General features: G+C 40.3%; 2 protein-coding genes across 3 annotated transcripts; one reads left to right on the top strand and one right to left on the bottom strand.

The window, feature by feature from the left end:
* Positions 1 to 2,492: 2,492 nt before the first annotated feature.
* Positions 2,493 to 19,230, bottom strand: LOC124141203 (neurogenic locus notch homolog protein 2-like). The gene is made up of 12 exons (XM_048392867.1): positions 18,992 to 19,230; positions 18,731 to 18,873; positions 18,367 to 18,478; positions 17,671 to 17,807; positions 17,250 to 17,377; positions 10,176 to 15,542; positions 9,689 to 9,775; positions 8,381 to 9,322; positions 8,066 to 8,225; positions 7,271 to 7,412; positions 6,786 to 6,880; positions 2,493 to 5,384 (listed from the first exon to the last, which is right to left on the bottom strand). Exons 1-12 carry the CDS (start codon positions 19,046 to 19,048, stop codon positions 5,159 to 5,161), a joined length of 7,596 nt encoding a protein of 2,531 aa, XP_048248824.1. The 5' UTR covers positions 19,049 to 19,230; the 3' UTR covers positions 2,493 to 5,158.
* A 4,203-nt stretch (positions 19,231 to 23,433) lies between these two features.
* Positions 23,434 to 45,107, top strand: LOC124141178 (neurogenic locus notch homolog protein 1-like). 2 transcript variants are annotated; one of them, XM_048392212.1, is made up of 15 exons: positions 23,439 to 23,837; positions 23,956 to 24,098; positions 24,351 to 24,462; positions 25,012 to 25,148; positions 25,397 to 25,524; positions 31,304 to 31,611; positions 32,800 to 34,234; positions 36,424 to 36,516; positions 39,615 to 39,725; positions 40,211 to 40,327; positions 40,454 to 40,564; positions 40,657 to 40,767; positions 41,322 to 41,438; positions 41,915 to 42,022; positions 44,798 to 45,107. In XM_048392212.1, the coding sequence occupies exons 1-15, from the start codon at positions 23,781 to 23,783 to the stop codon at positions 44,980 to 44,982; spliced, it is 3,273 nt and encodes a 1,090-aa protein (XP_048248169.1). In that variant the 5' UTR covers positions 23,439 to 23,780; the 3' UTR covers positions 44,983 to 45,107. The 2 variants fall into 2 exon arrangements, with proteins under 2 accessions (XP_048248168.1, XP_048248169.1); XM_048392211.1 differs by having other exon boundaries at positions 23,434 to 23,837; positions 31,304 to 34,234.
* Positions 45,108 to 60,948: the final 15,841 nt, after the last annotated feature.

Raw genomic sequence — 60,948 nt, 5'->3', positions numbered from 1 at the left:
AGTCTGACCACCCTATCCCGTTAGTCGCCTCTTACGACAAGCATAGCCGCCTTTTACGGCAAGCATGGGTGGCTGAAGACCTTTTCTACCCCGAATCTTCATGGGTCTCATATATTTATGAATAACACAAAACACATATTTAACATCGCATGAAGCACGGATTTGTCAGTTGATGAAATAATGATTTATATAGACAAGCAGATATGTGCATACTACTGCTACTGCTGCTGCCACTGCTACTACTTATCGCCTCGAGCGGTGGTCTAGTGATAGAGCGAAGGTCCGGGGTTCGATCCCCGGCAGCGTCATACCAAAATACGTAAAAAGATGGTTCTTGTTGTTACCCTGTCTGGCGTTCGGCTTTAAGGGGTTAAAACAAGGAATCGGCCCGGAGTCAGTATACTGTGCCTGAGTGGGGTATTCATGTTAAACTGCGGCATGGCATCTCAGTGGGCTAGCACTATAGCACTCGTACACGCAGCCACACACACACACTTGCATGCACGTCGCTATGTAATAATCTTGGACGCGACCTTAAACCCTATTTCACCTCACTACTACCACCAATGATTAATAACACTCTGTTAAGTTATAATCACCGCGACAGTTGCCCGCATGGTGGCCATTAAAACATTGTAAGTGGGCCAGTGTCTGTGACGAGTAGGTATGTATGACAGTATCGTTATTGATGATGGTGCAATCCTCCCATCACCTCACAACACCCACTTCACTGATACGCCAACAGAGATACCCTCGTCACCCAAGTCACCATATCAGCGGCCTTTGGCAATATCAGCGACAGTTATCACTGTGTCAATGGGATGGGCGAGTGGGGTGATCGGCAACCTATATACCATGACAATAGTGGATCGAGTCATTCCACACTGATGTCACATCACTATCACAGACAGCCCCTGTTGAAGTGTGCTATCGCCAAGAAATACACACTAATATCTTGCAGCATTACGGTTATCTTGCTTCTGACATATATCCCAGAGAAGCTCAACCCAGATTATTATTCACCAGTGTCAATAGCAAATATACTGAACCGCAAAAGAAACGTCACCATGGATAGATATATGAGAAACCTTATTTGTCCAAACACTGGAAACATACTTTGAGACATATTAAAAAGATGAAACTTGGCAAAACTGATCATCAAGGTTGAAATTAAAGTGTCAAGTGTTCTTAAAGTGAAACACAACACTAGTCTCTGAGAAAATGGCATCAGAAGTCAGTATTTCGAGTTTCCGCCATGTGCATTGATGACTGCCATGCAACGTCGATACATGGAATGGATGAGGCGGTTGATGAAGGCCATAGACACTAGAGCCCACACTCTGAGGGACGCCTGACGCAGTTCAGCTGCAATTGTCGGCTTTGGTCGGACGTCATCCAGCCGTCTTTGAATCTCGTCCCACAGGTGCTCAATGGGATTTAAATAGGGACTGAGGGCAAGCCACTGCATGGTTCTGATTCCATTCTGCTGGAGGAAGTCTCTCGTTGCTTTCGCAGTGTGGGCACGGGCGTTATCATGCTGAAACTCGTGGTTGCGGCGATGTGCCAAATGAGGTATGGCGTGTGGTCTCAAGACTTGATCAATGTACCGAGCTGTTGTTACACCATTGCCTCTCCCTGGACCGATGTTCTGGAAGACCACATGGCCGACCCTCTGTGCAAGACCAATTCCACCCCACACCATGATGCTCGGACCACCCCACGTGTCTCTCTCAACAACACAAGCATCCGAATAACGTTCCCCACGTCGTCGCCAGACTCTCTCTCTCTGCCATCTGCTGTTGAGATACAGTAACGGCTCTCGTCTGAGAAGAGGGCTCTTCTCCACTGCTGGAGGCGCCAATGCTGGTGCTGTGTTGCCCACTGAAGACGGTCCGGGCGATACCATGGCCGTTGCCGTGTGGTGCGTTTGGGCGAACGGTTTTATTGTCATCTGCTTTGGTTTTTTTATCATCAAATTTCATTTTTTTCCGGACAAGGTAATGTTAAATTTTAGAAACTTTGCCAAAAATTACCAAGATATTTAAATGACAACTTTTCATGCAATATAACTTGGGGTGACGTTTCTTTTGCGGTTCAGTATATATTTTTTGTGTTTAGAAAATCAGGTTTAACGTCGCTTGCAACATTATTTTGACAATATCATCCAAGTCCGCTGTTTGTTTTTTGTTGTTTAACGCCACACCCAGCAATGTTCCAGCTAAATAATGGCGGACTGGAAATCCAGTGATTGATATTATGAGCAACGTTTCAAGATATCGAGGAACAGTAAAAAAAAAGGGTCATGGTATTTCAAAGTGCTTTCACTTGTTGAAAATGTTTTAATTTCCATAAAAAAGTTAAAGCGAAATACTGACTAAATCCACCAAGGAGTGCCGATAAAATAAAGAGAACAAACACAATGTCCACGAATTAGACCAAGACTCTAAGGGTATATATATATAGATAATGCAATTACAGAGAACAAAGCAATATTCTCAGTGAAAACATCTTTAATGACAAGGTATGATATAAACAGTGGGCGATATAAATGATACAAACCGTATATATAGTAGGCGATTTCGTTCTGTGCTCAAAGAATTCACATCTGAGTGTTGAAGCAAATATGTTTAGTTAAGCGCACTGATAATTTTATATCAGATTTATCTCTTGATATAAACTCCATGGTTTGTTATCTTGACACTTTGCAAGTCAGATTGCGATATCGATAACTGGTCGGTGAGTGAAGTATATTTAGACAATAGCTTAAACATTTTTCAATAACAAGAAAGCTTGCGATCGAACGTCATCTAATTCTCCGACTTAATTCAGTAATTTGGGATTTCTTTTTAAACTGTACATGTTGATGTAAGATGTATTGAAAACATTCATGATATAAGCAATTGCTATAAAAAAAATTCATTAAATATTCCAAACGTTATAATTGAGCCTTTAATTTTGAATAGACTGGTGCTGTGGAAATAAAAAGAAAATGGCGGCCGAGGTTTCACAAATAATACTCAACGGATAAAGAGCCAATACAAATAGTTAATTAGGCAATCATTTCTACTGTCTCTCCTGATTACCAAAATTGCGTGGATCGAAGCTCATGATATCAATCACTGGATTGTCTGGTCCAGACTCGATAATTTATAGACCGCCGTCATATGGCTGGAATATAGTGCTGATTGTGGCGTTAAACAACGAACAAACAAACCAAAATATCGTCCCCAGCGTAATAGTTCGTTGTTTGTTGCTTATCGCCGCAATGTCCCAGCTTTGTGAAGGAGGTCGGAACCAGACAAACCAGTGATTGATATTATGAGCAAAGTCCAAAGCCTTCGGGGCACGAAAACATCAATACAGTCGTCGAGCATGGCCATCTAACAAGCGTAGATTACTCGGCACCAGTTGTAACGATGAATAGAAGTCCATTGCTTATTCCGCTTTTAACGACATTTTGCACTCCTGGTAACTGCATGTAGAAAGTTAACCCAAATTACCATACTTTGAATGAGAACTAAACAAACTGTATATGATGTGTATATAAAGAGCAGTTGAACCTACACGTATCAGTGAGTGAGTGAAAATTGGGTTTCACGCCGTTTTAACAGTATTCCAGTTATTTCACGGTGTGTCAGCTTAATGTCGTAGGAAAGCCTAAGGGATTCAGGTCTCATATGTTTACCGCTTTGGTGAAACCGTTGAACACGGGTATGGTGCTGAATAATCGAGAAACATAATCGTGGCGAACCGGGATTCGAGACCACAATCATTGGTTTCTGGCGTGCTCACAGCGAATTGCGGCGCCTTAGATGACTGGGCAACCGTGCCCATCTCTACCTGTATGAAAACCCGAAGGTTACGAAATGAAAATGATACTGGCCTTGTGACAGAAAATATTTCACAGTCATACAGGAGGGTCGTAGCCATAAAAGTTCAACGTCAGCAACTCTTGTCTTTTCACTATATGTACATGCAATTAACATTAAATATTGCTGACACTGCATTTTCCTTATCCTTCATATTAACTATCTGAGCCATTGCACACAAACTGCCTCCTTGTAGTGTCTCTCAGTCAGGACATTTATACCTGTCAACACATGCATTCATTAAAGTCGCCACATGCATTAAGAACAGTTAACACATGCATTGGTTATGCCAACAGTCAACACATGCATTGAGAAAAGTCAACACATGCATTCAGTAAAGTCGCCACATGCATTAAGAACGGTTAACATATGCATTGGTTATGCCTTAAGTCAACACATGCATTGAGAATAGTCAACACATGCATTCATTAAAGTCGCCACATGCATTAAGAACAGTTAACACATGCATTGGTTATGCCAACAGTCAACACATGCATTGAGAATAGTCAACACATGCATTCATTAAAGTCGCCACATGCATTAAGAACAGTTAACATATGCATTGGTTATGCCTTAAGGCAACACATGCATTGAGAACAGTCAACACATGCATTGAGAACAGTCAACACATGCATTGAGAACAGTCAACACATGCATTGGTTATACCAACAGTCGACACATGCATTGAGAATAGTCAACACATGCATTCATTAAAGTCGCCACATGCATTAAGAACAGTTAATATATGCACTGGTTATGCCTTAAGGCAACACATGCATTGAGAACAGTCAACACATGCATTGAGAACAGTCAACCCATGCATTGAGAACAGTCAACACATGCATTGAGAACAGTCAACACATGCATTGAGAACAGTCAACACATGCATTGAGAAGGTATATTGGAACACATGCATTGAGAACAGTCAACACATGCATTGAGAAGGTATATTGGAACACATGCATTGAGAACAGTCAACACATGCATTGAGAACAGTCAACACATGCATTGAGAAGGTATATTGGAACACATGCATTGAGAACAGTCAACACATGCATTGAGAAGGTATATTGGAACACATGCATTGAGAACAGTCAACACATGCATTGAGAACAGTCAACACATGCATTGAGAAGGTATATTGGAACACATGCATTGAGAACAGTCAACACATGCATTGAGGACAGTCAACACATGCATTGAGAACAGTCAACACATGCATTGAGAAGGTATATTGGAATGTCAGCAGTTATTCGGCTCCATATTGGATTAAGGTAAGTTCCGTGTTTTCAGTCAGCGTCCGGGAGACCACTACCGGTGCTCATAGATGGATATAACGATGGTCGGTCGGTTCCATCCTCGCCAATGTCTCTATGCTGTGTTACATCTTGTTCTCCGTATGTGGGATTCTGAAACGTGGCGTCTTGTTCCACATCCACATCTACAAAGCGGGCACTCTGACGCTGATTGTATTTATCTGTCCAAATCTCATGGGATCTTCGTATGGGGCTCCGTCTGGAGACAAACGATTGCAGCGTGCAGCGTCAACAAAATCTAATTACAATCCTGTATCATTTGGGGAGAATTTAATTTGTTCGTGTTCAATAAAAAATGGCATAATTTCACATGTAGATATTGAACCCAACATATGGGCTTGTAACCGGCATGTGGACATTGTACTCGGCACGTGGGCATTGTACCCGACATATGAGCATTGTACTCGGCACGTGGGCATTGTACCAGACATATGAGCATTGTACTCGGCACGTGGGCATTGTACCAGACATATGAGCACTGTACTCGGCACGTGGGCATTGTACCCGACATATGAGCACTGTACTCGGCATGTGGGCATTGTACCCGACATATGAGCATTGTACTTGGCACGTGGGAATTGTACCCGACATATGAGCATTGTACTCGGCGTGTGGGCATTGTACCCGACATATGGGCATTTTACTCGGCATGTGGGCATTGCACCCAACATATGAGCATTGTACTCGGCACGTGGGTATTGTACCAGACATATGAGCATTGTACTCGGCATGTGGGCATTGCACCCGACATATGAGCATTGTACTCGGCATGTGGGCATTGTACCCGACATATGAGCATTGTACTCGGCATGTGGGCATTGTACCCGACATATGAGCATTTTACTCGGCATGTGGGCATTGCACCCAACATATGAGCATTGTACTCGGCACGTGGGTATTGTACCAGACATATGAGCATTGTACTCGGCATGTGGGCATTGCACCCGACATATGAGCATTGTACTCGGCATGTGGGCATTGTACCCGACATATGAGCATTGTACTCGGCATGTGGGCATTGTACCAGACATATGAGCATTGTACTCGGCACGTGGGCATTGTATCAGACATATGAGCATTGTACTCGGCACGTGGGCATTGTACCGGACATATGAGCATTGTACTCGGCACGTGGGTATTGCACCAGACATATGAGCATTGTATTCGGCACGTGGGCATTGTACCCGACATATGGGCATTGTACTCGGCACGTGGGCATTGTACCCGACATATGAGTATTGTACTCGGCACGTGGGCATTGTACCCGACATATGAGCATTGTACTCGGCATGTGGGCATTGTACCCGACATATGAGCATTGTACTCAGCATGTGGGCATTGCACCCGACATATGAGCATTGTACTCGGCATGTGGGCATTGTACCAGACATATGAGCATTGTACTCGGCACGTGGGTATTGTACCAGACATATGAGCATTGTACTCGGCACGTGGGTATTGCACCAGACATATGAGCATTGTATTCGGCATGTGGGCATTGTACCCGACATATGAGCATTGTTCTTAACACGAGGAACACTACAACTTGACAACATGTTTGTTAACATTTCATGTACACCAACATGTTTACACAACGTACCTTCTGTACCAGATAAACGCAGCAACGACGACAAGGACGACAACAGCACCGACGACAACGCCCACTATGAGGCCAACTGGAGTCCCGGAGCTGGGCTGCAAGACAGATATGAACAAAAATTAGCATTACAAACCCTCTACCATATCGACAGTTTGTGAGACAGTTTTGAGATTTTGAACAGAACCATAGCTATTCCACGGCGTTTAAGCTATGTGTTGGAGGAATGCGGGAAGTGAAGGTCATAAACGTAGGTCATACACGATTGCAACTTTGACGAAAGCCACGAGAACGCGTACTATGGAGATGACAATCATAATCAAGGCAAATCTGGGATTCGAACCCACGATTATAGGATCATGACACGCCTGAGGGACGCAACTCTGGACAGAGCCTTTGACACTTGGGCCATCCATTCCACATAACCGGAATACAAAAATTCGTGAACATCACATACGTGACAATAGTGGACGAACTCGGATACATACCTCAGGCTTCGAGTCTCTCAGTTCCTGTGTCGATCCCGTGTATACAGTGTACGGCATTAAATGATCCAGATAGCCTTTGGACAAATAGAAGGGTGTACTTGTTGGTGATGTGAACCGCACTGTCAACTCCGTAATATCCTCTCTGCAAAAGAAGAACCAGATGCAATGATGATTTCTTATATACTCCCTGCTCTGACCCACAACCAACTCAGTCCTTGGCACTGCGAGTAATTCTAGACTCTATATGTTAATACACCGCCGGGCAAACAAAGGTATATGTTGAATATTGGGTTTGATTTAACCGAAAAATTACAAACGTTACCTAACGTAACTAGGATGAAATCATTCGCCGAAATACTGCAAAGTTAAAGGCCAACACACATCTATGACATCCGTATTAAATGCATCAACATCAGAACAATTTGATTTTATACTTTGCATTTTATTAAAGATGAACATTGTTTGGTAACTCTCTACTCAATATGAAAGGAAGGAATCATGAGCCGATTTCGGGAGAGTGATTTCGTCGCTCCACCCGACTAGAGTAAATAGTTAAGTAGAAACACGATAACTGGAAATACTTGATAAGTATTTATTCAGACATGTTATATCAGGATCTCTTTTATATCATCTCTTCTAGTGTTTCGGTAGTCGGTCATCGGACAGCAGCCATTATGTTCTATATAACGCAGGGTCATAAACTGGTAAGATAAACGAGGCCCTACAATACATATTAGGATATTTATGATATATGGCGACAGCACCCTATTCTCATAACAAGATTTTTGCACCTACCCAGCACTGTTATACAGTTGTTTGACGGCAATAGTAATCTGTATGGTTGACGGATTTACGTTCTGCAGCCTCTTAGCAATCTCTGACTGAAGAGTTGATTTGAGATTTTGAATGATGATCTTCTTGTAGGATACCTTCAGATATACTGTCAACGCATCTCCTGAAGAGGTAAACAAAACCATTGTCTGTATTGACTTTATTAATGTGATTATTAATATTAAATTATTTGGTGGTTATCAAAACATATGAACAAACTTGATGGTTTTGAGTTTTGGAACACATGTGTCTAATTAAATACACTTATCCCTACTGTACCTGGTGTAGCTTTCCTTGTTGATGCTATTGTTGAATGTGCGGATGCTGGCTGTGTGTGATGGACAGAGTGAGTAGATTCTCCGGCAAGATCTGAAGTAGATGCAGAGTGTGATGGCAGACTAGGAGATGCAGATTCGCCTGCACTTGTGGACACTCCTGAAGTCGATGTCCCTTCTGATGACGTGCTGCCATGTTGGGGGCTTGTTGCTGTACGTCTGCTTGTTTCGGGAGTCAGAGTTGACCCTGAAGATTTCTTAGAAGTAGATGGTCCTTCTGATGACGTGCTGCCATGTTGGGGGCTTGTTGATGTACGTCTGCTTGTTTCGGGAGTCAGAGTTGACCCTGAAGATTTCTTTGAAGTAGATGGTCCTTCTGATGACGTGCTGCCATATTGGGGGCTTGTTGCTGTTGCTATTGGTTTGCTTGTTTCGAAAATCGATGGTGTCCCTGAAGATTGCGTCGAAGTAGATCGTTTGAGGGATGTTGATGTGTGTGAGGACAGTGAAACAACTGAGGATTGCGTTGTCGTCGGTGACTGAATTGAGTGACCAGTTGTAACTCCCATGCTGCTTGTTGACTTTGAGGCTGTAGTAGAGGTCATATGTTGCCTTGTTGGTGTTGGTGTTATATTTGTTGAGGCTTCGGTGCTTTTTGTCTCTTGGGACGTGGCTCCTCCTGTAGATGGTATCGATGGCGATGTCATCTTGATACTAGTAGATGGCGCTGTTCTACGAGTGGATGAAAACGTTGTACTCTGAGCAGCAGTGGTCGTTGACGTTGCAGTTGTCTGTGTTTTCTTAACCGTTTTCGGTTTGGCTGATACTGTCGACGGCTTTATTGAAGATGTTGTCCTTGTTGTCGTCGGTGTTAAAGTGGATGGTGTAGATGTTGATGTTGATGTTAAAGGTACAGTTGGTGTTGACATTCTTTGTTTTGTCGTACCTTAAAGGAGATATTTCACTCAACGTCATAGCAATATTTAAGAATATTCAAGTGCCTACGGGAATTGAGATCCGTACACATAATAAACCTAACCTGGATCTTTAACAATTTACTTTCTATGCTGGCGTGCAACACGAATCTGTTTATTATAATCAAACTTTCCGTCACACAAATGGGTGAAAATATCAGGGATATATATATATATATATATATATATATATATATATATATATATATATATATATATATATGCCATAGATAGGTTCTTATAAGTGTTGTATATTGTAGCAATAAACAAAAAGCCTTTTAGGCAAGCTAACTATACATATTCTTTATGTTCTTTGTTCAAAACTTTGTTTTTCTCACTTGCGGGTGAAGTCGATGTAGCAGCTGCCGTTGTGGAAGTTACCATGATTGTCGAGGTCGATAGTGGTAATGTTTCACAGCGATTACCTGCAGTAGTAACAGGAAATAAATGTATTCAACTCAAACAGGAGAAATCATTATACTGCTAACTGATACTGAACAATCAGATGTTATTTATAGTTTTCGTATTTAGGCTTCATATCTGGTTTTGCCGCTGTAACTGAAACACACATATTCTCCATTTAAAATCCCAGCATTCCTCCCCCGCCCCCCCCCCCCCCCCACCCCCCCCAACCCCCACCCCCACCCCAACCCCCACCCCCGCCCCCACCCCCTTCTCTCCTTAATATCAAATGGTCGGTCCCATATCACATACACTATACACTGTACATTATAAATTACTATTACACTTATATAGGTCGCAATATTGTGGGGGTCATAACCAACGTTATATGCAAGTGAAATAAAATCCATTCACAATGCCTACCCTTGAATCCAGATTTACAGGAACAGGTGGCCTTTGATCCAGAAAAATGACACGTTCCTTGATTTTGACATGGATTCTTTGTACAGGGGGTTGTCTCACAAAGTGTGCCGTTAAATCCAGGTTTACAGGAACAGGTGGCCTTTGATCCAGAATAGTGACACGTTCCTTGATTCTGACATGGATTCGTTGTACAGGGGGTTGTCTCACAAAGTGTGCCGTTAAATCCAGGTTTACAGGAACAGGTGGCCTTTGATCCAGAAAAGTGACACGTTCCTTGATTCTGACATGGATTCGTTGCACAGGGTGTTGTCTCACAATGTGTGCCGTTAAATCCAGGTTTACAGGAACAGGTGACCTTTGATCGAGAAAAGTGACACGTTCCTTGATTCTGACATGGATTCGTTGTACAGGGGGTTGTCTCACAATGTGTGCCGTTAAATCCAGATTTACAGGAACAGGTGGCGTTCGACCCGACAATATGACACGTTCCTTGATTCTGACATGGATTCGTTGTACAGGGGCTTGTCTCACAAAGTGTGCCGTTAAATCCACGTTTACAGGAACAGGTGGCGTTCGACCTAACAATATGACACGTTCCTTGATTCTGACATGGATTCGTTGTACAGGGGGTTGTCTCACAATGTGTGCCGTTAAATCCAGGTTTACAGGAACAGGTGGCCTTTGATCCAGAATAGTGACACGTTCCTTGATTCTGACATGGATTCTTTGTACAGGGGGTTGTCTCACAATGTGTGCCGTTAAATCCAGGTTTACAGGAACAGGTTGCTTTCGACCCAACAATATGACACGTTCCTTGATTCTGACATGGATTCGTTGTACAGGGGGTTGTCTCACAGTGGGTGCCGTTGAATCCAGATTTACAGGAACAGGTGGCGTTCGACCCAACAATACGACACGTTCCTTGATTCTGACATGGATTCGTTGTACAGGGGGTTGTCTCACAAAGTGTGCCGTTAAATCCAGGTTTACAGGAACAGGTGGCGTTCGACCCGACAATATGACACGTTCCTTGATTCTGACATGGATTCGTTGTACAGGGGCTTGTCTCACAATGTGTACCGTTAAATCCAGGTTTACAGGAACAGGTGGCCTTTGATCCAGAATAGTGACACGTGCCTTGATTCTGACATGGATTCGTTGTACAGGGGCTTGTCTCACAATGTGTGCCGTTAAATCCAGGTTTACAGGAACAGGTTGCTTTCGACCCAACAATATGACACGTTCCTTGGTTCTGACATGGATTCTTTGTACAGGGTGTTGTCTCACAGTTGGTGCCTTTAAATCCAGGTTTACAGGAACAGGTGGCGTTCGACCCGACAATATGACACGTTCCTTGATTCTGACATGGATTCGTTGTACAGGGGCTTGTCTCACAATGTGTACCGTTAAATCCAGGTTTACAGGAACAGGTGGCCTTTGATCCAGAATAGTGACACGTGCCTTGATTCTGACATGGATTCGTTGTACAGGGGCTTGTCTCACAAAGTGTGCCGTTAAATCCACGTTTACAGGAACAGGTGGCGTTCGACCTAACAATATGACACGTTCCTTGATTCTGACATGGATTCGTTGTACAGGGGGTTGTCTCACAATGTGTGCCGTTAAATCCAGGTTTACAGGAACAGGTGGCCTTTGATCCAGAATAGTGACACGTTCCTTGATTCTGACATGGATTCGTTGTACAGGGGGTTGTCTCACAATGTGTGCCGTTAAATCCAGGTTTACAGGAACAGGTTGCTTTCGACCCAACAATATGACACGTTCCTTGATTCTGACATGGATTCGTTGTACAGGGGGTTGTCTCACAGTTGGTGCCGTTGAATCCAGATTTACAGGAACAGGTGGCGTTCGACCCAACAATACGACACGTTCCTTGATTCTGACATGGATTCGTTGTACAGGGGGTTGTCTCACAATGTGTGCCGTTAAATCCAGGTTTACAGGAACAGGTGGCCTTTGATCCAGAATAGTGACACGTTCCTTGATTCTGACATGGATTCTTTGTACAGGGGGTTGTCTCACAATGTGTGCCGTTAAATCCAGGTTTACAGGAACAGGTTGCTTTCGACCCAACAATATGACACGTTCCTTGATTCTGACATGGATTCGTTGTACAGGGGGTTGTCTCACAGTGGGTGCCGTTGAATCCAGATTTACAGGAACAGGTGGCGTTCGACCCAACAATACGACACGTTCCTTGATTCTGACATGGATTCGTTGTACAGGGGGTTGTCTCACAAAGTGTGCCGTTAAATCCAGGTTTACAGGAACAGGTGGCGTTCGACCCGACAATATGACACGTTCCTTGATTCTGACATGGATTCGTTGTACAGGGGCTTGTCTCACAATGTGTACCGTTAAATCCAGGTTTACAGGAACAGGTGGCCTTTGATCCAGAATAGTGACACGTGCCTTGATTCTGACATGGATTCGTTGTACAGGGGCTTGTCTCACAATGTGTGCCGTTAAATCCAGGTTTACAGGAACAGGTTGCTTTCGACCCAACAATATGACACGTTCCTTGATTCTGACATGGATTCTTTGTACAGGGTGTTGTCTCACAGTTGGTGCCTTTAAATCCAGGTTTACAGGAACAGGTGGCGTTCGACCCGACAATATGACACGTTCCTTGATTCTGACATGGATTCGTTGTACAGGGGCTTGTCTCACAATGTGTACCGTTAAATCCAGGTTTACAGGAACAGGTGGCCTTTGATCCAGAATAGTGACACGTGCCTTGATTCTGACATGGATTCGTTGTACAGGGGCTTGTCTCACAAAGTGTGCCGTTAAATCCACGTTTACAGGAACAGGTGGCGTTCGACCTAACAATATGACACGTTCCTTGATTCTGACATGGATTCGTTGTACAGGGGGTTGTCTCACAATGTGTGCCGTTAAATCCAGGTTTACAGGAACAGGTGGCCTTTGATCCAGAATAGTGACACGTTCCTTGATTCTGACATGGATTCGTTGTACAGGGGGTTGTCTCACAATGTGTGCCGTTAAATCCAGGTTTACAGGAACAGGTTGCTTTCGACCCAACAATATGACACGTTCCTTGATTCTGACATGGATTCGTTGTACAGGGGGTTGTCTCACAGTTGGTGCCGTTGAATCCAGATTTACAGGAACAGGTGGCGTTCGACCCAACAATACGACACGTTCCTTGATTCTGACATGGATTCGTTGTACAGGGGCTTGTCTCACAAAGTGTGCCGTTAAATCCAGGTTTACAGGAACAGGTGGCGTTCGACCCGACAATATGACACGTTCCTTGATTCTGACATGGATTCGTTGTACAGGGGCTTGTCTCACAATGTGTACCGTTAAATCCAGGTTTACAGGAACAGGTGGCCTTTGATCCAGAATAGTGACACGTGCCTTGATTCTGACATGGATTCGTTGTACAGGGGCTTGTCTCACAATGTGTGCCGTTAAATCCAGGTTTACAGGAACAGGTTGCTTTCGACCCAACAATATGACACGTTCCTTGATTCTGACATGGATTCTTTGTACAGGGTGTTGTCTCACAGTTGGTGCCGTTGAATCCAGATTTACAGGAACAGGTGGCGTTCGACCCAACAATACGACACGTTCCTTGATTCTGACATGGATTCTTTGTACAGGGTGTTGTCTCACAATGTGTGCCTTTAAATCCAGGTTTACAGGAACAGGTGAGCTTTGATCCAGAAAAGTGACACGTTCCTTGATTCTGACATGGATTCGTTGTACAGGGGGTTGTCTCGCAAAGTGTGCCGTTAAATCCAGGTTTACAGTAACAGATTGCTTTCGACCTAACAATATGACACGTTCCTTGATTCTGACATGGATTCTTTGTACAGGGGGTTGTCTCACAATGTACGCCGTTAAATCCAGGTTTACAGGAACAGGTGACGTTCGACCTAACAATATGACACGTTCCTTGATTCTGACATGGATTCGTTGTACAGGGTGTCGTCTCACAATGTGTGCCGTTAAATCCAGGTTTACAGGAACAGGTTGCTTTCGACCCAACAATATGACACGTTCCTTGATTCTGACATGGATTCTTTGTACAGGGCGTTGTCTCACATTGTGTACCGTTAAATCCAGGTTTACAGGAACAGGTGGCTTTCGACCCAACAATATGACACGTTCCTTGATTCTGACATGGATTCTTTGTACAGGGGGTTGTCTCACAATGTGTACCGTTAAATCCAGGTTTACAGGAACAGGTGGCCTTTGATCCAGAAAAGTGACACGTTCCTTGATTCTGACATGGATTCTTTGTACAGGGGGTTGTCTCACAAAGAGTACCGTTAAATCCAAATTTACAGGAACAAGTGACCTTTGATACATAAAAGTGACACGTTCCTTGATTCTGACATGGATTCGTTGTACAGGGGGTTGTCTCACAGTGGGTGCCGTTAAATCCAGGTTTACAGGAACAGGTAGCCTTTGATCCAGAATATTGACACGTTCCTTGATTCTGACATGGATTCTTTGTGCAGGGGGTTGTCTCACAATGTGTGCCGTTCAATCCAGGTTTACAGGAACAGGTGACCTTTGATCCAGAAAAGTGACACGTTCCTTGATTTTGACATGTATTCTTTGTGCAGGGGGTTGTCTCACAATGTACGCCGTTAAATCCAGGTTTACAGGAACAGGTGACCTTTGATCCAGAAAAGTGACACGTTCCTTGATTCTGACATGGATTCTTTGTACAGGGGGTTGTCTCACAATGTGTGCCGTTAAATCCAGATTTACAGGAACACGTGACCTTTGACTCATTAAAATGACACGTTCCTTGATTCTGACATGTATTCTTTGTGCAAGGGGTTGTCTCACAAAGTGTGCCGTTAAATCCAGGTTGGCAGGAACAGGTGACCTTTGATCCAGAAAAGTGACACGTTCCTTGATTCTGACATGGATTCTTTGTACAGGGGGTTGTCTCACAATGTGTGCCGTTAAATCCAGGTTTACAGGAACAGGTGACCTTTGATCCAGAAAGGTTACACGTTCCTTGATTCTGACATGGATTCTTTGTACAGGGGGTTGTCTCACAATGTGTGCCGTTAAATCCAGGTTTACAGGAACAGGTGACCTTTGATCCAGAAAGGTTACACGTTCCTTGATTCTGACATGGATTCTTTGTACAGGGGGTTGTCTCACAATGTGTGCCGTTAAATCCAGGTTGGCAGGAACAAGTGACCTTTGATCCAATATAGTGACACGTTCCTTGATTTTGACATGTATTCTTTGTGCAGAGGGTTGTCTCACAATGTGTACCGTTAAATCCTGCAGGACAAGAACAGTTGAATGTTGACCCAACTACTCTACACTTTCCTCCGTTGTTGCAGGCACCTGAAATATACAGAGAAGGCATCTGGTTGCAGGTACATTTCTTACAACTCTCATGATAACACTATTCAAACGTATGATTAGATTCATAGACTTAAACAGAATATAACACTATAGACACTGCATATATTTCAAATGCAGTGGCTAAAATACCTATATGTAGTTTTAAGAGTATGCTTGTCAGGTAAATATTGAAAGCGACCAAAAATGCACTAACCAACGACGACAACTCTGGTTTGAAGACTGGATTTATGACGGTAGATACTAAATTATCAATCTGTAACACTTACTCTGTTCTCACTTCAGCTTCTGATTTATCTCTGAAAATATTCATTTTAATGTCACTCACACTTATAAGTGATCAATATTTTGAATTAGAAAGATTTGTATCAGGGTGTCTGATTTCAAAAATGATAACCATCACTATCCAATACGAAAGAAATTCAATGAAGGTTGACCGATGACTCGAAACATTGTATTACAAAAACGTGACATGTCGAGATACGCAAATGTTTTGTACAAAAACGCGTACATCAGTCATTGTAGTTTTAGGTTGTAACATTCCTTGCATTGTTTGATTTGCAGAATTTTCTTTATTATAACAAATATAAGTCACAACAATAAAGTTATGATATAATGTTAATGACATGTACGTGCTCTTTTTCATAACGCAATCACTAAGACGATAGCAAATCGTATACGTTAACATTAATTTACGTCATGTATAGCTCTAAAATCGATTTGTTGAACTAGGTCTTGTCCAATAGCGAGTGAGTTAAGATTTTACCTATCGTGGGATACACAAAAGTTGGGAGCACGTTTTTAAATGGTAAATATCTTCCAGCAAAAACCCCTAAACAAAGTTATAAATCGTAGATATAATATGAAACAAAACCTAGCTACGTTACATATATGCAGGATGTGACTTATAAACTACAATTAGCAGTAGGCTTTTGGCCACAAACAGCACTCAAACAAATCTATCCTTACTGGGGACCAAGACTTAGTGGTAAGGAGGTGAGGAGAATTGTGCTTTTAACGTCGCTTTCAAGCTTGTTGCACTTATATAGTGACGTGGATGCGCGCGTGCGTGTGGCTGCTTGTACCAGTCTGGATTCATACCCGTTTTACTGTGCTAACCACCTGAGATACCATGCCGCAGTTCAACATCTATACCCAACTAAGACACATTATGACTCTGGGCCGACCGATCCTTGTTTTCTCCCCTAAAGCCGAGCACAAGCCAGGGTAACAACAAATGCCATCGTTTAACGTCATTTAGTATGACGCCGTCGGGGATCAAACCACCGACATTCTGCTCCAGGCCGGCGCTCCATCCACTAGACCACGGACACAGTTGTGTTCCTCACAAGCGACTCGTAGATAGCTAACAAGATGATGGTTGTAAAATGTTAAGCGTTAAATTCCTTGGTGGTCTATGTCTATTGTCCCACACACATGTCACTCAAGTTTCAACAAAAACAGAGGCTAAATATAATAAATAGGGCATGGAAGAGGTCCCAGGAAATACTTCAATATTCTGAGCCAAGACATCTTTCAAATATTTCTTTCCAATACTTCAGAATCTAGAACTGTACTATGTTGAACCTTTAACGAATGTTATATTGAGCTACGAATTATATATTCAGCTGTCGGCATGTCTGCCTTTAGTTCAAATTTGACATTATAAAACGTGAAGGAGTAATGTACCTTTAATGCACCTTTTCGTCCCATCCGGGCCACACGTGTAGTGATCTGCTGGTCCTGGGTTACACAGGACAGAACACCTGGGTCCATAGTAGTGGGGGTCACAGGTCACAGTGATGGTCAGAGTTAACCTGCAATATGGGGTCACGCTGTATTAATATGATTTTAAGTATGTGGTAGAAGTAGCACACGAGTATACACGAAAACTCAAAACGTCAACGTCAACAATATTCAATCTCGATTATCTGCTGAAACAGATTCCTTAGGACGTAAAGGGCAAATTAGTGATGACAGTTAAATGAATGGCTAAAGCATTATTGTTAAATTCCGTGTTAGGTGGACCTCTACGTGTGAGGAAGGTATCGCGTAGGACATAGAGTCACGCAAATACAATATATGAACAATAAACAAAGAATTGACATACCTTGCATCTTTGTCAGTAAGAGTGATGTTGGCGTCATTGTGAGACGGCGGTAGAGGTGTCGTCATGTCATCTAGAGGAAGTGGTGTACTTGACAGCCAGTAATCATCACCCACTTTAGCCTCAAATACAGCGCCTGTCTGAACACACAAGGATTATGTTTAATTACATGGTTCACTGATACACACGTAGGATGTAGTTTCAACTCAGTCATGCTTGAAATTTGTTGTTATACATGGTTTATAGTAGTGTTTTAGTCCGCTTATATTCCTGTCATATCAGGGCAGCGGGACACTGGAAATGGCATCACACCGCAGGGATTCGAACCCAGGTAGTTCGAGTGACGAATCACGGCTTTAACCACTAGGCTTTCCAACCGCGGGTTTAACACGAGCCTGGCAATGCAACACAACTTCACATAATTTCGTGCTACCCGTGTGTATATAAAAGAAACGTTCAATACTATATTAAAGTTTTATTCATGTTCCACGTTAAGTAGATTAACACGATGAATAGTGTTGCTTGTCATCAGTGCTCAGATTGAGACATACTATATTTCTTTATAGTATATTACACATTAGTATATATGTCATTGAGCTTTGTTGTTAATCTACGGTAATGTCCCTGCTGGAGATGTAGACGTAATGAGTTTGATAGTTCAGTACTGAAGTCAACAGGCGACAATATCGCGAAATATACCTGTAACGAAGTAAACGGCTTGACGATGGGATTGGCTATTCCGCCATTAATGCTAGTCCCAAATTTGGCGTCCCGTGTGCCCTCGTATTGGTCGCTCATCTTTGTGCAGTCTCTGTAACAACATAATGGGACACCATCATACTCTTCTCACAGTATGCAGGAACATCATCATGTGATGAAAAGAAAAAAGTAATGTTGTACTGTTAAACAGTTGAATAAAACACAAGGTTATATGTGACTTATATTCAATTGCAATTAAAGTACATCATTACACATGTACACAATTGATTATAGACATTTGATACATAAAACTCCACAATTGTTTATCTTCAGATTGAATTTTGAAAATCATAAATCTACCTACCCTTTATTGGACAAACCCTTGAGACAAAAGGTGAACAGCAGATCACAGGGATGTGATGAAAAGAGTCCTCCCTTGCATCCTGTGTCTGATGACTTGTGGTATTCCAGTAGATGTACAGACACATTGCCGCTGCTGGTACAGGGCTGTCGGGGAGAGAGATGCACATGAGACAGCAACAGTCAAAATAAAACAGTTGCATGTTATAAGGAGACTCCAATCCTGAAATGAACCTAAATGACAAACGTCATCTCAATCACATACCTCAATCCAATAGCTATACAGGAAAACAACGATAAACGCCTTGTTCCAGTTCCTCATGGTGTTTTATCGCATGTAGATGTTGGCACAATGGCTCTCCTGTGTGGCTGTTGTTAAGAAGGTATGATTAAGGTCTGTCCACCTGTTCTATCTGATGGATGCTAGAAATACGCCTCCTTAGTGTTGCTCCCACCACACCTTAACGCCACAGGTACAGGCCGGTATATGAATCCTCCGACACACCTGGTATGTGTACTAGTTCAGAAGCTATCAGTATCTGTTGTCCTGATTGTGCCGCACACTATCAGTAGCACTGGTTGGATATATGTATGTTGTCTAATCATACAATAGTATATGTTACTGGCTTCACTGTAGTCAGATGTCTCAAATTCCTTTAGTACTTTAAATGTGCATATACATTTGTAGTCTTCAAAAACAACATCTTTAGGCAACACATATGTCTTTCAATACTCATAGCTGAAGATAAAATATAATTTCAAAGGTTTTACAGTTTTTTTAATTGTTTGTGTAGAAGTCTGTTTATTTGCAACTTAGGACCAAAACTATATTAAATAAAGGTACTAAATTACATTAATATGCGTTTCTGATGTTTGCGATTGTATATTTCCGGGTAGTATTGGTATGGCAATATGTACAATGTCTCGCAGGAAATACTAATTATTGGAAATGAATAACTAAAATGGTAGCAGTATTCAATGCAAATCACCAAATATAACTTTTCTTAACACCGATATTTTACTTGTATATTACCATGCTGGGGGCAAAGTGTTTCGAATACTTCCCTCTGTAATTAATAGTCCAATAATACTATGTAAATTCACCCTATTGCGGCAGGAATAGATCTATCCGTATCTTACCACCGGCGAGATATATAGAGGTTATCACGCTTGTGTGTTTGGGGATGGTAAATATCCTACATTAGGAATAAACATTGTATTTAGCGAGCCTTGGCAAGCTAAATACATAGTGTTTATTCCTAATACAGGATATTTACCATCCCCAAACACACAAGCGTGATAACCTCTTTATCATATAATGTCATTCTTTAATTCTGTGCTTCAAAATCGCTTTCCCTCTCTTACAAACATTACCGAAACATTGCGAGTTTTCCTGGAATGCGCGCATTAATATTTATTACGTCACAGGGTAAGTGATGTGTCAGTCGGACAGTGACAGTAGCCAATATAGTTCCAACTAAAATCTGTTTCTTATACAGTGGCGAAGCAACATATACGCAAAACAACAGTTGTTTTTAATTGCCTTTCGCGGCAATCCATCGGTCTGTCCGCTTGAGTAACTGCCCTTTGTCAAAGGGAAGCTACTCTAACCCTAGTCTATGAGACGTCGCGGCCACGGTCAGACGTTGTTGACAGTCGGTCTGTCCTGTCATTACAATAAGAAGTGTAGTCAGATGTACACACAGCGACAAAACCAAACAAGGTAACAATTCAAACATATTTCCGCCAAATCCAACTATTTTAATTTGTGGAGGAGGTTTCAAGCCGCAGAGGTCTACAAGCACAGATATGGCTACTGATCCCGCTTGGCTAGGCCTCGTGCCCTCGCCAAATTGATTCGAAATTTATATCTCCAAAGTTGACAAAACTTATAAAATGCCTTAGCTACGTCACAGTTAGACACAGATTTTCAGTATATTAGACTGTTCTTTTGATAATGATAGCAACTATCCCTGTAGTTTATCCAGATTCCCGATGGTTAATTCTGACTCGATCGCCAAATGACAAGGGCGACGCCATGTTTGTTTATAAACAGTGAAAGTAGTCCCTACTTGACCTTTGATATTTGCATCTCTATCCGCATATGACCCCAACGGATATCGTTTTAATCCGTTGGCTTTATCCTGCCGAGAAACCTACCCATTATATGATAAATCGTGATATGCCGCAGCGTGACGTCAAGTCGTATTGATCTTGTTTAAACTAACACCATTTAATGACGCAATAATCGCATGACGCTTGTGATGCCTCCGCCATACCCACGGTGTCTTTAGAACTTACAACAATCACTTTTGTGAGCCATATTCTTTCACGCCGCAGTCACACTTTATCACGTCGGGCAGTGCAACGCTTCAAGTCAGTGGATGATATTATGAACATACATACAGTCAAGGTAGGATAACCACACGGAAGCAATAAGGTGCTGGTGGCTTTCTAAGCATGACTGTAAAATGTACATGTTGTCAGTTATTGTTGGCTCTGTTCAGAATCCCCTTGACAATCACCAATGATATCAGTCTCTGAAACTATTCAACATAGTAGTAAACAGTTGATTTTTTTAACATTATTATATGGTTGAAAACACAATACAACACGGTTTGGTGCAATTGACTTTTCAAAACTGATGCGGTACCGTCATGACCTGGCGATGAATGTAACTTCAGATTGTTCATGTAAACATAAAATCATTTAATCTACATTTATATGTGAAGTAACTGCAATCACTGTGTGGGTTCGAATCCCGGACACAACCTCGAACTCAACCCCCAAAAGTACTAGAATGTGTACTTTACCCAGAAAGTGTTTCCTAAATATTACATATATGACACGGTATTTCGGCTTCAAGTCCACGTTTGAATATTTATGATTGTAACAGAAAAAAACACAGCAACGACTAAATGCATTTGTCTTTTTGAGACGATCCTTTAGTCAATATTTATAATGATGTACAAATGTACACTATTTTCACTTTCATTCACTGTCATTCTTCAATTGTAAAGTACTCACTGTAAGGTTGATCATTTTATGACTGCTTCAATCCTATATTTTTATGGATGTTCTGTATTGTATTATATTTTATATGGATGAGGTGTCACATGGGCTTGTGTGGCTGGATATTACTTAAAACATAATTGTATTTTCATAATGTGCCACGTGAAATCTAAATTGCAGCGTTTGAGACAATAATAATATACATTTCGTCTTCTCTTCCTGTAAATTGTACAGTTCCTTTATGTGATAATTATGTTTCACTGTATATGGGGAGAAGGCGGCCTTAAGTGGTGCCCTCGTGCCAAATACGATATAATATGGACGATATAATATGTTGACACTATGTATAGATTATGTATCAATACATTCTGCAATATAACGACCTGAAAAGAATGGAGAATTTTATAATGGAAGAACATTTAAATTGGCACACTGTGGTGTTATAAATTTCATGGCCGCTGTTACACTTATTGATTATCGTGAGTCAGTAAAAAGCATCATTGCTAATTATGAAGCTGCATAACCACAACTAGAAATATGAGTATTACATATATTTCAAGGGGGGGGGGGGGGGGGGGGGGGGGGCATTTACCTGTTATTTTACAAAGTAACATTTCTCTCCCACTTTTAGATGCGATCGTTCGGCCACTGCGTTTATTTGCGTCGTCTAGGTACATCTATGGGAAACAACTTACTTGACACTTCCTTCTAAAACATAACGACGTCCAATATATGACGTCACAAAGTTGCGAGCGCATATTCGAATCACCAGAAATGGCGTCATGATAGACTTTATCCTGAAATAAACCACGCTTCGTTTATCATTGTTCATTGCGATTTATCGTGTAGCTATCTTACATCAGGTGTTATTCAATGGCCACATGGGTCTCTTTGGTCACACTGATTTGCTTTTGTATGATAGTTTGCAATCCACATACAATGATGCACTCAGTTTAAGGCAGAAGTACCCAATGCATCAGTATCGTTATACACGCTGTTTTGTTTGTTAAGAGTTGGCGAGTTGCCATTGATGGTAAATTTAGGTAGACGATGCGGTATAGAGTACTGTAATAGGCAGTGCAGATTTTGTAATTTACAGGAAATTGAAGATGAGTTTCATTTTATGCTTGTCTGCCCATGTTACAGATATTTAAGAAATAAGTATTTACCTATTTATTACACTTCCAATCCTACTTTATTTAAATATAAGACACTATTATCTTGTAACCGCACTAGTATTGTAACTAATTGTGTTAAGTATATACTGGAAGCACTTGCAATCCGAAATACTGTCACTTAATACCCTCTGTCATCTGCCTCATACTGTATTTTTCAATGAGTATTTGTACGTGGGCCTATGGCCTTTATACTGAAATAAAGAATTGTTGACTATAACACTGCAGACAGTTTAAAATGTGTGCGGTACAAAGTCTCATATCTGATAGAAGGGAACCAACTAGAAACCTCGTGGCGGAGTGCAAACACTTGTAATCATTTCAATGACGGCTGTAACTGGTACAGTGCTGATAAATGAGGTAAATACTGATGTTATCTAACATGCACTATAGTTAGTTAATGGTGACAATCAATTCGACATGACTGATTTGAATGATGGTTGAGTGTTTTGATGTGCAGTTCATTCAAGATAGATCCAAATTAAAATTAGAAGATTAAATAAAGGAATCTAATTCATTTCAGTAAAACTGTCTACAATCGAGTCTCATTTTTCAGGCAGTATGTATACTGACCGAAACGTATCAGTGAATATACATATGACTAATGATAGACATTGACAGTGCTACTGATAGTGAGTGGTACAATCAGGACAACAGATACTGACAGCTTCTGAACTGGTACACGTGTGTCGTAGGATTCATATTCCCGTCTGCACCTGTGGTGTTAAGGTTTTGTGGGAAAAACACTAAGAAGGCTTATTTCTAGCATCCATCAGATAGAACAGTTGGACAGTCCGACATAATACCTTCTTAACAACAGCCACACGGGAGAGCCAGTGTGCCAACATCTACATGCGATAAAACATTATGTGGAACTGGAACAACGCGTGTATCGTTGTTTTCCTGTATAGCTATTGGATTGAGGTATGTGATTGAGATGGCGTTTGTCATTTAGGTTCATTTCAGGATTGGAGTCTCCTTATAACATTCAATGCTTTTATTTTGACTGTTGCTGTCTCATGTGCATCTCTCTCCCCGACAGCCCTGTACCAGCAGCGGCAATGTGTCTGTACATCTACTGGAATACCACAAGTCATCAGACACAGGATGCAAGGGAGGACTCTTTTCATCTCATCCCTGTGATCCACTGTTCACCTTTTGTCTCAAGGGTTTGTCCAATAAAGTGTAGGTAGATTTATGATTTTTGAAATTCAATCTTAAGATAAACAGTTGTGAGGTTTTATATATCAAATGTCTATAATCAATGGTGTACATGTATAATGATGTACTTTATTTGCAATTGAAATATAAGTCAAATATAACCTTGTGTTTTATTCAACTGTTTAACAGAAAACATTACAACTTTCTTTTCTTCACATGATGATGTTCCTGCATACTGTGAGGAGAGTATGATGGTGTCCCACTATGTTGTTATAGATACTGCACAAAGATGAGCGACAAATACGAGGGCACACGGGACGTCAAATTTGGGACTAGCATTAATGGCGGAATAGCCAATCCCATCGACAAGCCGTTTACTTCGTTACAGGTACATTTAGCGATATTGTCGTCTATTGACTTCAGTACCGAAACTATCAAAGTCATAACGTCTACATCCCCAGCAGGGACATTACCGTAGTTTAACAACAAAACGCATATATACTAACGTGTAATATACTATAAAGAAATATAGTATGTCAGAATCTGAACACTAATGACAAGCAACAATATTCATCGTGTAAATCTACTTAACATGGATCACGAATATAACTTTAATATAGTATTGACCGTTTCTTTTATATACACACGGTAGCACGCAGTTATGTGAAGTTGTGTTGCACTGCCAGGCTGGTATTAAACCCACGGTGGGATTTGCCCAGTGGTTAAAGCCGTGGTTCGTCACTCGTACGACCAAGGTTCGATTCCCTGCGGTGTGATGCCATTTCCAGTGTCCCGCTGCCGTAATATGACAATGATATAAGCGGACTAAAATCCTACTATAAACCATATATAACGAAAATAGCATGACTTAGTTGAAAATACATCCTACGTGTGTATCAGTGAACCATGTAATCAAACATAATCCTTGTGTGTTCAGACAGGCGCTGTGTTTGAGGCAAAAGTTGGTGATGATTACTGGCTGTCAAACACACCACTTCCTCTAGATGACATGACGACATCTCTACCGCCGTCTCACAATGGCACAACCACCACTCTCACTGACAAAGATGCAAGGTGCGTCACTGCTTTGTTTATTGTTCACACGTACAGGTCCACCTAACACGGAATTAAACAATAATGCTTTAGCCATTCATATAGTTGTCATCATTAATTTGCTCTTTACGTCCTAAGGAATCTGTTTCAGCAGATAATCGAGACTGAATATTGTCTGGCGTTGACGTTTTGAGTTTTTGTGTATACTCGTGTGCTACTTCTACCATATACTTAAAATCATATTAATACGGCAAGACCCCATATCGCAGGTTAACTCTGACCATCACTGTGACCTGTGACCCCCACTACTACGGACCCAGGTGTTCTGTCCTGTGTGACCCAGGACCAGCTGATCACTACACGTGTGACCCGGATGGGACGAAGAGGTGCGTTAAAGGTACATTATTCCTTCACGTTTTTCAATGTCACATTTGAACTAAAGGCAGACATGCCGACGACTACAGACATACAAAATCGGTGTTCAATATGGCATTTGCGTTGAGGTTCAACATACTACAGTTCATGTCCCTGAAGTATTGGAAAGATAAAGTTGAGTAATTATCACGTCTTGAACACTTGGCTTAAAATATTGAAGCATTTCCTGGGATCTCTTTCATGTAGTTTGAAACGCCTATTTAGACATGCCGACAGATATACGAACTCGAAGCTCAATGTAACATTTAAGCTAAGGTCCAACATAGCACAGTTCAAGACTATAAAGTATTGGCTAGAAATATTTGAAAAATGTCTTAACTCAGAATATTGAAGTATTTCCTGGGACCTCTTTGTACTTTGAATCGTTTATTTAGCCTCCTTTTTTGTTGAAACCTGAGTGACATTTGTTTGGGACAATAGACATAGACCAACAAGGAATTTAATGTTAAACATTTTTCTATCAGTATCTTGTTAACCATCCATGAATCGCCCTAAACACAACCGTCTCCATGGTCTAGTGGATGGAGCGTCAGAAGCATAATGAGAATGTCGGTGGTTTGATCCTCGACAGCGTCATACTGAAAGACGTCATACGACGACTCTTATTGTTACCCTGGCTTGCGCTCGGCATTAGGGGAGAAAACAAGGATTGGTCAGCTCAGAGTCATAATGTGTCTTAGTTGGGTATAGATGCTGAACTGCGGCATGGTATCTCAGTTGGTTAGCACAATAAAACGGGTATGAATCCGGACTCAGTCATCCATGCACACACGCGCATCCACGTCACTATATACGTGCAATACCCTTGGAAGCGGCGTTACAACCACAATTCTCCTCACCTCCTTTCCACTAAGTCTTGGTACCCAGTAAGGATAGATTGGTTTGAGTGCTCGTTGTGGCTAAAAGCCTACTGCTAATTGTAGTTTATAAGTCTCACCCTGTATATTATTTAACTTAACTTGTTTTGTTTTTCATTTTATATCTATGATTAATAACTTAGTTTAGGGTGTTAATTCGCCATATTACTGAGAACGACGCCAACATATGCTTATCTCGTCGCAATTTATTCGTACTCCAAAAACACATACTTCCGGTACGCCGGAAGTAATACAAAAAACAAGAATGACGGTATGTGGAGCCTTAACACTCCTATAAAATTCTCTTCTTTTTTTATGATTAAAGATCTGTTTTTAAAATTAAAAATATCTAAAAGCAAAAACATATTTTTGTTATTTTTGGTAAAAGTCAATCAAAGATAAAAACACTGTCAGAATAAATGATTGTCATGCTTCAACACAGAGTCACTGAAAACCTGAAAGTTTTCCTGTCAGAACTGTCATGCATCATCACCATGATTACAGAGTCACTGATGACAAAACAGTCATTAGTTGGTGTTTGTTTGCCAACTGATATTCACCTGGACACCAACACACTTTCAGCACTTCTCCATTGTCAAGCAACTGTCTTATGGCAGCTAGATCAATCCGCAGTCTTTTATCATCCACCATTTTTGTTGAATGTATGGCATGGACAACACTGCGGTTGTCCACATATGCCTCCATGTGCACCTAAATCAGGCCCAGTTCAATTTTCCAACTATCCCCCTAAACTTTGTGCTTTCGTTTGGCGTGAGTGACTCCCAACGTGTAGTTCTTCAATAAATGCAGACTGGTCCATGAACAAACCACTCTCATCCTGCATAATGTCAAACCCGATATACTGGAAACTCTTTTCCTCCAGCTTTCCCGCAAGAAATCTGTGATGCAATTGCTTCATCACAGTTGACTCAAAGTCTGGTTCACCACAATGCAAAAATTCGTCCACATGACTCACCAGCATACCACGCAACACAGAATCATTCTTGTAACAGTAGAAAGCTGGATCTAGAGGTGATTTTTCACACTTTAATTTGGCAAGTTCTCCAACTACACTGCGATAAAACTGACGAGCAGCATCATTTAGTCCATACAAACAATCTTTCAATTTCCAGATATATCCTTGCTTGACATTTGCTTCTTATGGTGGATCCAAGAACACATTTCTCTCCAATTCTTTTCCTTGCAGAAAAGCTGATCTGATATCTGTGGTTTTGACATTCCATTGCTTACAAGCTGCAATAGCAAGGAATAATCTGAGGACTCTGTTGCTGACCGTTGGAGAATCCTTCCGCAGTGAAACATCCTCCTAAAGTCCTCTTCCAACTAATATAGCCTTCACTTCTTGTCCCTTCTCTGTGTCCATCAATCTTGTTGAAATTCTATGTTGTCCTTGATCTAGAACTATTTCATAAGTATCAAAAGATTCTAACTTCTTCAATTCTTCAAGCTTTGCACTTACACATGATTACTCGTTGTGTTTTGACTTTGGAACCATCACGACATTGACTTCTGCTACAGTTTCATCTACAGTGTCAATTTTCCACTCTGCCACGTCCAGGTTTACACTAACCACTTCACCCGAATCTTGTCTCACATTGAACCAATTTGTGTACTTGCCACCTTTCTTTCCTGCTCTTGATATCACCTCAGCTAATACCCAATTTCCATCTGGTGACTTGGGTGATATTCTGTCATTTTGTTTCAATGATATGTCTTTTGAAACTTGTCTTCCGTCAGTGACTTCTTGCATGCTGCTCTCTTCTGTGTCTCTATTGTTGAGATAAAAAATCTCATTCCCCATCTCCTCTTCACTTGCACCACTTTGTATGGTTTCAACACAATCATCTTCTTTGTGACTTCTTTCAACATGTTCAAATTCATGACCTACTTTCTTCAGTCTATTTGGAGACACACGAAAACTCCACCATGACGAACAAAGATCACCTTTCCATCCTGGAACACAACTTTTACCAGGTCCCAGTCATCGCTGCTGTCCTTGTCTTGTCTTGTAATAGACATGATCACCATTTTCAAATCTTTCTTCTGATGACCTTACTTTGTTTCTCAAAGCACGACGAATTCTTTCACAAGATTCTGACTCTATGTAAGCCTTTCTTGACTCATTCAAAGCATTTAAGTGTTGAGCAAATGTCTCTGAAGAAGTAACTCCTTCCAGAGCTGGGAGACGATCTGTCATGATATTTGGAAGCTTGGGATTTTGTCGAAACACAAGCTGGTATGAACTGAAGCCATGCCACATTTGGAGTGCATTACGCGCCATAAAAAGTGGTGTATCACGACACTGTTCTTCGAGGTTAACTAGCACATGATCAGTCACTGAATGTATGCGCCCACACAAACCGTTTTGAAAAGGACCTTCGCAGCTGTTATCACTTGTACATCCAATATGCTTGCTACCTCTCGCATTTCTTCAGCTGAGAATTCACCACCGTTATCAGTCAGAATTGATTGCATGACAACAAAACCCACTCCTATCCAGCATGTCATAATCTTTTCTATCACTGCCGAAGGAGTCTTTCTTTTAATGAACACTGAAATGGTGAAACGGGACCACATGTCCACCATATGCAAAATCCAACAGTCCCTAAACTTCTTAAGATCCATTGCTACCTTCTCATTGTAATGTGTAGCCATGGGTAAGGAAACTACTGGAAGGGGTTTTGGAATGAACTTTGCAAATGTCACAATTTTCACAGATTTGATGTAAAATATCTCCATACTCTTCTTTCCATACATTTGCATCTCTCAACAAGGCAATCAGACGCTTCTCTGATGGATGTGCAAATTGACGATGAAGTTTCTGTAAGATCTTCTTTCTATCTGACGTTGAAGCATAATGCAGTGAAACAATATTGACACTTTCACAATCTGCTGACAAACTCTCAATGATTGACAAACTGTCATGTCCTGAAGAAGTCATGGCAAAAGTTTACCATCTGGACCAGGAGGGTTCATGTTTTTACCCCCTCGATATGAAGATCCCACTCTGCCTTGAAATCTTCCTCTATTGGAGTAACTTGTGTTGGAAATCTACTTTGTCGCCTTCCACGAAATGTTGCTTGACTTTTTCAAACTTGCTCCACCAGTCACATCATTTCCAAAAATTTCTTCAAAGATGTTTGTGATTGTTCATACAAGTGTTCTTTATTTGAATAGTCCATCCCAGTCAACACCAACATCTTCTCATCTCTTGAGATATTCGCACGTCTCAACAGCTTAAAAGCCAAAATCTCGGGAGGCAATGTCATATTTTGCTTCTTAATCTTGTTGTACATCAAATCAAACTTTGTTATATAATCATTAATGCACTGTCCTTTCTCTCTACAAAAATCTTCAAACTTTACCAAACTATCTGTCAAATCATCTTTCAAAGATGTTCATCAAGAAACTTGATCAAAATGTCGAGACCATTTTCTTTTGATAAAGCGGCAATGTTCATGTGGTCAAACGCATTTTCACGAATACATAAGGGATGGTCATAAGGAAGCGACAACGCTACAGCTACGCCTTGTTCAGTCTTTTTTGCAACAGTTACCTGTCTCCAAGCCAGTAGTTCTTGTTTGTATCGTTCATAGTTTTCAGCTTTAACCAAATCCGGGGGATTCAATCTCATGGTGTCGATGTTTTCGCACGTGGACCGTTTTCAAACTTGAAAGTCAATAAAGTGTCCTAAAACTTCACACAGTTCAGAGTCAAATACGCTTTTCACCGTCACAGACGATAACAACAACCTTCGGTATATGGACACGCTCTGCTACCATTTGTTAATTCGACATATTACTGAGAACGACGCCAACACATGCTCATCTCGTCGCCATTTATTCGTACTCCCAAAAAACATTCTTCCAGCATGCCGGAAGTTATACAAAAAACAGAATGACGGAATGTGGAGCCTTAACACTCCTATAAAATTCTCTTCTTTTCTTATGATTAAAGATCTGTTTTAGAAAATAAAAATATCTAAAAGCAAAAACTTATTTTTGTTATTTTTGGTAAAAGTCAATCAAACGTGTTTCCCATGAGAGGTAAAATCTTAACTCACTCACTATTGGACTAGACCTAGTTCAACAAATCGATCTCAGAGCTATGCATGACGTAAATCAATGTTAAAGTGTAGGATTTGCTATCGTCTTAGTGATTGTTTTGTGAAAGTCTTAGTTATTGTTTTGTGAACGTCTTAATGATTGTTTTGTGAAACAGAACACGTACATGTCATTAACATTATATTATGACTTTATTGTCCTCGGCCAACTGAAAGCGTTAGCCATATTTGTTATAATAAGGAAAATTCTGCAAAATCAAACAATGCAAGGAATGTTGATTAATCTAAAACTACAATGACTGATGTACGCGTTTTTGTACAAACATTTGCGTATCTCGACATTTCACGTTTTTGTAATACAATGTTTCGAGTCATCGGTCAACCATTTATTTCGTTTTGGATAGTGATGGTTATCATTTTTGAAATCAGACACCCTGATACAAATCTTTCTGAATCAAAATATTGATCACTAATAAGTGTTAGTGACATTAGAATGAATATTTTCAGAGATAAATCAGAAGCTGAAGTCACAACAGAGTTAGTGTTTCAGATTGGTAATTAAGTATCTGCCATCATTAATCCGGTCTCCAAACCAGAGTTGTCATCGTTGGCTAGTGCATTTTCGGTCGCTTTCAATAATTACCTCCCAACCATACCTTTAAGGCCAGATATATGTATTTTTAGCCACTACATTTGAAATATATGCAAAGTCTATGAATCCAATCATACGTTTGAATAGTGTTATCATGTAAGTTTTCAAATATGTACTCGCAACCTGATGCCTTCACTGTATATTTCAGGTTATAGCGGAATTCGAAGTTCCTGCCAACAAACACCTTGTCACAATGTTGCCTGCCTCAATGGAGGAAAGTGTAGAGTAGTTGGGTCCACATTCCACTGTTCTTGTCCTACAGGATTTAACGGCACGCATTGTGAGACAACCCTGTGCACAAAGAACACATGTCAAAATCAAGGAACGTGTCACTATTCTGGATCAAAGGTCACCTGTTCCTGCAAACCTGGATTTAACGGCGTACATTGTGAGACAACCCCCTGCACAAGGAATCCGTGTCAGAATCAAGGAACGTGTCACTTTTCTGGATCAAAGGTCACGTGTTCCTGTAAATCTGGATTTAACGGTACTCTTTGTGAGACAACACCCTGCACAAGGAATCCATGTCAGAATCAAGGAACGTGTCGCTTTTCTCGATCAAAGGTCACGTGTTCCTGCAAACCTGGATTTAACGGTACACATTGTGAGACAACCCCCTGTACAAAGAATCCATGTCAGAATCAGGGAACGTGTCACTTTTCTGGATCAAAAGCCAACTGTTCCTGTAAACCTGGATTTAACGGTACACATTGTGAGACAACCCCCTGTACAAAGAATCCATGTCAGAATCAGGGAACGTGTCACTTTTCTGGATCAAAAGCCACCTGTTCCTGTAAACCTGGATTTAACGGTACACATTGTGAGACAACCCCCTGTACAAAGAATCCATGTCAGAATCAAGGAACGTGTCACTTTTCTGGATCAAAAGCCACCTGTTCCTGTAAACCTGGATTTAACGGCGTACATTGTGAGACAACCCCCTGTACAAGGAATCCATGTCAGAATCAAGGAACGTGTCACTTTTCTGGATCAAAGGTCACGTGTTCCTGTAAATCTGGATTTAACGGTACTCTTTGTGAGACAACACCCTGCACAAGGAATCCATGTCAGAATCAAGGAACGTGTCACTTTTCTGGATCAAAGGTCACCTGTTCCTGTAAACCTGGATTTAACGGTACTCTGTGTGAGACAACCCCCTGTACAAAGAATCCATGTCAGAATCAAGGAACGTGTCACTTTTCTGGATCAAAGGTCACGTGTTCCTGTAAATCTGGACTTAACGGTACTCTTTGTGAGACAACCCCCTGCACAAGGAATCCATGTCAGAATCAAGGAACGTGTCACTTTTCTGGATCAAAGGTCACCTGTTCCTGTAAACCTGGATTTAACGGTACTCTGTGTGAGACAACCCCCTGCACAAGGAATCCATGTCAGAATCAAGGAACGTGTCACTTTTCTGGATCAAAGGTCACGTGTTCCTGTAAACCTGGATTTAACGGTACACATTGTGAGACAACCCCCTGTACAAAGAATCCATGTCAGAATCAGGGAACGTGTCACTTTTCTGGATCAAAAGCCACCTGTTCCTGTAAACCTGGATTTAACGGTACACATTGTGAGACAACCCCCTGTACAAGGAATCCATGTCAGAATCAGGGAACGTGTCATATTGTTAGGTCGAAGGCCACCTGTTCCTGTAAACCTGGATTTAACGGTACTCTTTGTGAGACAACCCCCTGTACAAAGAATCCATGTCAGAATCAAGGAACGTGTCACTTTTCTGGATCAAAGGCCACCTGTTCCTGTAAACCTGGATTTAACGGCGTACATTGTGAGACAACCCCCTGTACAACGAATCCATGTCAGAATCAAGGAACGTGTCATATTGTTAGGTCGAAGGCCACCTGTTCCTGTAAACCTGGATTTAACGGCGTACATTGTGAGACAACCCCCTGCACAAAGACTCCATGTCAGAATCAAGGCACGTGTCATTTTGTCGGGTCGAAAACCACCTGCTCCTGTCCATCTGGATTTAACGGCATCCACTGTGAGATAACTCCCTGTACAAAGAATCCATGTCAGAATCAAGGAACGTGTCACTTTTCTGGATCAAAGGCCACCTGTTCCTGTAAATCTGGATTTAACGGCACCCACTGTGAGAAAACTCCATGTACAAAGAATCCATGTCAAAATCAAGGAAAATGTCACTATTCCGGATCAAAGGTCACCTGTTCCTGTAAATCTGGATTTAACGGTACACATTGTGAGACAACCCCCTGTACAAAGAATCCATGTCAGAATCAAGGAACGTGTCACTTTTCTGGATCAAAAGCCACCTGTTCCTGTAAACCTGGATTTAACGGCGTACATTGTGAGACAACCCCCTGTACAAGGAATCCATGTCAGAATCAAGGAACGTGTCACTTTTCTGGATCAAAGGTCACCTGTTCCTGTAAATCTGGATTTAACGGTACTCTTTGTGAGACAACACCCTGCACAAGGAATCCATGTCAGAATCAAGGAACGTGTCACTTTTCTGGATCACAGGTCACCTGTTCCTGTAAACCTGAATTTAACGGTACACATTGTGAGACAACCCTCTGTACAAGGAATCCATGTCAGAATCAGGGAACGTGTCACTTTTCTGGATCAAAGGTCACCTGTTCCTGTAAACCTGGATTTAACGGTACTCTGTGTGAGACAACCCCCTGTACAACGAATCCATGTCAGAATCAAGGAACGTGTCACTTTTCTGGATCAAAGGCCACCTGTTCCTGTAAACCTGGATTTAACGGCGTACATTGTGAGACAACCCCCTGTACAAAGAATACATGTCTGAATCAAGGAACGTGTCATATTGTTAGGTCGAAGGCCACCTGTTCCTGTAAACCTGGATTTAACGGCGTACATTGTGAGACATTCCCCTGCACAAAGAATCCATGTCAGAATCAAGGCACGTGTCATTTTGTCGGGTCGAAAACCACCTGCTCCTGTCCATCTGGATCTAACGGCACCCACTGTGAGATAACTCCCTGTACAAAGAATCCATGTCAGAATCAAGGAACGTGTCACTATTCCGGATCAAAGGTCACCTGTTCCTGTAAATCTGGATTTAACGGTACACATTGTGAGTGAGTGAGTGAGTGAGTGAGTGAGTGAGTATTTAACGTCACATCGGAAATATTTCAGCCATATCGAGACGATAGTTATACATTAATAACACATATATTAAGACTGAATAAAAAGCTGTCAACGATGGACAGTACAATATCTAAAATATCGCAGATACGATTTAAAACAAGTTGAGAATATTCAAAAGCAGAAAGGATTTGTTAAAAACAAAATATAAAAATGGGCTATAGATCGCCAGTCACTGAAGGGTGATTATCATACTAGGGACCATGAGGACTTACAGTACCTTTGCTTCCTGCATGGGCCCCGGCCGAATTTATATTACCCTTCAGTCACTGCGATAGTTTACCAGTTAAACGTAATATTAAAATGATGAAAATACTACATTTAGTCTGGTATGCATAAAAATACTTCGAATGCTGTGGAACTTACATACCCTCTTAGGGGGACAATATTTTTACGCTACTCCAACCCCCCTCGAGGGTACAGCCATTAGCAAATTAGAACTACCAATATAAAAAATAACACATTGTGTACATTAAAATTTATGAATTAATTCTATTTCATTTAAAAAGCACAATATTAAATGAGAATTTACATAATGAAAAGGCCCTTGACTGTTTTTACACTGACATATTTATCCCTTGTGATCGAAAAATCAACACTCAAGCAGGACATGCTTGACCGTGATTCTTACATCACAAGGGACACAAAACGAAGGATTCTCACCTTTCAAAAAATATTCATGGGTATATCTGCTGTGGCCAATACGACATCGTCGCATAATGACCTCTTCCAATCTGGACTGACAGCCCAAGTAGTTGCAAGCGATATTTGGTTTAATTTCATGTAATTTATTGATACCTACTTGGGTGTCCCACATCTTTTGTATCAGATCTCGGATGTAACATCTGATAGCTGGTTTATAACCACCGTATGGGATAAGAAGTGATGTCACAGATTTGTTTACTGATGCTTTTGCAGCAGCATCGGCCGTTGTGTTACCAGTGATACCAACATGGCTGTGTAACCAAAAGAAGATGATGTTATATTGGCCAGTGGCAAGATCATTAAATAATTCAAGAATTTGGATAAAAAGTTAATGATTATATGACATATTTTGAATCGCCTGAAGGCATGAAAGAGAATCTGAAAAAATAATGAATTGTTTATGTTTAGATTGGTTATTGATATAGTTTAGTGCTGTTAAAATTGCATTTGTTTCTGCTGTGAATATGGAACTGTTATCTGGCAATCGTGAAGATATTGTTCTGGACCCGATAAAACTGGCACTAGCTACTGCGCCAACATTCTTGGATCCATCTGTAAATATAGATTTATAAGTGTTTCTTAATTAATGTGTAAATTAATTGGTTAGTATTTGATTTCTTTAGTTTTGTTAATGTAACGTCTCCCTCTGGCTTTACCATTTGCCAAGGAGGAGATGAAAAAAAGTTGAGTAGGTGCTATATCTTGGGGTTTTATCTTAGAAGCAGAAATGGCAGATTTTATTCCGAGTCCGAGTGGTGGAATAAGGGTTGATTTCTGATTGTAATGGTCTTCGTGGACTGATTAGAATATAATTTAGTGATGTATTGTAAAGATAATTTTAGACGGCGTTGTTTAAGAGAAGGCTCATCTGCCTCAACATACAGACGTACACATTGTGAGATAACCCCCCTGTACAACGAACTCATGTCAGAATCAAGGAACGTGCCACCTTACTGGGTCGGAAGCCACATTTTCCTGTAAATCTGGATTTAACGGCACACAGTGTAAGACTATCCCCTGTTAAATATCCCATGTCAGGATCAAGGAACGTGTCATTATACGGGATCATAGATCACGTGTTCCCGTAAATCGGGAATTAACTTTGTAAGTCAACTCCCTGTACAAAGAAAACATGACAGAATCAAGGAACACATTGCTGGGTCAAAGGTCACCTGTTCCTGTCCGTCTGGATTTAACGGTACGCATCGTGCACATGGTTGTGTTATATGTCCCCTCCTCAAAACTTTAGATTATTAGTAATAATTTCACTAGACAACTAGGTTCAAATCGTTCAACGTTCTTATACCAATTGTTTTCGCATTGCGTCCTCGGTGGACGCTATTTATATCATTATTATTGTATCTTCCTTTAGGACAGTGACAAACTAACGCTTGTGTTCTTCAGGATTGCTCTGTGATACGCCGTCAAACACAAAGAAGGTCACTGCATCGTCGACTCTTGAAACAGTAGGGACTCCCTCAAACTCTCCTCCAACAGGTATCAACTAAAGCATCTATATTTGTTTGTTGTTTAACGCCGCACTCAGCAATATTCCAGCTATATGAAGGTGAAAAAGACAGCTAAAAAGCTTGAACCCTCCATAATATCTACAATCGTATCCTGCAATACCGGTAAATTACAAGCTGTGTCGCGCCACTTTTAGCACTTATAGAGGATATTATCTTTCGGGAAATACTTCTCACTTCTAATCAGAAAACAGTATTGTTTTTTATGCCAACGCTGTGTTATTTGAATGTGCATGTGTTTTCAATAGGTATGCTCCATGATGTAATGTCCATCGATAGCATAATGTATAGAAATTGTCATACTCACCTTAATTAACTCCTTGGACAAGACCCGTGAAGGTCCAGGTTAGAATTGATCTTCTGCAACACACACTTGATGTAAGGGGTGACAAACATGATCGGTGTTCAGCTTCGCTGACTTGGATGATGCACGACCTCCCTATCTCATTTGTGTAGATCGATAATCATATAGCAATCACCGGATTGTCTGGTACAGACTCGATTATTTACAGACCACCGTCATATTTGCATTTAGTACTAACTACTAAGTGGCTTTATTGCGCGTATCCAAACCATGGACTAATTACTGCTGTTACTCAATAACCCTTGTATCTGAGTCAACCTCGGTCAGCACTCGTTGTATCGAATTTGTTTTGCTCCACTCTTGAAGTTCACCCCAGGGACATTTACCACTTGTTAAATACCGCCTTCATCAACTCGACTTTCCGTTCCGTGATGCCTCCCAAGAGAAGTGCAGCCATCAACCACAAACTCGTGAGGGGAGCCAAACAAGGACAGCCGGGAGGCAAACCCAGAGAGTACCTATAGTGCAGGGGGCCACAGCCGATGGTGAGTTGTCGAATAACGGGAGTATCGAAATGACATGTCCACGATTCCCCTCAACAACGCAATTAACGTGCAATCTGCACAGCTTATAAATACCACGCAGACAACTAATTCGTGGAGCCAAGTAAACCAACAACTAGAAAAAACACTACAATTGCTTGAACATTCAGCGCCCGGCCCGGTCAGCGCACACTAACAGGTGAGGCTTTGTTTCGGTTCACCCGCCATTTCGCATAGGGAGAATCCCCGAAGCTCATAACGAGGCTACCAGTGACGTGACTTGGTCAGCCAATCAGAACACAATATACGTGGACTGCCTATTCTTCCGTGTGGATGGAATAGACACACGTCAAACAACCAGCAAGGGAAAAAATCTGGCGTGGCGATTTCGTCGCTAAACGCACCATACCACCAAAAACCGGGGAAAGCCACGAGGGTGGTACGAAAACCAAGGCGCATGATTCCTCAGGTAAGATCATTTTTAAAACCACAAAGCAGCAACCCAATTGCCTGTCCTTGGCAAGCTGGACTTTAGCTTTACACATTTTCTCGGACGTGGTACAATGACACAGGGGGACATTGCCTTGTAAGGTATGCTGGGACTTTAATAAGTCTCCATGGGGAAAGTTTCCATACGCAATTTATGTTTCGTTGGCCACCCTAAACAGCTATCAATCCATCTCCCACACTCAAAGAGTGATGAGTTCAAAACGGGGTCAACTGTTACCACATCATCTATACCAGGTCATCCGCTATGTCCCGTAGTCGCCATCAAGCACTATCTTGAGGTGCGTCCCTCTGGCCCCCAACATACATTTGACATTCGTTACTAGGTACCGATTCCAGGCACTCCTTGAAAAGGCCTTGCACACAGCAACATAAATACTGCGTGCTATTCTTCTCACTCCTTCTGCATAGGGGCGGTCACAACAGCAACCATGAACGGGGTGCCGAAACACCTAATACAACACTATTGCAGGTGGAAGTCAGATTGTTACAAGGCCTACATACGCTTACCAATGAATTTTATCCTACACAACTAATTTAAATATTCTATGCATGGTATTTACTACACTTCTTATCGTTTACAGTTTGGATGATGGGCTCCAGCTACATGGCCAGGGCACGGCAGTACTTCCTTCTGAAGGGCACCAGTCCAAACCAACTGAGGATGCTTTGGCTGGCGGGAGGTGGAAAGAGGTGGACAGAGCTTGACACCATCTAGGATGCACAGGTCAAGGCGACAAGGTGCATCCGTAAAGCCCTCGTCATTGGCTCCAATGACCTGTGCACGGTCAAGGGCAACCAACTCTACCTTGACATGGTGGCCTCAATCCTTCGGATACGAACTCCCTGACACCAGGATCATCATATCCTCAATGCTGCCTAGGCGCTACTGGCATGATGCCAGAGATCCAATAAATATCGAGGAGATGCGGAAGAACATTAACCTCGAGCTCGGCGGAACAATAGTGCCACATGCCCAGATTAATACTCTACCTGTTAGGGCTACCTGTTTTTCAGCGGGAACCTTTCCGGGGTTACCTGCTTCTCAGTGGGAACCTTGTCTTTCCCGACTTTTCAGCCGAGGAATCGTAAATAGCTTACGTTGGGCGACCATTTGCCACGTATATTGGCCCGGCAGCGGTATTCATCATGTCAACGGTGGTTAATATTTGGACCGGCGGGGTAGTCATCACAATGGTTTAACTAATTGGGCCAGGCAGCGGTAGCTGCTTTGGCTTGCGACCTGGGGACGGACAGCGGTAGCTGCTTTTGGCAGCGTGGTAGCTATAGTTGTCAAGCAATGGTAGCATTTAAATATACTACCACAGGGGCCGGGTAGTGGTAGCTGTCCCCGGTCAGAAGCGGTAGATGCTAATCACCGTTGGCAATGCTAGTTGCCATGGCAACTGTAGCTTTTTAGTATACCCAACTAGCAGCTTAGTAGCCCACTAGTAGTGCACACTCTCGGCCATTTAATCAACTCTCATCTCGTGTTTTTATTATAGGCATGAGCATCCACAGTTTGGTGGCCCATGCCTCCCCATTGGCATATCACTCGATAAAGCTAGTATATTGCTGATATCGGCGTTAAGAAACAAACAAACAAACTTTGTACATGGTTTTTGTGGAATATGTGAACCACAAACTTATTGTAAAATATATTACTACCAAATGGCCCGAATCTTGTATCCTGTATGTTTTGCTTCTGTTGTGCAGGTTGTCCCCACAACATCAGTAACTGTGTGTTCGCGGAGTGTCCATATCCGAACCCTGCGCGATGTGTGCGTTGTCAGGCTGGCTACACGCAGGTTGAAGGAAGATGCATGGGTCGGTTAAAAAGGAAATTTTATACGAAATGCAATTTAAAGAAGAGTTTGAAGAAACTTTGATAAAATGCAGCTCTCTATCGAGTACTCCAGGGGTACTTGCATAATTAACCATGCAGTGTTGTGTCCCTTATATGTCAGGGTCAGCTGAATTTATGAATTCAATGTAATGTGTGCTGTATTATGAGTTACATCCATCACTTTCGGGGGGTACGGGATATTTACGAGCTGAATGTACCTTTACACCATGAGATAAAGTCTTCTGTATCTGTTCACTAGTACAGAAACTTTTCAGTAAAACATGTTTGTGTAACAATATCGTATCTTCCACCAGTGGGTTCGGAATGGTAACGTAAAATGTGAAGAGGGTCATATAACGTTTTGGTGTCCATAAAGGCGGACAGACTTGTATGGGATAATACAAGACTGGTACTGCCTACCCAGGTAGCTGCATTTGATAGTGATCAATGATAACTAATGTTTCAGCCTGTCCATCCCGAACCCCCATCCTGCACTGTGAGGAAGAGGCATCATCCGGATGTCTGTTCAGGTGGTGCCGTAGGTGCGAGCAGGGATTCTACCGGGAAGCTTCTGCTTGTGAAGGTTTGAGTTCCTTGTAAACCGTTTTAACCCTGACACTTCCTATCATCTACAACTATCATAACATACATGTTGACACGCTTGTTATGACAAACCAACTTGACAATATCTCTTTGATATCCAATACAGTGTGTCCCCGTCTCCACGCCGGATGTCGGGATCACGTCTGCTCCTCTACTGATGACGTCAGATGTGTCAGTTGTCATCCGGGCTTCTTCCTGGCTGGAGGCTACTGCAAGGGTAAACAATATGTTGAACTCTCATCTTGTGTTCATATTAAAATTAATGTCATAAATATACTACCTTAACACCAATGCCGTCTGCTCTTCCAGAATGCCCTTCCCAAAACCCAACATGCGACGAAGTCATCTGTAGTGATGCCAATGACGTGACATGTACCAAGTGTAAAGATGGATACTTAGAAGTAGACGGACAATGTATTCGTGAGTCATTTCAGTGGAAACACAACGTTATTCTTTAAAGCCTGTCCTGATATCTCATAAGACTGATACGAGAACAAGAGTTTGAACAATATCCCCGTTACATCACGGTGTGTCAGTTTCCTGTCCGAGGACAGCCGAAGTGATGCAGGTTCGAGACGTTTATCACTTTGGTGAAACCCACGAGCACAGGTATGGTGCTGTCAAACCTAAAAACCTTATCGGGGCTTACCGGAATTCGAACCCACGGTCATAGGTTCCTGGCTTGCCAAACGGACGCAACTCTGCACTGTGAATTGCGGCGCCTTAGTCCACTCGGCCACCCGTACCCCCGCTTCGATGAGGATACATTGTATCGTGTATGTTTCAAGGTCAATAACCGGAACAGTTTCGGTTGCATCTCCAGTGAGCACTTGTATCTCGCTAAAATGGTATCTTTTGATATTTTTCTTTTTGAAAGTGAATATGCAAGAATATTAATGAAAACACTTCGCGGCGGTGATTCCACGATCGCAAGCTCTTCTGTTTCCCGATTTCTCTTGAAATGTTTCTGTCAGTGTGTCCGTCAACGAGCCTGATCCCTGACTGTGTGGACGTCGTCAGAGACGGCTGCTTCAAACACTGGTGTAGGAAGTGTGCTCCTGGCTTCTTCATCAGCGGAACAGTTTGTGATGGTAAATATTCTTATCATTTTGAACTGTCCTGCATGTGTTATGAATGCTACGAATATTGATGTATGTAATGATATTAATTGCATAGATCTTTTTTCACTTCTGTTTCACAATATATAACGTCAACTCCTGAAAACAACAAACCTCTGGAACAGACACCTCGGGTCGTAAAAGAAAAAAACCCCAGTAAAACTATGAGCATTATCTATGGAAGAATGAATGAAGTACTTCCAGTGCATTAAGATCTCTCATGAAATTTCACGTTTATTGTATAATCCACGTCGTCTGCACCTATAAGCTCTTTGTGGCGAATAATAGACAATACCATCTGGTGTTCGTTACGTTAAGTCGTTAAAACATCACATTAAGCCTGGAGATGTGTGACTGCAAAAAAAACATAGATTACTTCTTTCACTTTCCGGAAAGAGCCAATACCTATAATTTCTATGTTATGATTCTGAACGTGTCCATTCTTTCAGTTTGCCCCCTACCGGATGTGGGCTGTGAGCTGGCGGAGTGTAATTCCACCCAATACTCGCAATGTGCCAGATGTTTCCATGGCTACGACTTACAAGGTGGAACGTGCAGTAAGTAGTCAGTGTCCCATAGCTCGAGTTTATTGTCTGGTTTGGACGACAACCATCAGTTTTATTCGTTATGAATTGAAAGCAAATACCATGAATGTGTACGCTACAAGTAAATTGATACTTTGCGTGCGGGTAAAATGAAATCAAATGAGTTGAAATGTGTCAACATTGCGGGAAAAGGGAATTGTGAATTTGAATATATATTGCGTTAAATGGTAATAACTGCGATCAGTTATCATAAACACTGCAGCAAATTGTGACAAGTCAAATGGTAGATCGCTATTGTATTAGTTTATTCACTTTTTGTTCCGATCACATTAATTTAGCTTTTTAATTTCTAATTTCCTTTACAACAGATGGACATTTTGTTGTATATGGAGTAACAAAATATTTGTTAAAAGTAAATATTTGTTAAAATATTTTGTTCGCTATACTTTGCTGGCACAAGTGCTACTCATACAAATAGAAGAAACAAAACCCTTTCGATATTCCTAAGAAATCTCTGCTGAAAGCATAGTCGAATGTACGATTCCGACTATATCATGAACATGTGTTTAGGAATCATGAATCTAAAGTAACCTAATAGAACCACTCTGCCGTGTTGTTTTGTTTCGTGATGTTTTGAATGAGTGAGTGAGTTAATATCCAAAGTCACATCGGCAATATTTCAGTGATATCGTGACTGTTGTCTTAAAGCCAACGATACATGTGTAAGACTATTGGTGTCACTGTTGGGGACACCTGATACTTTCTGGATATCTATTAATTTATAAACAGCATCTGGTAACACTACCTGACATAGGCTAATATCAATCTACATCTATATGTTTCTAAATTATGTCTACTTTTGCAAATCGATTCCTTCTATCAGACTACTGGTGTTCTTGGTGAACAGGACGAAGGCATGACAAACTGGCCATGTTGTTTCACCTCCGCCACATGTCCTCGTGATTTAAATTTCATAAAGATTGAATCTAAAGATAACCTCTGAACAATTAGGATTTAACTACTTTCCAGATAGCCACTACAGTCAAATATAACCCACTCCATTTCAATAGGTTATGTCCTGTCCAGTTGCACAACAAATATATTTCACCTTCTTTACCATTTGAAAAGTACGGAGCGGAAAGATTCCTATATTTCACACTTTCCATATTATAATGTTTGATTTTAGTAAAGATTTTTTATGATTATGAAAATACTTTCTTTACTGAAAATAACATAACCTAGAACCTTGTGGTGTGGTGTAAATATCAGACAGTGAACATTCTCAATCATCTGCCGAAACAGATTCCACCAGAAGCAAAAAGGCAACAGAGCGGTGAAAATTATATGAAGGATCACTAAAAATCGGTGAAGACTCAATGTGTTAGCGAAAGGGGTAATAGCCATGTTCTCCCTTACCAGTAACACTCGCAACTTACACAATTTCAATGAAAGAGGGGACACGGGTTGTCCAGTCGTCTGAGGCGCCGCGATTCGCTGTGCAGAGTTGCGTCCCTTGGGCACACCAGAAACCTATGAATGTGGGTTCGAATCCCGGTTCGCCCCGATTATGTTTCTAGGTTTGTCAGCACTATACCCGTGCTCGTGGGTTTCACCGAAGTGGTAGACGTCTGAGACCTGCATCACTTCGGGCTTTCCTCCCACATTAAGCTGACACGCCGTGATATAACTGTAATACTGTTAAAAGCGGCGTTAAACCCAACTCACTCACTCACTCAATGAAAGAAGTAAGTGTTTGTTGCCTGACGCGGCACAGCATTACAGTCATGTGACGGTGACAATACATTCCTAAAATTATAAGATTAATTCAACATTAATTATATACATACATACAATATGCACGTATGTAACTTTTTGTTTTGCTTTTGATTTGTAGATTATTCAAACTTTACAGGTTCACCGATATATGGCTAAATGGTTGTTTGTTATAGCTGACTGCAGACAATTGAAATTGAAATTATTTTTTATCCATTTGTTAGTTACCACACACAAAATGCATAATGAACATAAAAAGAATGGGTTAATGATTAAAAATAACCTTATGGTTATCGCCCACCTTTCCGTAACTTGATTGGTTGGTTGGTTTGTTGTTTAACGCTGCACTCAGCAATATTCCAGCTATATGACGGCGGTCTATAAATCGAGACTGAACCAGACAATCCAGTCATTGATATCATGAGCCTCTATCCAAGCAATTGGGACCGATGACATGCTTCAACCAAGTCAGCGAGCTTCACCACCCGATGCCGTTAGTCGCCTCGTACGACAAGCATTGTCGCCATTTACGGCAACATCTATCCCGGATCTTCATTTGTCTCCGTAACAAGAAATGTATGCATATGATCTATTCTTCTGCATTCATTCATTTACCACCGTTTTGTTATCATTGCATCGTGGTATTACAGTTTAACAAAGTGTTGTTTAAATTCATCCTGGTATTACAGTTTAACAAAGTGTTGTTACAATTCATCATGGTATTACAGTTTAACAAAGTGTTGTTACAATTCATCATGGTATTACAGTTTAACAAAGTGTTGTTACAATTCATCATGGTATTACAGTTAATACAAGTGTTGTTACAATTCATCCTGGTATTACAGTAACTGTTTAACATAGTGTTGTTACAATTCATCCTTGTATTACAGTTTAACAAAGTGTTGTTACAATTTAAAACACTTTCTTAAACACTTTAAGTCGTGGGTTTCTTCGATCTCCCTTTTTCATTTAGTGATAATAATAAAGATATAAACACTCTCGTTTTCTTTAAAGCGCATTCCCATGGTAACGAATCAATCACTACTTCAACCCGGTGCTTGGACAGCCCACACGTCAACTGTGCCTCCCTACAGTCATCTCTCAAAGTCTGCTCAGAACCGAGTACGGCCTGTCGCTACTGCCCTCGATACTGCAACATGTGTCACACGTGTACACAAGGCGTGCCTATCATTGGATGATGAAAAAGCGAGTGTGTGAGTGAGTTGTGTTTTAAGCTGCTCTGCGCAGTATTTCAGTGACATCGCGATGCGAGCTTGTTGTGGGGGGAAATCTCGAAGTGATGCATATCTTCAGTGTTTATCAGTTTAGCGAAACCAGAGCAAAAAACATGATCAAATAAATAGGAGATTTGAACCAACAATCATAGATTTCTGGCTGGACTCAACTCTGAAAATAAACAATGCAATGAAACTAGGAACACTGGCATTATTAATTACGATGGCTTATTTTGAGAGATACTGTCATTGTTGAGAGCATTTGATACACTGTATATTAATGTATAATAAAAATATGTATGCAGCAGAGATTATTGTATCAAATTTTTATTTATGCAGTCATGAATGTGATGATACACAGATAATATTTTCAAGCGTGTGTGTGTGTGTGTGTGTGTGTGTGTGTGTGTGTGTGTCTGACTTTGTTGATGCATATCATCGATCCCAATTGCGTGGGTCGATGCTCATGATGTCAATCACTGTATTTACTGGTCCAGACTCGATTATTTACAGACCACGGTCATATAGCTGGAATATTGCTCAGTACGGCGTTAAATAACAAACAAACAAACAAATTATTCATGATCATGGTCCCAATATTACAATAAAAAACATTAAAGTACTCTCTAAAGGAGTGTCAACATAGCAATGAGTAATACTAATTTTCAGAAATGACATGCAAGTATATCGTATAACTAATGTCCTAAAATATTTCAATTCAAGACCTGACACTACCTCCTTCTTTCGGCTAGGGAAAACTTAATTTAACAATAATTTAAAATACAATCATATGTTTATTATTGGTGAAATAGTCACTTTAAGGCAACACAACGTTTTGTGATTTTCTGTATTTATATGTCGTAAAATGACGTCACACTGTTTGCTTACTGAATAAACTTTCAGTGTACGTGACCCTGAACGAATGGACATGACGTCGTTGTGCTGGCGCATGCCTCAATGTCTCGATAAAATGGGATGTCGACCGTGAGGATTCCGTTTCAAATTTCCCAGTGACACTGGTTTGTCGTACGAGGTGACTAAATGCTTCGGATCGTCACTGATTTAACTGCTTCAGACTCAGTTATTTACAGGCGGCCGTCATATGGGTGGAATATTGCGAAGTCCGGCGTTAAACAACAAACAAACAAATGTTCCTGCTTAAGGAAGTCTATGCTGATATTTGTGTTGATATATTTGAAAACTAAACGATTTTGTAGTGTTAAGGTTAGCGAAAAACGTTATTGCAATAAAAGCAACAAAACCCTTTTCGTATTCATAAGAAATCTCTACTAAAAGCAGAGAGTCCATTGTACGATTCCAACTGTATCATGTGTTGATGAATCACATACCAGGATTCCAGGATACCAGGATACCAGGAGCTCGCGAAAAAAAGGGTGAGCGTTTTCTGCCTCACCAGTGACCCATGTTTAAACAGCGGTGATGGCTGCACAGCATTATGCTGAAACGCGTGTTGATAACACGCAGAACAAATGCAGAGTAAAGCTTATATGCATGTCGTTGTTTACTGCTCAGTTCGCAATGTTCAAGGTTCATCATATGGCTCTCCGAAACTAATGGACCCCAGTGATAAACTGATGGGCAAAAGAAAGTATACAAAATTGTTTCTTATGTAACTGAAAATTGAAAGAACTGTTGATAAATTGGGTTATGTCAATTTAACTATCACTCATTCCTACAACAGTTTGTAAAACGTATACTGTGGCTGGGTATGTCTGTGTTAAAAACAATTGGTTCAGTGAAGACTTGGTTAAGAAACGAATTTGCAACCAAACGACTGCTACCATGTTTGAACTCGACCCTTAAGAAATGACCAAATGAACCAACGGTGAAGTTGTTCTTTTTTATTTTACAGTTATTTGTTTAGTAATGATCACTGCACACTCAGTGCTTGTGTTTACTTTATACATGTTCTCATCCGCGGCCCTGAACGATTATCTCCCATTTGTTAGACAGTGGAGAAGGGGGGTAGGTTGGACACCCACACTAGGACATAAGGAAGTGAGTGAGTGAGTTAAATTTTACATCGCATCGGCAATATTTCAGCCATAGGAAAGTGGTTTGACGGAGTTTGCTGTCAAAATGGGACGTCTGGCGGGTCTTCTGGCGACAATCCCTGCACATCTGAGGCGACGACGTACGGTTTGTGAAGGCCAGGGATGCTTCTTGCAGTCACCGTTGCTGACTGGAATCGATATCGTATGTGTGTTGTGGCTGGAATCGATCTCGTAGGTGTGTTGTTCGAATCCAGTTGTCTTGTCGATTATTGGTTACGCGTGGCCTGCCAGTCGTGGCATTTCGTAATGTTGGATAATTGCGTAATTTTGTTGTTTTTCTGAGTGGTTGTTGTCAGCACGATGCTAAACAATGCATATGGAATCCCGTTAACGCACATGTTTTTATACCTATTCTTGGGTGATGAAATGCATGGGGCTTGCATAAAAGTCAACTTTTGCAATGAATGCATGCTTTTCTGTAGCAGTTGCGTTTTTGTGACTTGATTCCATACATGTTCTACAATATTGAAGAACAAACCTCACTTGTTTGAAAAATACACTAAAATATTGGTGTCACAGGAACTTTTGTTGTTGAGTATATATACTCGAAATATAACACAGTTTATCTATTATTGAAACTGACTATAGGGTGAAAAATTAAAAAAAACTGTAACGCAAAGGGTACATAAGCGTTTGCGATGTCAAGGCTACTTAATACAATCCACATAAAGAATTGGTCAAAGGACGCCAGGTGCAACATCTTGACGGGCGTAAGAGCTGAGTTCATCAATTAAGGTTTGATGAGTTATTGTTTGTTTGTTTGTTGTTTAACGCCGCACTCAGCAATATTCCAGCTATATGACGGCGGTCTGCAAATAATCGAGTCTGGACAAGACAATCCAGTGATTGACATCATGAACATCGATCGGGATGACATGCATCAACCAAGTCAGCGAGCCTGACCACCCGAGCCCATTAGTCGCCTCTTAGGACAAGCATAGTCGCCTTTTACAGCAAGCATGGGTTGCTGAAGACCAATTCTAGCACGGAATCTTCACGGGACTTGCAGAGTTTTTGATTTGTAGTAATACTGTGATCCCATAATGTATATAGTTCAGATAATCACTGTGATGAAGAAATATGATAATGATTGACATTATAGTTTTTTTTATTAATATCCATATAGTAGCATGGGCAGGGTTGGCGGTGGGGACGCCAAGCCACAATAGATCCTGATTTGATTACTTACAGATGACATACCTGAAACAGCAGACTGCCGCGTTGCACAACTTTCAATTATTCACCAACAGCAAACATTAACTTATTTCTATATGGTGCTTGTAAGTCAAAGTAAGACTTTGATAGGCACGTAGTTGGAAGAACATGAAGAATAAAACTTGTTTATGAATAACAACTTCTTTATTCTTGTTCCAGAAGTTGTTATCGAGGACAAATACCATGTCTTCATGTTATGAGTAGTGTTTGAATATTGTTTTATATTTATTGCCATATACATCTATCTTTGTTTTTTCATTGAGTTGTTAAATGACTGCTTTGAAACATGCACTTGTTTGAACAGTTTACATGTGTAGTTCCAAGTAAGGTTCAACATACATACATATTTCTACCGTTTTGTGACATTTACAGTTTCTACCTTGATTTCACCCATCCCCTTTGATTTCGGGAACCAATGAACGGAGACATTCACATTTCTCACTGTCCCGCACTGAATCGGCCATGTGCGCACTGGTGTGTGACCACTGGTCAGCGATGCACACATTAATTAGTGATTCCACTATTCATTGTAGGTAAAGTGCTAATTAGTGCCAATTCCCCCTTTGTATCGTCTCCCTCGTAGAAACGCCTGTGTTCAAGCGTCCACAACGGAGCATTGTAAGTAGAAGCGTTCACAGCGAACCTTAGTGAGTAAAACCGCCCACAACGACCCTTATTGAGTAGAAGCGTCCACAGCGTACCTTTCTCAGTAGAAGCGTCCACAACGTACCTTACTGAATTAAAATGTCCACAACGTACCTTACTGAATTAAAGCGTCCACAACGTACCTTACTGAGCAGAAGCGTTTACAACGTACCTTACTGAATAAAGCGTTCTCGACGTACCCTAGTGAGTAGCAGCGTCCACAACGTACCTTATTGAGTAGAAGTGTCCACAGCGTACCTTTCTCAGTAGAAGCGTCCCCAACGTACCTTACTTCTTGCCCAGCAGAGACTGCTTTTGTAGTAAATAATCCAAAGGATCGGACCCCTGTCTTTTGCACTTCAAGATGTTATCACTGATTATGACTCCATTGTGCACTGTATGGATTGTTTCTTTCTTGTCGTCTTTTTTCATTTGTGGGGCGACACGCTGGATTTCTGGTGATACTTGAAGATGACGTTCTTTCATCATGGTCAAGTAGACTTTATTCGCCACTCCCGACGTTTTGGAAAGTTCAAGTGGCATGTATTTGTTCACCGCTTTGTTCAACATAAAAACCCATGCCGAATTCCCATGTGGACACCGCTGCTATATGGTCTTCTAATATAATCATTGGTGTTATCGAGCAACTGGAAATTGGCACAGAAAAACTAAAAAAATACGGATCAATTTTCTCCTTTATGACTGGGATATCTTCATTTGATATCTGTTATGGGCAACAAGGGAATGAACGTCTGAAAATCGTTTATTTAGTTCTTCGTACCTCTAACTGAAAAGTTATTTTGCAATTCATAGCCAAACGGACTGTAACTGGTGACATATATGTTGCTTTTAGATACATTGAGTACTTTCATATCTTGATGAGCCATTTGCTATTTTAGCCGTCATGTTTAAACAATGTCATACTCCAAAGATACTGTGTTTTGCGTATGTACCATGCGCTGACTCATTCTCTCGGCAGCACAGCTCAGCACACAGGATGACAAGGAATAAACCACTAATTTTTATTTGTTGGAAGAGTTTTTTATATAATCAAACTCGATCCTCAGCAAACTTTGAAGAGTTTATATCAACACAGGCAGCCACTTAAACGCTGCTATCATCATTAGAAGGGACAAGCAATCACACAGGGAAGTTTCAGATTCATTGGTCCAGTGGCTTCTCAAAAGATAATGTTTACAGAGCGACGAAATGTATATTGGTTGAACTTGTCAAAACTTAAATTATATTTTAAACATCGGAAAAAGAATATGTTGAACCCAACTACTTACTACACATGTGCTAACATTTCAATTTGTGAACAATGTCCGTACTGTGGTCATTTACAGGTTTGTTTAATATGGCTGCTGTAGCGGCCCTACTGTTCTTTGATACTGCTTGACTGATGAACCTGAATTTTGTCATGCTTGTGTCTTTCTATGAAGAGATTATATTTTGTTCAAATCATCGTGATTTCATGTGTAGTGTTTTTGGTTAAATACCTTCAGAACTACAATGCACAGAATGATGGCACTTTCTGTGAATGTTAATGATTGTATTGAGATTCAAGTTCATAGCATAATGCACTCAAATTCGTTGTTATAACGATGTTGCAAAAGTAAAAAACCAAATTCTAAGGTCTTGTGTTTATTTTTCAGATTTTGCGTTAAGAAGTTAAACTGAGGTTCAAATGAGGGTTTCATTTTGCGGTTTAGTCATCTGTCATCATTTCTCAAATATGATTGGTATAATGAGGTATATGACATACACTTTGTTTAATTTATGCACGTCTTTAAAAGGGAGGGGGTAACATATCTTCTTGTTCAGTTTACATCCGATAGTACACAATAACAATGTAATGGCAAAATGGGTTTTTATTCACAGGCTCAAGTCAATCAATGTTATATTTCTAATGTTATAGGTCTATTGCCATGGCATTATTTACATAACAAGATTAAATATCAAGCTATGAAACATAGAAATGGGATCCAAATCAATCTCAATCACCTTGTTATCCACACATTCAGAAATCCAAACATGCTTTCACTGCGGGGATAATTGTTTTTTCAAACTATAGCCAATGAACTACAACGAACTGACCGACCAATAAAATGACCAACAGGAAGTCAACGTAAGCAAATCAGTGTAGTTTCTCGAACTTTAATGTTCTAGTTTCAAAATGGCGGCTTCCTGTCCCGACTAGGCTTTGAAACGCATTTTGACAACGTTCTCGATTCCAAAAATGAAAACTGAACGAAAGAAATGGAATTTCTAATAGGTGGCCTGGATTGTATCGCAGTACTATCCACCATGGAACGTCTCTTACGTTTCAAATGTATGTCATGTCCATATGTAGCATTCGGAATCAGTCGTTTATCAGTTATCACTTATTTATCTATATTTGCCAAAGTCTTGACATAAGAAATGAACTTGGAAGATGAGGCTTATTACATGGTGCCTTGTGGAAAATTAAGCATAATTTCAATCGATGTTATACTGGTAATATATGTAATTGGTCGAATAACTACAGGAATGAGGTGACTATATGAATATGCCAAAACCCAGTTGCATATCTGTCTTTATCTATGTATCTTTTGTATGTATGAGCCAGGATGTTGGGAATATTAACTTTTTTATCAGATTATAAAAATAAGACTTCTTGATAATCTTAAACAAAAATGGTATTTTACACTACACACTTCTCACAAATGTGCCAACTTTGTGTTATTATAGACACTTTTACATGTGGAAAGATATCTGTGCATCACAAGATTTAGCTGGGTAATTACAGACTTATCACAGTGAGTGAGTGAGTTAATCAGGCAGTCGTTGAATGTACACTAAGGCTGTAAGAATAGCATTGGCCGAAAATCAATCCCTAAAAAAAAGGCCTCTTTTACAATCTTAATTGGAGTGCCATCTAAAGAAAACTCTTTATGGGGTTTATATTTCCGACAGAAATGTATACAATTTGTCTTGGTTTGTGAAAACTTAAATCCATTATCAAGACACCATTTATTAATTTTATTAAAACACAACTGTAACTGTCTTTCAATGGTATGCATATTTTTACCACGACATGAAAGTTTAAAATCATCCACAAACAATGATCCATCTATTGAGTCATTTAATACTTTAGACAAACTATTTTTTTTTATGCTAAACAATGTGACAGACAAAATACTGCCCTGTTGAACCCCCTGACCCTGATCCTAATGATCAGACAGGGTTTATAGAACACGAACTTGAAATTTTCTGTCTGTCAAAAACTGTGATACAAATTGAGGCAAGCTGCCTCTTAAATCAAAGTCATGTAAATCTTTTAAAATACCATGCTTCCAAGTGGTATCATAAGCTTTTTCAAGATCGAAAAAAGATAGATACAGCATGCTGTTTATTTACAAAAGCATTTTTAATAAATGATTCTAAACGAATCAAATGGTCAATTGTACTTCGGGTTTAACGGAAACTGCATTGGATGTTACTAATCAGATTATTGGTTTCTAAAAACCAAACTAATCGATTATTTACCATGCGCTCCGTGGTTTTACAAACACAGCTAGTTAATGAAATAGGTCGATAATTTGATGGATCTGTTGGATCCCTGCCAGGTTTTGGTATGGGTACTATAGCATTTCTCCATGAAGGAGGAAAATGTCCTGTTGTCCAAATATCATAAAAAATATTCAGTAGTGTTGTGAGACAAGATTCAGGCAAGCGTTTTAAGAGCTGATAATGAATACCATCAGCACCAGTTGCAGTATAATGAGCTTGTGCTAAAGCAGAGTGTAGGTCATGTAGTGAAAAAACTTCATTATAATCTTCGCCATTGTCAGAATTAAAGTTAACTTTTTTCTTCTCTTGTTGTTGTTTATACTTCTGAAACTTTGGATTATTATTTGATGAAGAAGAATGTTTAGCAAGAGTTTCGCCCAATGTATTTGCAATATCTGATTTTTCAGTCAATATATTATTGTCATTTTTAAGATGACGAATACTAGTTTTGGAACCTTTGCCTTTGATTTTTTGGATCATGTTCCATACCTTTTACATAGGTGTGCGTGAATTTATATTAGAAACATAATTCTTCCAAGACTGACGTTTATTGTGTTTAAATGAGCCTTGGCAGAGTTAATTTTCACATTGTGTAAATCATGTACAGTAAGATGGCGGCGAAACTATTTCTCTGCCTTCTTCCTACGCTTTCTAGCTTGTTTGCATTCGTCATTAAACCATGGTTTCCGAATATGTGGGTTCATAGAGGACTTAGGAATAGTTTCATCAGCTATGTTCTTCAGTTTGTCAGAGAACGATTGAATTGGATAGGAACATCGATGAAAAGATTTGGTTTCAATTTGTCAGTACATATGGTCTGAAATAATGGTCAATTGGCCTTGGACAAATCCCATCGTGTTGAAGATGGAGCATCAGTGGGATTAACAATTGTAATAACTGTCGGAAAATGATCACTTCGACAAAGGTCATCATAGACTGGACATTCAAATTCATTATATATGTTAGAATCTGTGATTGACAGATCTAATGCAGAATAGGTACCAGTTGCAGAATGTAAATATGTGATCGAGCCATCGTTGAATATGCAGAGAATATTATTGGAAATAAAATCTTCAAGGATTTTCCCTTTTTTGTTAGTATTGGAACTTCCCCATAGAGGGTTATGTCCATTAAGATCACCCATGAAAATTCGAGGATGCAGAATTATAATGAACAAAGTGTGAAGGTTATGTGTAAGGTTAGACGGACAGCAACAGCCTGAAGATTACAGTTAAGAGAAACAGGACTGTGGATAATGCCCTGACTCACCAAAATTGAAGCACCCCAAGTAGCTTTATCACCTGGTGGGGAGGAAAAAGAATGATATGAACTGTACTGACGCATTTCAAATTTATCAGTATTCTTAAGATAAGTTTCCTGTAAACTAAATGCTGATAGTTTATAATCTTGCGCTAATAACTGTACTTCATTAAAATTTATTCCTAAGTCCTCTGCAATTCCACTGAATTAAGTTAGGAGATTGGTTCATGGAGGTTCTATGGGGATCTTTCACACGTACGTGAGGAAGATGGACTCCTATTCCTGTGTTCTGAAGATGGAGACATCTACATCTCAAGGGGTTCAAAGGAGTTATGAACCTCAACAGTTACGGGTACCTCTACAGGAGATGAGATCTTGGACGCTTGTTTACGATTAAGTCGTTTTCGCTGTTTCTTTGGCATGTCAACATGTACATCAACATCAACAGCTGGTTGTGCAACCTCGGGCTGTGACTGACAAACGGTCTGGGAGGAGGATGTTGGCATGGTAGACTGGCTGTCAGAATCAGTTTCCACAGCAACCGTGTTCACTGGTTGTTCAGATTTCATCCAAGTGAGATCAGTTTGACATGAAATAGAACTTGTTTGTGGTTTTCTTGACACAGCAGCTGAGTACGTAATGGTAGGAGATGATTTAGATGTAGTCTGGTTGTGATTGCCATTCAGGGCATGATTTGGAGGAATCCCTTCCTCCACCGAGACAGCGGCGCAACCCACGGCAAACAGGTTGCCCAATTCTGTCGCCTTTTACCATACCATTTAAGACTATGTCATCACTGTAGACTAAATGACTAAATGTCCATAGAAGACGAAATTCATGTTTTACTTGCATGTGATGCATTAACCTCTATTAGAAGTTAGTATATTAGTAAATACATCAGAAATAACAGTGCAGTAAACATATTCATTAATATAATGAACACTCACCTATAAAGATCTCTGTTTATACCCATTGAATGTGCAAAACATAAGGGACATGTTCAATATCACTTAATATACCTATGTTCCAAGAATACTACATATGATATGTATGTGCTATATGTGTATATATGTCTGTGCATGTATTTATCTTGCTCATACAAAGACAACTACTAATTACACTCTAAAGTACTTTCTCCAAGTATATGTGTATGTTTGTGTGTAGAAGTATTAGTATTAGTATTAGTAGTAGTAGTAGTAGTAGTAGTAGTAGTAGTAGTAGTAGTAGTAGCAGTAGTAGCTATATTGAATCAATTATCTTGTCTATAGTTTACATAAAAAATGGAACTAACTTTTGTCGTAGTACTGTTACTTTTCAGTTTTCAAACCTGCAATGTATATACAATATGGATTTAAGTGTTATTTAGAAATGTTGTTTCTCTATGTTCTACTTTGAAACAACACCAACAAAAGAAATACTGTCATATCCAACTCAACAAAAGTCTGTTAGTTCAGGGAGCCTCCATAAGACACATGTATAGGCCTCAGTAACTGAGACTATCTATTCTTTTCACTTTGCCCCTATTGTGTTTATGTAGAAAGTACGCATGCTTATATGCTCAACCTATTCTAATCACATTCCCTTAAATAACAGATGTGGAGGCAGCAGGGAAAAGCAAGATCATAAAGTCACTGTGACAGATATTCCCTCAATATACGGTAACATGACAATACCTTTTATTTTAAGTGACTCCGTACTTGCAAATTCATTATTCGAGTGTTGTGTGTCTCAAATAGCAGGTTTAGAGCGTGACTATAGACTGTGCAACCGTCTGTATCAACATAGACATTGATAGAATGTATTTAACGTATATCTGAGCGCTGATTATTTGGCACAAGCTTTATTACAATGAAACCTCGTTCATTCTTTGACATAAACAATCAAACGGATGCAGTTCGATGACATACCACTAGTTACCGTTCTCGATAAACCTACAGAAGAAATTTTGTTTCTTAAATCATGGTCGAATGAATGTACGTTCTGTGTATGTGTATGCTATTTACCACCGGAGAGGTCAATACGACCCGTCGAGTCGGAGCAGTTTTGGAAGAGCAAGCGTGAAAATACATCACCTACTCTTTTAAATAAATGATCTGAACAAATGCTGTATCTATTGTCATGTCCTGAAATATATGTTTTGTGATTCAATGATACAGCAGGGATGACCACGACTGCTAAAATTAGTCTACTTGTACAATAAAAAACTACACAGTATCCATCCTGCGAATTCAGGTAAAGATAAGAACAGACGATAACAAACTTGGTCAATAAAAATATGAGATAAATTATTACTGAACCTGATCACTTACCATTTAATTTGTATTTTCTGTTCTGCTTGACATTGTTTAATATGCAGAAATAATTATTAACGTATGTATTTTCTCGTAAACTAAGCTGGAAACAGCAATGAGTTGTAGGACATATTCTACCAATCTACCAGTGATTCAGTTGAGAAATACCCAGTGAGTATAACTTCAAATAATTTTGATGCAATGATCGGATGAATTGAATTATTATTTTATCAGAAATACTATTTTCTTATCAGTCACCATTGAGGCCTGTAGCATCCTTGCTGCAGAAGAAGAATGAAAACAAAATGAAAATATCGTAATTACAACCCATAAAAGTTATATGAAAATATCAGTCGGTTTCCTTGTTCGAGGAATGTATCTATCATTATCCACATGAAGGACCAATATCCCCCAAGCTGAAGCTGTACAAAGAAACCTGTTCGAAGTTACCTGTCTATAACAATGTAATATTTTAAAACATATATCGTGTTTGGGGATATTATAACCTGTCTTCGTCTCTCAAATGCTTCCCCAAAACATTACAAAATTGTAACAAGGAAATGATGATTACAGTTGCAATGGCTTCATTAATGTAATTGTGGGGAAAAGAGCCAGTGTAACAGAAAGGCCCGAGTGAACACAAACATAAAATTGAATCGATAGAGAAAGGACATTTCCCATTTACCATCGTGGTGCTTTTTGATGTCGTCATTGTCATTCAATTAGGAGCAGTTACAGAACACAGTAGTGTGGGCTTGCTTCGATGTTGTAGCTGTGTTGATAAATCATTTATCTACAGAAGATATAAATTAGGAGGACTTAGGGGATACTGAAGACAGAAGTAATAATATATAGATCATTAAGGGAATGAGTGAAAAGTGAATCACCGGTAAGTAAGTCTTAGAAATTTGCCGTTACGATACAATCGCGTATTGATTGTCTGGTATGTTTTCTTAACAAATGATGTATTAAAACATGTGACAAAGACAGGTCAGGCTCGAACACTTTAAAAGGATAGCTTTAGCACAAGCATAGTAGTGCGGGCATTGCAGTTTGCAGAGGCACATCGCCATTACTCCATTTTCCCTCTCTGTTTCGAGCCTACCCTGTCTTGTTCAAAAGTTGTATTTTGAGCGATGGACTGAAGCTTATTAAATTTGTGTGATTATTGATTATTGTGATTATTGTGTCGTGTTAATTCTTGTGTGTGTGGACTGATACATGAATACTGATGAGGACAGTTTGGAGTAATGGCCGATAGGCAAGTCACTCCTGGACTTAGATTACACTCTCCTGACCTGGCAAGTTGTAAAGTCATGGCTCACGTGTACACTGACCAGGACGACACGGAATGGCAATACGTTAAGGTAACCGTTGTAGTGTCCCATTGAGCCTAAAACGCAGTTACGACAGTAGGTTGTTTTTACATAGGTACTTCATGCCCACATATATGTGTATTTCGTCTGCTTCAGTAAACCTACATATATTACCACTTACTTTTGATAAATCCACTGTGCAAGATAAGAGCGAGTAAGCGATCAATGTATTATCAGTAAATGTTTTGATCGATGTTTTTTTTAGCAACTCAACAGACCATACCTCTCTTGCTGTTCTGCCACATGCATATTACATAACATGCAGTACATTCACCACATCAGACCTGGATCGATAACGCAATCTTAGATTGAATAATTACCCCAGACATGAGAAATGCCAAACGAGAACCACTGACTGCTATATATCCTTGACACCTTCAGAGGCAGGGGTGAACGATATTGAGTTATTTTGCATAGTCTTTGTCAGGTAATCTGAGTGGTTCTACCACTAGTTATCTGTAATAAAGTCATTAATATAACTGAGCATCAAGTGAATAACGACAAATACACAGGTGTAGGGTTATACCTGTGTAGGGAAACATGGACGTCAAGAAGAGAGTAGTTATTGTTGTAATGTATGCAATTTTACTGGAAAATAAGGGTCGTTGCTGTTTGAAGTATGTGAACTTCACTTCATTGTTGCACAAATAATGCATACACGTATTTGCTGTATACGAAACTACAAAACTGTACATACACGTTTACACATGCTGACGGATTTTGCAAGATGAAAGGTTATAGGAACCATCATCCAATCAAATTCTACGATTTAAACGCATGTCAGTGGTCTGAAGCCCAGTTTGTTGCGGTCGCTGATGCTAATTTGCATCTTGTGATTACGCGGACTAATAAACGCGCAGCCGGCAAGACGACTGAGAGTTGGAGTGTTGTTTCCCTTTAATGTGCTGGCCTTGATTTCTGAATATCAAAAAGAAAGTTTAGTGTCATTGTATAGGGACCCATACCTATGTTGTGTTATTACCGATCATGCTACACTCTTCAAAAAAAGAAACGCACAGTTAGTATGTAGTTCATTGAACCTGACTTCACAAAAAATCCGGTATGTAAATTGGATATATGTTATTGGAAAATCTTGGTGGCCTGATATAGACAAACGGTGCATCAAAACTCAGTAACTGTCGATTTGCAATGTCTTAAACGGCATTGTTTTCACGTTTGTTAAAAAATGTCATGGAGGAAAGCAAAATGCACATGCAAGTTATGGCATTCGTAACTTGTGGTAATGGCTATAAAAAGGCAAGCATAAACCAATAATTTGTCATTCAATTGTCAACATTTTTCTAGTTCGAAAATGCCGAGACTCAGCGCTGCCGATCAGAAGATCGCCGTAGGACATATCCAAAGAGGGGAATCGCAGTCTTCTGTTGCACGCCACTTCAACGTCCACCACAGCCCCATTTGCCACCTTTGGTATCGATACACACAGTTCAAATCCACTGCAGACCGTCTGAGAACCGACTAAGAGTTACCAGCCCTGCACATGATCGCTACATTTGACTGTTCCACCTACGTCATCGCAATGCCACAGCTACGGAGAACGCAATGCAGAACGCATCCCTGGTTTGAGGAGGATATCGGACCAGACTGTCAGGAACTGCGAGGCTTGGAATCCGACGCAGAAGACCAGTTATCGTTCCTGTTTTGCTACAGACCCATCGACAGCGACACTTGCGTTGTTGCCATACCTTTTAGCCTTGGAATTTGAGAAACTGGAGACGAGTGTGATTTAGCAATGAATCACGATTTCAGATTTGAGGTTCAGGGAAATTTGACATCAAATCGCTACATGAATCAAATTCTTCAACCTCACTTTCTTCCAATCATTGACCGCCAGAGAGAGCTGTTTCAACAGGACAACACTCCAACGCACACAGTTCGTGTCACGGTAGGCCACCTTCATAATACCAACATCAACGCTTGCCCTGGCCGTCGAGATCTCCAGATGTCAACCCAATCGAACACCTCTGGGAAGAACTCGGTCGACGTGTACGTCAACGTCAGAACACGCCGCAGACACTCCCACAACTGGCCAACGCGCTACAAGCAGAATTCCGAAGGACTGAATTCGTACACTTATCCTGTCAGTGCCGAGAAGATGCAGATCCGTGATTGCTGCCCGGGGCGGTCACACGAGGTACTGGGTTCAGCGCAACCTTGTGGCCTTATATGACATGACAATGAACAGTTTTCAATGCCCTTGTACAACGACAACATGTGATTATCGAGTTCCAAAATTAAATATTTGTATCTATGATACTAAATTTAATATTTCGGCATTATTAGGTACAATAAATTAACTTACAATTTACCTGTGCGTTTCTTTTTTTAAAGAGTGTATATGCATGACAGTTCAGTACAGCGGCTAGGCGATGCCGTACTCCAAATTTGAAGGCCTCATGCAACGTAAAGTAGAGTTCGTCAGTACATGTTGTGAATTTTGACAGCAACAAGTATTTATCAGGTATATAACTGAGAGAGGTGAGAAATGTTTTCAAGAATTTGTAAAAAAAACAGGCTCTGAAAAGTATGTCATTAGCTGTACATCATAATAAAATGTTCAAAATAAAAGAAATGTAAAATCCATTTTGATGTGTGTAAGGTGCATGGTATATAAAAAAAAGTTTGATGAATGGTGGCTGTTTGTTGTCAGTTACTATCTTGATTTAATTTTTATCATGATACGTTTTAGATAGATAATATTATGGCATTTTAATAGTTTAACTAAAGAAAATTATATTTTTCTTCAGAGCCTATAGGTTAGTTTAAATACGTTAACTATATTCAGGTGTACTTATACCAACTACAATGTTGGTTGATTGATGATTGTAATAGATATATCTCATTCTTAATTTCATTAGACCTTGCTTTTCATGTTTTATTATTTTAAACTGATGATTCAAATTCCCACACAAACAAATGCATACTGTAATTCCCTATTCTCTTTACATCAATAGATATCTGCATTGCCAATGTTATAATTATATTTCATATCTTTGTATACTCGTGCATGTGTACTAGTATTAGATTACACATGTTTTATTTTTTAGCGGTCATAATATATAATTATAATATGTTCGATGTAATAACAAATTACATGAATACATGCATTTAGACATATGTACAACAGGGTGATTGTGGGGTTAAATTTGCATATATGTCATGATAAAAATATTTGATTATAAACTTTTTTAAATCCTCTTTGTTTTGTCATAATATCTAATAAATACACTTAATACTACAGGTGTCTTGAAGTACATGCACAGTTGAACGAAAATCAGGATATACAGCTATAGCAGCATAGTATATGGATTGTAACGGAAATAACTTGTCAACATAATACTAGTATAACAATACAATAATAATAATACATTTATGTATCATACACTTCTACATACCGGGGTAGTCGGTATGATTTGTTGTTTGTTGGGACAAATATCTGTAATTTACTGTTAATTTAAGAGGATGAGTATCCGAATTATGTAAATATAGCGACGA

This window comes from Haliotis rufescens, unplaced genomic scaffold (genome assembly GCF_023055435.1).
Source record: "Haliotis rufescens isolate VD_foot unplaced genomic scaffold, xgHalRufe1.0.p SCAF_11, whole genome shotgun sequence".
In the NCBI taxonomy this organism is placed as follows: domain Eukaryota; kingdom Metazoa; phylum Mollusca; class Gastropoda; order Lepetellida; family Haliotidae; genus Haliotis; species Haliotis rufescens.
This window is presented reverse-complemented; position numbering and strand designations above follow the sequence as displayed.

Bases quoted from the DNA above. Each gene is read 5' to 3' on its own strand.
- LOC124141203 (XM_048392867.1), bottom strand. From the start codon at position 19,048: ATGAGGAACTGGAACAAGGCGTTTATCGTTGTTTTCCTGTATAGCTAT. The intron at 18,479-18,730 runs GTAGGTAGATTT...ATGTTGTTACAG, and splicing joins AAGGGTTTGTCCAATAAAGG to AGACTGCACAAAGATGAGCG. The intron at 8,226-8,380 runs GTACAGTAGGGA...TTACCTCTTCAG, and splicing joins AACAAGGAAAGCTACACCAG to GAGATGCGTTGACAGTATAT.
- LOC124141178 (XM_048392211.1), top strand. From the start codon at position 23,781: ATGTGGAACTGGAACAACGCGTGTATCGTTGTTTTCCTGTATAGCTAT. The intron at 24,099-24,350 runs GTAGGTAGATTT...ATGTTGTTATAG, and splicing joins AAGGGTTTGTCCAATAAAGT to ATACTGCACAAAGATGAGCG. The intron at 24,463-25,011 runs GTACATTTAGCG...TTGTGTGTTCAG, and splicing joins AGCCGTTTACTTCGTTACAG to ACAGGCGCTGTGTTTGAGGC.